The following is a 72089-nucleotide window of genomic DNA, read 5'->3' on the forward strand; positions in this document are numbered from 1 at the left end:
TGCCAGCAAATGACCCCCGGGCCGTGGCAGTAACAGCCAGCCAGCATAGCCAAGCTTCTGGCCTGCGAAATGCTGCCATATCGAGTGGTGGAGACAAACAGCTTCAAGGGCATGATGTCAGTGGCCATCCCACGTTACGTGGTTCCCAGCCGCTACCACTTTGCGCGCTCTGCAGTGCCTGAGTTGCATGAGCACGTGGTCAGCTAAATAACCCGAAGCTTGAAGAATGCCGTTGCCTGCAAGGTTCACCTCACCACTGACACCTGGACGAGTGCGTTCGGCCAGGGTCGATACATCTCCCTTACCGCGCACTGGGTGAACCTTGTGGAGCCTGGCAGCGATTCCTCACCTGCTACGGCGCGGGTGTTGCCCACGCCGCAAACAGCTGGATAACAACAGCAGCACCTACCTCTCTGACTCCTTCTCCTCCAACGCATCTCAAAGCTGTACCTCATCCGGAAATGCTAACCCAGCACCAGCAGCAGTAGGATCGTGGAAGCAGTGCAGCACAGCTGTTGGCATGCGTCAGCAAGCGTTGCTGAAGCTGATCTGCCTTGGGGATAAGCAGCACACAGGGGAGGAAATTTGGAGGGGAATAAAGGAACAGACGGATTTGTGGCTGGCACCGCTGGACCTGAAACCGGGCATGAAGCTAGACACCTGGCACGAACTGGCAATGTACGCAATAGAGGTGCTGGCTTGCCCGGCAGCCAGCGTTATGTCGGAACGCTGTTTCAGTGCTGCCGGAGGCATCATCACAGATCGGCGTATCCGCCTCTCCACAGAAAATGCAGACCGTCTGACTCAAATTAAAATGAATCAATCCTGGATTGGAAACGACTACGCAACACTCCTGGACCCCAACCAAGTAACATGACCGATGAACATCTGGGATGGTTTAGCGTTTCCGGTCCCTGTTTATTGAACCTCTCATCTGTATTACATTTATGACTGCATGGCGGCAAAAAGCATTGCTGCTATATCCGCACGCTTTTTGTCCTCATGCAAGGCCTGGGTTGTTGTGTCTCACAAAGCGTGGCCTTCTCCTCCTGCGCCTCCTCCTGTTCCATCACGTGTGCTGCTGCTGCTGCTGGGTTACCGTTGCCGCGTGGTCCCTGTTTATTGAACCTCTTATCTTTATTACATTTATGACTACATGGCGGTACAAAGCATGCTATCCGCACGCTTTTTGTCCTCATGCAAGGCCTGGGTTGTTGTGTCTCACAAAGCGTGGCCTTCTCCTCCTGCGCCTCCTCCTGTTCCATCACGTGTGCTGCTGCTGCTGCTGCTGGGTTACCGTTGCCGCGTGGTCCCTGTTTATTGAACCTCTTATCTTTATTACATTTATGACTACATGGCGGTACAAAGCATGCTATCCGCACGCTTTTTGTCCTCATGCAAGGCCTGGGTTGTTGTGTCTCACAAAGCGTGGCCTTCTCCTCCTGCGCCTCCTCCTGTTCCATCACGTGTGCTGCTGCTGCTGCTGCTGCTGCTGGGTTACCGTTGCCGCGTGGTCCCTGTTTATTGAACCTCTTATCTTTATTACATTTATGACTACATGGCGGTACAAAGCATGCTATCCGCACGCTTTTTGTCCTCATGCAAGGCCTGGGTTGTTGTGTCTCACAAAGCGTGGCCTTCTCCTCCTGCGCCTCCTCCTGTTCCATCACGTGTGCTGCTGCTGCTGCTGGGTTACCGTTGCCGCGTGGTCACTGTTTATTGAACCTCTTATCTTTATTACATTTATGACTACATGGCGGTACAAAGCATGCTATCCGCACGCTTTTTGTCCTCATGCAAGGCCTGGGTTGTTGTGTCTCACAAAGCGTGGCCTTCTCCTCCTGCGCCTCCTCCTGTTCCATCACGTGTGCTGCTGCTGCTGCTGCTGCTGGGTTAGCGTTGCCGCGTGGTCCCTGTTTATTGAACCTCTTATCTTTATTACATTTATGACTACATGGCGGTACAAAGCATGCTATCCGCACGCTTTTTGTCCTCATGCAAGGCCTGGGTTGTTGTGTCTCACAAAGCGTGGCCTTCTCCTCCTGCGCCTCCTCCTGTTCCATCACGTGTGCTGCTGCTGGGTTAGCGTTGCCGCGTGGTCCCTGTTTATTGAACCACTTATCTTTATTACATTTATGACTGCATGGTGGTACAAAGCATGCTATCCGCACGCTTCTTGTCCTCATGCAAGGCCTGGGTTGTTGTGTCTCAAAGCGTGGCCTTCTCCTCCTGCGCCACCCTCCTCCTGTTCCATCACGTGTGCTGCTGCTGGGTTAGCATTACCGGTCCCTTTTCCTGGAACCTCTTATATGTATTACATTTATGACTGCATGCCGACAAAAAGCATGTTACCTGTGCAAAGAAAACAGACATTTCCCGCATTTAAAAGACAGTTTTCCCTTTGAAACTTTAAAATCGATTTTCTCAAAAACTATAAGCTCTTTTTGCTAAATTTTTTTTTCCTCTTGTACCCACTCCCAAGGTGCACATACCCTGTAAATTTGGGGTATGTAGCATATAAGGAGGCTTTACAAAGCACAAAAGTTCGGGTCCCCATTGACTTCCATTATGTTCGGAGTTCGGGTCGAACACCCGAACATCGCGGCCATGTTCGGCCTGTTCGGCCCGAACCCGAACATCTAGATGTTCGCCCAACACTACTTAAGACCAGGTCTTGGCACCCATTTTTGCTTCTTGGTTGTTAGGTACCCCATAATTCAGTACCCCAGATGTAAGTCTATTCAACTTATCCAACTGTGTACTCTGATTTGTGGAGTTAATAACAAGTTGTCCTGATCAACTAAGTTTAATATATAACTTTTATTTTACTATTATTATTATTTATTTATTTTTTGCTTGATGAGGCTGAAAAAGTTTTACATTGAAGAGGTTGGAAAAGGGTAAAGTGTGAAAACTAAAGAGCAAAAGTTGAATGACTCATGGCCATAAAAAGGAAAATTGGTGCAGAATCAGTAACTGGTGTAAAATGTTCATCAACTGGAGAAAATACTCTTGAAGAGCATTTTGCCTGGATTTTTTTTTACCACTGCAAGGTGTGAAAACTGTCTTTTGTAGCTATAATCAATCTTGAAATCACCATTAATGGCCACATTGGCTCTGAACAGCCCTAATAATGGGACCTCACCAATAAGTTGGTCCCTTACCGGATGGTTCGAGCTTGTGTGAACCTTCGAAAGAAAGATTCACGACCATGAACCTAAGATTGCCACCTACCAGTAGTTGGAAAAACCAGGATCTCAACTCTCCGTGCACTGAAAAAGCCATTAAAGACGTGATTTGTTGAGGGAGGCTCTGCCACCGTCTCTGCACAGAGCCACTTCCTCTTTCTTTATGACCTCGTAAAGTCCCAGCCGAGAGGCCAATTTGGAAAACAAACGGCTTGGGGTTGACAGGTAATTAGATCCGGGGGGCATATTACAAGCCTTTGAATATCAATGGACTTTGAACACTTTAGCACATCTTCAGCAGTATAAAGGCAGAGCAGGTAATATTGAACAGCATTAACAATGTTTCCTGGAAAATATCTTGGTCCCAAACAACGTGAATTTGTAGACTTAATTTACCCTCCGTGTTGAAGTTCTCTACTCAGCACAATCCCGTAACGTAACTCCGCGTTTTATCCTCCCAGCATTTTTCCTTAATGGGATCCTTCAGGGTTTGTGGGAGACAAGGTGAATGGATAGCTTTGCTTTTAAGGAAACCAATGTGAAATAAGCACGCTAGATTATTAAATGTGTTCATTACCTAACAAGGGAATTAATCTGTTGTTCGTTAACAGTTAATTTGAGGTTTACCGCCTAGTTAGGAAAAAAGTAACGAACATTAAAAAAAAAATCATAATTTTCTGTTCTCTGCTTTTGAAATGTAACTTTTATAGTGCCATAATTATATTGAGTATCAGGTTTTGTGCCTGGCTCCCAGGGATATCATCAGGACAGGGTACCCTATTTACCCTAACATGGGGATCAGAAGCTCCAGTCAATGGAATTATATAAACAATGTCCAGCCATGACTGGTACAACTTGCAAGACAAATATCAGTACAAGGCCTATTGACTTTTATTGTTACTGAATGCTGCTACATCTTAAAGAGAAACCGTTACCAAGAATTGAACTTTATCCCAATCAGTAGCTGATACCCCCTTTTACATGAGAAATCTATTCCTTTTTACAAACAGATCATCAGGGGGCTCTGTATGGCTGATATTGTGGTAAAACCCCTCCCACAAGAAACTCTGAGGACCATGGTCCTGGCAGTTTCCTGTCTGTGAACCTTGTTGCATTGTGGGAAATAGCTGTTTACAGCGGTTTCCAACTGCCAAAAAACCAAGCAGCAGCTACATCACCTGCCAGCAGTAAAAATGTCACCATGTGATAAATGTCAGAATGTAAATTAGGGATTTAAAATATTTTACAATAGGCAAACACTGACTAAATCATTTATACATAATTATTGTAAAAATGAAGCACTTTTTTTATTACATTATTTTATCTGGAGTTCCTCTTTAAAGTGGAGATCTACAGAAACATAGCAAACGGACTCTGGAACTGACAACCCTGTACTACACTGCCTATGGCATTCCCTACTTTAGGAGAAGACTATGTGGCAATCAATTAAGTGTCAGTAAGGTTGACTGCCACTTTATTCAACCTTAAAGTATTGTTTTACTAACTGTACTTTAGCAGACATTGCAGAACCCACAGAAAGTGTCAGTCCAGCATAAAAGTGGAGATAATTTAAGCTGATCGCTTTTCTAAATATGACCTCCTGATAAATAGTTCCCATAGAGATCCAGGGGCATATTCACTATGCAGTAAAATTAGGGGCGGCAATCCTAACAGAAGTAGGCTTTTCGGTGCATGAAAGATTTGAGATAGACACCAAGTGAGTGAACAGAGGACATATAGGAAGCCATGGCTCCCCATAGAGAATAATCTTGTAATGTAATTATGGCAAACGGTACTTAGAGGAGGTAAAGGCGGGATTTATTAGCAGTCTGAATTAGTGGTTTCGAATAGTGGTGCATGGGGGGTAGGGTTAGTGGTAGGCAATGGTGAGTCGGGGGGGGGGGGGGGGGGAGGTTAGTGTTACGTGATGTTAGGGGGGTTATTGTTAGACGTTGGTAGGGGAAATAGTATTAGGCATAGGTAAGGGAGGGTTAATGTATGTATTAGGTTATGATAGGCAATAGTAGAATTTCGGTAACACTACTGATATTTACTGTCGGATTCATTTGGTAATTGTGCATTTGCCGCAAAAAAAAACCAACAAAATTTCAGCTTTACCGAGCGCCAAAATGTATGCTCTCCATCAAATGCAGTTCAGCAAAGTATTTTAAAAATGGTCAGTTGTTAGGTGGTAAATGCTTTCAGCCTTTAGCTAGGTCATACTGAAGTAAAGTGGGAAGGTAATTATTGTTATAGTGGCAATGGTGTGATTGGACTTTCATGCAAGAGCATGAGATGAGACCTTTTCAATAAACTCAAGCTATTCTGGGTTTAAATATCATTTGACTGCTGCATGCAACTGTAATCACAAAATCACTATGACTATGATCTGATATGGCTCAGGTTAGCATGGAAAATTCCAATCACCCAATGCTACATATACTTGGGGGATGTATGCAGCCCAAATGAAACTTTTAATGATTGCATTGGGTGACAGTTCACTTGCAATTGGACAATTTGGTGCAAACATTCTACTTTCTATAGTATTAAGACAATTGTTGTCTTTGATCATTTGCTATAATACTAGTAAATACATATCTAATTAGTTGCTGTGGATTTTTACACTTTGGGCACTTTGCATTTTATTAACCTGTTCATATATTGTAAAGCAATACCAATCCATCAAGGCTTTCCAAAGAGTTTGAATCACTATTTCCCCCAACATCTGTGGTATCTGCAAGCTTAGATATGGAATTATATGGATCGGGTATCACTCTCCTTATGGCTATTGTCAGCTTATGAGTAAAACTTGTGATAGCTTCATGATAACATCATCCCATTACTGCCATTATGTCATCTGATAGTTGCTGCCATTGCTTGAAAATTATACTCTTTCCATTATCCCTGTAAACAGATGGTATTAACAGGCATAGGCTTCAATTCATCAAGCCATATCGACCGAGTTACCGAATGTTCGTTAAGTTACCGAATGTAATAGCGAATGTGAAGCATTCATGAAAGGTAACGAATGTATTTATCGAACGTTCGGTAACTCGGCGGTAACTCAGCGGTAACTCAGCGGTATCTGTTCGGTAAACAGCTAAAAATGTTAATTCATGAAGGGAAAAGGGGGCGTGTTTGCACGCTAAGTAACGCTGCAGTTATCACCTGCATTGAGCTGTCGGTAACCCTGACAGATGTGAGGAGAATTTTGCAATGGAGCCATTTCAGCCATTGCTGTATCAGTTAACCGTTATACAGAGGAGAAGGAGGGCCAGGCAGAGATCCAGGGTCATGTGCATCCGTCAATTTAGGCCACGAATAGTTCTTGATGATTACAATGAAGTAGAAATAATTAACAAATTTAGGTTATCAAGAGAGATGATCTTATCACTGTACAGTGAGATTCATGATGATTTACAACCTACCTGTGCGAGAAGTGCTGCAGTTTCTGGTCTTACAAAATTCCTTGTAGGGCTTCATTTTTTCGGGAAAGGATCTTACCAGGCAGTAGCAGGCGAAGTTGTGGGGGTATCTCAAGCCACCTTCTCACGTGTGCTTACCCAAGTGCTTGCTGCAATACGTAAAGTTGCTAAAAAGTACATTTACCTTCCAAAGAGTCGACATGAGTGGGATGAGGTGAAGCGGCAGTTTTTCCGGATGTCAGGCATGCCAAATGTGATGGGTGCGATAGACTGCACACACGTTCCCTTAAACCCTCCAAAAGGGAAGGAGGCGATTTATAGGAATCGTAAACAGTACCATTCAACAAATATCCAGGTCGTCTGCAATGCAGATATGATTATCACTAGTGTCCTGACTGGTTTTCCAGGAGCATGCCACGATGCCCACATATTAAAGCGGTCTGCATTGTTTAGTAAATTCAACCAGGGAGAATTGTGTGGTGGATGGCTGTTGGGTAAGTATTAAGTATACGTATCATTGTAATGTAATTTAATATGCGGGTTATTTTTTTTTTTATGTTTATTAATTTTTTTTTATAAATGAGGTATATTCTCTGTGCCGACAGTAAAACTTTCAACACCGTTCACCTGTGACTCCTACAATCCACGGTGGTCATGTACACACAGATGTCTCCTCTCCCCAGTTCACAGGTCTTAGAAGCAGTACCTCAGTAACAGCTTGATTTCCATTTGTCTATCAGCTCTAACTGAGATACTGCTTCCAAGGTGTGTGTGAGCTGGGGAGAGGTGATATGTGTGTGTGTACATGAACACCGTGTAGCGCTGGAGTGACAGGTAACAGTTGAGGTATGTTTGGTAGAAGGCACAGACAACTGATTATAAACTGTTCTCACCACTCACCTGTGACTCATAGCATCACAGTGCACTTTTGTAAACATTTTTTACCTCTCAACATCTCATATAGCCCTAGTGATCTAAACGTTAGTAGTAGTGGTTAATCATCAACCTATCAGCTGTCTCTGAGGTACTGTTTGTGAGGCCTATGTGAGCGGGGGAGAGTTGATACCTGTGAATACATGACTGCTGTTCAATGTAGGAGTGACAGTTGAGCAGTGAGAGAAGTTCGACAGGGGTTGTCTGTGCCTTTTATACCTTACTGCTCACCTGTTACTTATAAATGTCATGTAAGGTTTCTCATCTGCACTTGTGTCACTTCTCACCAGCTCTAAATTGCCTCGTAAATATTACCTTAGTGTCAGCTTATAGGTGGAGTACAATCCACCGATATCCACTGTTACTGTTGTCCTGCTTACAAGGCCTTTTTGAGATGGGTAGAGATGACACCTGTGTATACATGACCATTGTTCAATGTTGGAGTGAGTTGTAATGGGATAGAGTACAGTTTTGCAGTGATGCTCTGTTCCTTCTGTCCAACTTTCCCTACCGCTCAGCTGACACTGCAACATTGCACGCTGGCCATGTACACCCAGGTATCATGTCTCCCCATCTCACCCAGGCCTTGAAATTAGTACCTCAGTGTTAGTTGAGAGTTGTACAAATCAACGATTTGCGCAGCTACTGAGGTTGCGCTTGAAAGACCATGGTGAGTTGGGTTTGGAGGTGTCACCTGGGTGTACATGACCATGGTTCCAATGTTGGAGTGAGTTGGAATGGCTTACAGTGCAGTGTTGCTGTGATGCTCTGTACCTTCGCTCCCACTTACCTTACCGCTCACCACACACTCCCACATTGCACGCCGGTCATGGCCACCAAGGTGTCTCCTCTCCCCATCTCACACAGGCCTTGGGAGCAGTACCGCAGTGGCAGCTGAACCATGTTGTGGAAAACAACGAGTTCCGCTGCTACTGAGGTTGCGCTTGAAAGGCCTTGGTGAGATGGGTTTGGAGGTGTCACCTGGGTGTACATGACCATGGTTACAATGTTGGAGTGAGTGTATATGTTATGATGCCTTTCACAAGAAAGTGGTAGGTGACACCAGTGTATTCATTAACAGTGTGGAATGTAGTATTAGTAGGTGAGCAGTGGTTTTAGTTTGCAAAGATTGAACAGACCGTGTGTTAAACTGTCTTTTAAAATGCTAAATAAAACCTACATGTACAAGTGGGTTTCATCCAATTCAAAACTCAGAAACTGTATCGAACCACTTTCCTAGTTGTAGCCACTACATTTCAGAAAAGTGACCAACATATTTTGTGGTCAGAAAAAAAGCAACAATCGGTCTGTGCGATCTTTGTTGCGATTTCACCTCTGTATCAAAGAGTGCTATGCTATGTATGCATGACTGCCTACTTAGCAAGGCAATGTGATATTTTTTTTATTATTTTTTTTCAAATTGCTTTCTTTTTTTTTTCATAAATACCACGTTTCCCATCAACAAAACCTTATTATTTTACCTAATTTTTTGGTTGGTGTGTTTTAGGCGATTCTGGCTATCCGTGCCTGCCTTGGTTGTTCACACCAGTGCTCCGCCCTACTACTGATGCTCAAGTCAAATACAATGTTAGTCATACGAAGACTCGTGTTGTTATTGAAAGAACCTTTGGAGTTCTCAAGGGTCGTTTCAGGGCTATCTCTTTGTCTGGTGGCTACCTAAAGTATTCTCCTGCAAAGGTTGCAGACATATTCCTTTCGTGCTGTGTTTTACATAACATAGCACGTAAAGGTGGCCTGGAGCTTTGTGATGACCTTTATGAAGCAGAAGAAGATGATCTGACGGATGTTTTGGAGTGCGATATGCCAGGCAGTGGTGCTCGTAACCAATTCATAGAAAATTATTTTTCTTGTAAGTATACTATAGATTAGTAATGTACAAGTTAAGTGTATGTGATGTTTTTTGTACAAAGAATTAACTGTACATACAAAAATGGACTGCTTTTTTTGAATTGTAAATAATTAATTCTAAAACACTTCTGAAGTCAAACATATACTGATTTACAGGATTTGACAACTTTTCATTACAAATTTTATGTCGTGAAGTTTATTAAGAACATTTTTTGAAAGCAGAACATTATTGTAACTGCCAAAAGTTTAGTTTTAACTGTTTCTATAAATTTGAAATATTACAAAACGGGTAGTGCAAACACAACTCAATGTTTTGATTTGCAATATCAAAATATTTATTAATACGAACCTTGTGAACATAGTAAAAAACTTTACTCAACTGTGCATTTCTTAAAGTTTGAACATGTTACAATAAACCTTACAATGAAACATTTTTCGTACAACTTTGAAAATCAGTAGTGCAAATACAAAAGTAAACTCTTACATAACGGTAGTTGTGAACTTACGTTACAATCTAGTGCAATCAGAATGTCAACGACCACTACTGAGAATGATCTATTTCAAGTTTAACATGCTATGTTGGACCATCCTCACTTGCAGATGTAGTGTACAGTACACTGTCTGTTACATGGAAGCAGAGATGAAGGCAATTTGACAAGACTAAAAAAACTGGCATACATACCTGTGCCTTCCTGCATCCCCATATACATGGCTAATTCTCAAGACTCTGCCCACTGCTGGCCACATCTACTACAACTGGCTTTTGTCACTAATGTCATTGGAGCCAGCTACACAGGAGAAGTGTGCATTAATGCCTCTTCTCAACATTAGTTTTCGGTAAGCACCAACACAGCACTTCAATTTGGAATGTACTGACAAAGTAATTGCAAAGCAGGGAGGCTGAGCTCACAGATGTGGACAACGGTGGATGTCTGCCAAAGAACAATCTGTGCGTAAAGTGCTATAGGAGGTCACAGGTTTTGATAGTAATGTTTTTTCATCTCTGCTTCCCTTCAAGGCTAATGTACAAGACACATTATTGTACACAATTTCATCCCGATTGTATTGAACATTCTGTGTAATCCAACCTGTCAGAATCTGATTTTATTCAATTCTAATGACCAGAACCAAACAGTGTTAGATTAAACTCTATACAACCAAGATGTGACATGTGGGATGTGTTGTAATTGTCAACAGGTGTGTAATCAGATCTGACATAAGATTGATATCATGTACACGGAGCTTTAATGGGTTGTGTATATTGTACTAAATACTGTCATTCAGAACATATTTAGCGTTCCCGTACTGCAAGTAATGCCTGTTTCCTGCTGAGTACATTATTTCCAAGCAAAACTGATGCAAAATCTTTTGTGAATCATGTTGATTTTGGTCATGAGTAACCTACATCCAAATGTTAATTTTACTTGCAAATAATGTAAAGTAAGGGAATTGGTCAAGAGAACCGGTAAGTGATTAAACCATTTGTAATATTCTAAATTATTTGCTGAAAACCTTCCTCCCCTATCTTTTCTAATTTCTATTCTTAAAATCAAATAAACAATTGTCAAACGATATTCTATACCCAAGTTTCTACTAAACAGATGCAGTATCTATTACTAGTGAAAAAAGGTTCACCGTATTCAGTGTAATCATTTATAATTTCTCTCAACAGGAAGAGAAATCTCCTAGAACAGCACCATGAAACAAAAAACTGTATTGAGCCTCACAAGCTGTACACATGCATACTCCTTTGTTTTGTTTTGGGGGATTGTGAATAATGTAATCAATATTATCTGAGCTACAGATGTTTACTTTAACGTTAAGTATTTGGCAAACATGTGATTTTGTAGTAATTACTTTGTCCTCCTCATGAATAAGCATTAAGTTCAATTAAGAAAAATGTTGTGTTTTCCATTATTTCTAGAAGTTATGTTAATACCATAGTAGTAACTAAAGTGGTTTAAATTCTGTTTAAGTTTTGTACTCAGCCATTTATGAACTATGTTTTCAAAGTTTCTATTTAAACATTACTCTACGTGTCTACTTGAGCCGTATGTTACATTACATGTTCTAGGTATCTTTGAATGAACAGACGTAGAGTCATAAAAAAAAGTACTGAGGTACTATCTGGTGATGGCACTAGGACCTCGGGAAGTTGAGAAGAATGTAAATTACATAGCTTTATCAGTTATTGTTTTCTTGTCGTGCTGTAATTTTACCTTAAAAAGTAATATATAATACAAGTAATTAGTGAAATATGATAGCTAAAGAAGGAGTTGTTGTATTAATGGTAATTTTGGCTCATTAAACTGGTACTATCCAAATGCTACCAGCTAGGAATTTGTTATGGATTATAAACCAACTAACAAAGGAAGCGGCTTTATTAACTGTAAACATATACAGGGTACTTTTTTACTTAAAGGACTTACGAGCCCAAACTGTCTAAAAACGCAAAGTACCTGTAAGCTGTTTAAATGCACGGAGGACGCCGTCCGCGCCCTCCGTGCAGTTCCGCCGGGTCCCCTTCCTGAGATCGCCCCCCGCGCCGACCCCCCAGGCCGGGTCGGGCTCTCGTGCCGCTCTCAATATGGCCGCTTCCATTGGCCGCGGCTGCGCAGTCCGCCTGGCCGCGAGTGCGGCTGCGCAGCACTACGGCCAACCCCCCGAACCACGCACTGTAGCGGGGGCGATCTCAGGAAGGGGACCCGGCGGAACTGCACGGAGGGCGCGGACGGCGTCCTCCGTGCATTTAAACAGCTTACAGGTACTTTGCGTTTTTAGACAGTTTGGGCTCGTAAGTCCTTTAAGATTTGTTAGTTACAATGGTATGCTTAATGTTATTTAGTGATACCCATATTACCAAGTTAAGCCATCACAATATTCTATCGATGAGACTAATGCAAAGATTAAACTCGCTTCTTAGCTTATAATCATTAGTGGCATGTGTGCCCCTGATAAACAAATGCTATACATCGACTTACCGGTGGTCTCTTACCTCCCAAATCCTATCGTGGGGCCCCAGAAAGCTATGCATGGTTTTGCATGGCTAATGGTCGTAGTTCTGCCTCCATGCGCGTCTATCAGCGCTTATCTCCGCCTCTCCTCTGCCCCTCTTTGTCTTCCTTTGCTGAGCGGGGCAGTGGAGCGAGGTCGATGCGGTGTTGATAGACACGCTGAGAGGCAGGGCTGCCTCTGTAGGCCTTCCTCAACAGCAGCAAAATCTGCGACCAAGTTGATCGTGAAAATTGAAAGGAGAGGGGGGGGGGGGGGGGAATTTTTGGGTGTGGAATCACTTGGTTGGGTTTTGGCCAGTAAGGCACACCCTTTTTTGGACGCGGGAAAGTTGCTTTCGAGCAGGTGCACACATGCCCCTGCTGAATATAAGATCGGAAGCGACATGTATCCTCGCATCAGTGTCCCTTTAACTTATGTCATAGGCACAACTGACATAATAGTAGAAAAGGTGACAAATCTTTAACTATGTTTCTAGTCTTTAACACAACACTGATTTCTTAAAGGGATAGCTTTGGGGTGGTGAAAGAGTAGAAATTTCCCCGGGACTTCTAATGGTCCCCCGCAGGCATTCTGTGCACGTGCTGGCACTCACCGATGCTCCTGCCCCGCCTCACTTCTGGAGTTTTAGACTTTAAAGTCTGCGTTGCCGTGCCCTTGTTTTCCATTATGTCATCAGGAGCGCATGGCGCAAGTACAGACCATAATGGGACTGCGCTGGATGCTCCTGGTGACATCAGATGGAGTGAGGATACGACCAAGCTTTTGCTATTGTTTTCAGACCCAAACTCTGAAATCCCAGAAGTGAACCGGAGGCGGGGCCAGAGCATTGGTGAGTTTCGGCGCGTGCACCGGACGTCTGTGGGGGATCATTAGAAGCCCTGGGTAACTGCAACTCATTTTCCAACAACCCCGCTACAGTATGCCATTAAATTTCCACCTTGCAAACCTCACCAATTAGGATATCATTGCGTGTCTGTTAATGTTTTGTGGTCTAACAGTGTTGGATGTTTTGAAATAGTAATGTTAATTACACCAGTGAGCAAATGTTTGCATCAACCAAGTGAACCTGGCAAATCTGGCTTTGCAAATTTGGCCTACTGGCTAACCACGAGACATTGCTCATGCAAATATGCATTTGCTAACGCTTGCCTAAATATGCAGGGTCAAAAAGCAAAACCCTCAAAACGCCCTGCGCCTCCTGGTGGCGCCCCTGGATAGTGCTATGAAGCATGAACTAATTCCCGCAGGGCGTTTTGCGGATTTTGCTTTTTGACCCTGCATATTTAGGCAAGCGTTAGCAAATGCATATTTGCATGAGCAATGTCTCGTGGTTAGCCAGTAGGCCAAATTTGCAAAGCCAGATTTGCCAGGTTCACTTGGTTGATGCAAACATTTGCTCACTGGTGTAATTAACATTACTTTGAAATAGTGCAAATATTAATGCGTATGTACACGGTAAGATTTAACATTTGCTTCTTGACCATTTTTAACATTCCTTTACTACCTATTCTTGCTAAAGTGCTTAAAGAGATTAATAAATAATCCCCAAAAAAATTGTGTCAACTCCTTTTGTCCAATATTGTCTTGTTGAAAACGACAGCAAATAAATTAACAAAGATAATTGCCATCTTAACCGTTACAAACTTTTAACAGAGGTTTATGAAGTTTATCACTGAAAACCTAAACCTCGGAAAGAGATACATTACCACTGTCTTCTGGCGCTTTTTCTCCAGAGTGATTAGAGTTGTCATGCAGAAATGGTTGTTTCGAAAGAAAGAGTAATTTCTGCTCTCTGTACAATTTTGTCAAAATACAATATTCCCTTTGAATATCATTAGCAATCTCTGTTGCTTGCCGAATTCCAACCAAGTTTTGGACTGCCTCACGCAAGTAATTAGTAATTTCCTGAATGTTGATGCAGTTGTTACTAAAATTGTGATTGAACACCTCAAGATGGCTTATAACAGCATCCAATCGTTGCATATGTTCCTGTCTCTGCTTTTCTTGTGCTTCATGAATGCGATCAGCTTGTTCTCTGTCGAACATGTACTGCTCTCTGTCCATGTTCCTTGTCCGACACGTTGTTCGATTGTTTCTTGATAAATTAACAGGTAGAGATTGATTTGTTGTAACGTTATTCCTCCCTGACCTTGCTCCTTGAGGTGCTGAGTGATTGTCACGTACAGTTTGCTCAGGTGTTACTGTTTCATTGCGTGTCCCTTCATTTGGTGCTTCATGCACATCAATATTCACCAAGGTTACTTGGACAGAATCTACCTCGGCAACCTCAGTAATATCCGCTCCAAATTCTGTATCACTGTGATCACTAAATAACATCATAGTTTCTCTATTGTCTTGTTGTTGAGATTGTGGTTCCACAATAGCTGCAATAGTAAAAGTTGTGGGTACGTTACAAGCTACTTCAAGACATCTTTACCTTAAAGGCAACAATTTCTGGATCATTTCAAAAACATATGTGGTTACTACACTGATAAGCAAACATGGAGCTCACAAATTGTAAAGTTAAAGAAAACCAGAGATGAAGCACACTGTTGTCTTTTACCTTGTAAATCAGTGGGTATATGGCAGTTACTACCTACTATAATCTTTGATTCATTGTTTTCTCTGTAATCTGACTGTTTTCACCGGTGATAAGAATCCCTGACTGAGCACTCAGTGTAGCTTTGCTACGGAAAGATTATAGTGGAGTCCATCGTTTCATGTGTTTTTTAAAGCCCAATCCTGCCGCCTTTAAGCTCTGCTATAATGACTCAGCTACAAAAATTCAAAGCCAAAAAGAATGCTCAGCCTTGGATTCCTATCACAGTTGATAATAGACACTGTTAACAGTGAGGATGAAACATAGTGCATTGTGAAGCAGGCCATACACTAGGCCGATTCCCTGCCGACCAACAGCTGTCACATTGTTCCCGCTGCACGCTGATTATCAATCTATTTATTCCAATACCGCCGATCGGTGAGTGCCTAAAGTTACCGTTGATCGCCCGCTGGCAGGGAGTGTGTCGCTAGCGGTGTTTGATTGCCCTACGGCCGACGCAATACAACGGCAGTACATTACCTGCTCCGCCAATGGCAGTGCCCCCAGTCAACGCTGCTCCGTTTCCGCTTTAATCTGGTCTCGCGGTCCGGCATGCTTAACTTACTTGTGCCCGGCAGGAATGAAAAAGATTAGTGGGCACTGCAATCTTTCAACTTCCGGCTGGTGAGGAGGATGTGAAGCATGCCAGACCTGGAGACCAGACCAGAGCGTAGACGGAACAGCGATGTCCGGGGGCATTGGCGCCGACGGAGCAGGTAAAGTTTGCGGGGTTGGGATGAAAGGCGGAAGCAGCACCACTACAGATTGAGAAGGGTTTCAAGCTGAAATTGGTTCACAATCTATCAACAGTAAAGGTAGCCATACGTTCCCTCTCTGATCACATTTAATCATAAAGGGATATATCTGTTAGTCGAATCTCATGGCAAATCTACCAGTGTATGGCTACCGTAAGTGTGTTCTGTAGTGTTCCTACTGATATATATGATAAAATACACCAGTGTGCTTCGTATCTGGTTCACCTTTAAAGTTTGTACAGGAATGTTCAAGACTAAATAAATGTTTTATCGAAATTGTGAATATTTTTCAAATTTTACCATGTAATGCGCATTTAATTTTAATAGTTACTAGTGGAATGATAATTATGAAATGAGCCATGACAAAGGTGACCTTGTGAGTACCATTGTGGAAGCAATGTCATGTAAATCATTTTTCAATTACATTAGTCATCTAAGAGTGTAAACTTATAGCAATTTTTAGTGTTACAAAGATGGTAGCGGTGGTATAGTACTATTCCATTTTCCATACACATTATGAAATAAGGAAAAAAAAAAACGCTTTTTAGTACCTCAACTTTCATCATATTAAATAAACGAATAAAAACACATTATGTAATAACACAAAACAGTGTAGAAGAAAACAAAGGTGAATTTGGATTTAGATTTACATAGCGGTTAATAATTAACTGAATGTATTAAGAAAAAGTATGTTAAAAAATAAAAAAACAACCAACCACCACTTGTATGTTGCTTCTTCAAGCACAGCTCCTGCATCTCCCTGCGTCCATTGTTGAAGAAGCTAAGCTTGTTACATTGGCTTCCAGGTCTACTTCTGTGACCTTCATTGCGTATTTGGGGTGGATTACGTGGTGAAGGGACGTAATGGATTCAGTACTGTGCATGAATACTGTGCCTGCCCATTACACCACAGATGATGGCACTTACACCACATGACCTGGTAGCCAACCTGATAAAGTTTACTTAATGGCAGCTGGACGCAAGGAGGTAGAGGAGCTGCTACGAGGGCACAGACCGACTAAAAGTAGAAGGAAGAAGCCCCATGTAAGTGCCGTTTTTTGAAGTAACTGTGTAAATAATCAATTTCTGAAATAATTTCAGACAGAAATATTTAAGGTTGGGGTGATGTTTGGAGGCTGTTGCATAAAAAGAAGCATCAACTAATAAGAACCTATCCAGCAGCATTATTAACAAAAGCAGTATGCATTTTGACTGTATCCATTTGGTTATTTACTCTTCCTATGACACACATTCCACTGTCGTAGGCTCATGCCAAAGCCATTCAAACATTGTAATCGGCTGACTATGGAATGTTCGTTACGGAAGTAAATCAAGAAATAATAAGTAGGAATGTTTGTATAAGTAACAAATAATTTCTAAACCTACCTTACTACTAGGGATGGGACGAATCCACAATTTTTTCGAATCAGAATCCGAATCTGAAAAGGTTCTCGAATATCTCGAACCTTTCAAATCCCGAAACTAACGAATCCTGTACATAAGAATTGTGCGATCCGTGGTATAGTTGCCCGCAGTATAGGTAGCGAGGTAAAGGTGCCTTCAGTATAGCTAGCTAGGTATGGGTGCCTTCAATATTGGTAGCTTTCAGTATAGGTAGCAGGGTATATGGGCCTTCAGTATAGGTAGCAGGGTATATAGGCCTTCAGTATAGGTAGCAGGGTATATGGGCCTTCAATATAGGTAGCAGGGTATATGGGCCTTCAGTATAGGTAGCAGGGTATATGGGCCTTCAGTATAGGTAGCAGGGTATATGGGCCTTCAGTATAGGTACCAGGGTATATAGAGGCCTTAATTATATGTAGGTAGGTAGGTATAGGGGCCTTTAGGTAGGTAGGTAGGTATAGGGGCCTTTAGGTAGGTATAGGGGCCTTTAGGTAGGTAGGTAGGTACATATAGGGGGCCTTTAGGTAGGTATAGGGGCCTGTAGGTAGGTAGGGATAGTGGTAGGTAGGTACGTATCCTTTAGGTAGGTATAGGGGCCTGTAGGTAGGTAGGTATAGTGGCGGGTAGGTAGGTACGTATAGGGGGCCTTTAGGTAGGTATAGAGGTCGGTATAGAGGGAGGTATAGAGGTAGGTAGGTGTAGGTGTTGCTCCCCCCCGTGCCTCCGTCTGCTCACCCCCACGGCCTCCTCCGTGCCTGCATAAGTATCAACTCACCTGTCCAGTGTAGCGCAGAGCGGCAGACCTCCTCGGTACTTCTCGGTTCCCTCTAGTGGCTGGACCGGCTTTTACTGATGACGTCATTGTAAAAGCCATCACTAGAGGGAACCAGGAAGTGAGCGAGAGGTCTGCCGCTCTGCGCTCCACTGGACAGGTGAGTTGATACAATGTATGCGGGCGGGCGGAGGAGACGCGGAGGGGGGGGCTCGGAGGAGGACATGGACGAGTGCGAGCGACGGATGCACGGCGATGCAGCGTCGGGATTCGGCGGATTCGCAAAGTGGAAAATGGCGTCGGGATTCGAATCCACGAATCTCGAATATTTCCAAATATTCTAGGGATTCGTGGATTCGCCAGATTCGTCATCCCATCCCTACTTACTACCTTGTACATACAAGCAAAGAAGTATGTGTTCAATGAAATAAATGGGGTCGTGCCTGTGTACTTAGATGAGTACCATGTCGATGTACCGTCATGCTTTAAATAAAGATCGCGATATGGACTCCAGCAATAACTACTGCTTTGTTGACAGGGGGGAGTGGGGGGTTCATATTAACATTAGGGTTAATGGTTTTAAAACAATATTATGTGAATATATGTACATTACACACTTACTCTCTGAATCGCGATCAGCATCAAATGCTTCGTCAATACCAGTTATTGAATCCGGGTCAATCATGGGTTTTAAAAGGTTTTCATATTCTCGAAAGTAAATTTTTCGTCCGAGACCCCCAGTTTTTTTACTGCAAAAAATGCAAAAATATTTGAATGTAATGAAATCTGGGGATAATGTAAGCTAATACTTGGTTCTACTTTTTTACTAACCTTTCTGTTATTTCCTCAGACATTTTCTTTCTGACGTCACCTTTTATGTCTTGAAAGCGTTTTTTAATATTTTCAAGATCTCGTGGAGTACTACTGACACTGTTTACAGCTTGCAGAATCTCATTCCACTTCTTACTTCGCCATATGGTGTCAGTGTGTGACAGATCCTTGCCAACCAAACGGTCATACACTTCAAGAATGTGTTCCATCAGGACAAGATTTTCGTCAAAAGTGAACCGTGCCTTTCTTTTTCTCTGTGTTGTTTGGGTTTGACTTTTTTTCTTCGCCGGTCTTGATGTATCTTCCTCCATGGCACTCTCTTGGTCGGTACTGTCTTCAGAACGTTGCCTTTTTTTCTTTGTATTTGCTTTCTGTGTCTTCTTATTTCTACTATCGCCTCCATACCTTTTTTGTTCGAACTCCTCCGTTCCATACCATTCCGCCAAGGGAGTATTGTTCCGACTACATTTCTAAAGAAAATTAAATAAATAGTACAGATTATACTTTTGCTTGGAAATTTTTATATTACCACTGTACATTAATTTTCCTTTTTTGGTTTTTGTCCGGAAAACAAGTAATACTGATGGTAACCACACAAATCTAAATTTATAAACACTACTACTTTTTGCTTTTTTAATGAGCACTGACCAGGTAACAAGATTTGCATTTGTCACAGAACACATTTGCAATGTGATCTGTCAGTTTATGGCTATTGGAATTGATGTGGGGTTGATATTGTTTTACTTCTCATGAAGATTAGTTGTAGTATAGAAGCAATTTTTGACTACACAGCCTGACCTTTAACTTTTTCTTCAATAGAACAATTTTGTGTGTTTCAAGTAACATTACAGTACAGTGCGGAACTATAAATGTGCTACTACAAAAATAATATAGAATTTCACTTTTTTTTCCCTTGTATAGCACCCTTTTCTGATAGTTTACTTGCGAAAAATAAAACATATATGTTTTTTTTTAGGCACCGGGTGTACAATTGTAAGTTACATCTGCTGCACACATTTGGACGAACGATCACGTGTTCTTGCTACCATATATACTAGAGTATATGCCGGGATTTTAGGACCAAATTTTTTTTTAAAAAAGTGGTGGTCTCGGCTTACACCGGGGTTACTACCTCTTGAGTGAGTGACATGTGTGTGTGCTGAGTGCTCCCGTGGTCATGGCATGAAGTAAGCGTCAACATAAGTGTCTCCGAGTGCTTGGAATCTGTGTTCTCATTGTGACTACAAAGTATATGAGCGCAGCTTGAAACTTAAACCCCCCCCCCCCCCCCCCCAGGCACACTCCCACGCACCAGTACAGAGCTAGATGTGATGCCTTTGAAAATGAAAAGTAGTGCACAACAATGATAGCATTCATTAACCTGTCCACGGCGATGATAATAATATGGCTACAATGTATCTGATAGAGATGGGAAGTTCGGATCTTTTCAATGATCCGGATGATTCGAATCGGATCAATGAAGAGATCCGGATCTTTGATCCGAATCTCGGATCATTTTACTACAGGAAGCATTCGGGGGTGAAATGAACAGCAGGACAGGTCTGTGGTCAGGAGAAGGGGAGGGAGTGGACACAAGGGGAGAAGATGGACAGAGGGCAGGGAGTGGACAGAGAAGGGAGGAGGGACGAGCAGAGAGCAGAAATGTTTGCACGTAATACCCACATGCTGAAGTCATATGCTTTACATATATTTCACCTATATGTTCATCTGTACACTTTGAAAGAAAAGGTCGCACAGTGAAAGAAAGCATTCGCAGAAGATAAGTGCAGCTGTTTAGTGCCGAGTGCAGGAGGATTATATTGCCTTTCAATCACACTGTCTGCAAAGTTACTGACCTGTGCTAAGCCAAAAGCTTCCAATGGGATCACTGTGCAGCACTACGGAACAGCCAGCCTATAATGAGCAGCACGTTATAGCCAGTATGTGTGCTCTACATATATCTGGCAGTTGCACCCATGTCCCCTCCCTCTCATCTACCTTTCTCCCTGCAAGGCTGCCTCCCATCCAACAGAGCGATCCCTGCTTCCAGGACCCCGCTGCCCGCTGAGAGGGGCGTGTCACTTCTGGCCCCGCCTCTTTTGCGATCCGAATCGTTCATTTTGATGATTCGAATGATCGAATCATAAAATCGATTCGGATCAAAGATCCGAATCGTTCATGATCCGGACAACACTAGTATCTGAGTGGCGTTTGCATCTTCTGCTCCCCCCCCCCCCCCGATTCTCTCTCCCACTTGTCTGAGCATAGCGTTTAGAGTTGATTACCTATGAAGAGTAATGCTCAGCTTTCTCCCTCACCGGTCCACATTGCCGCTGCTCGGAATCTCATCTTTACGGTGCCTTTAATTAGACACGACGTCATAGAGATGAGACTCCAACAGGCGGCATGAACCGGTGAGGGAACGCTGTGCATTACTCTTCTTAGGGAACCAAATCACAACGCTGCGCTCGGACAAGGGTGGGATGGAGAGACTTGGGGGGCAGGGGGGGGGGAGGCGGGTTGAAGAGAAGATGAAAGCAACACTCAGATACGTAGCCACATCATTATCATCGCCGTGGGCAAGAGAATGATTGAGGTCAATGCTCTTCACTACTTCCCTTTTCCAAAGGCAACACATCTCGCTCTGTACTTGTGCGGGGGAGCCGGCTGGGGGGGGGGGGGGGGGGAGTTGTAAGCTGCGCTCTAATTAAAGTTGTACTATGGTAAGCAAATGTGTTGTTGTAAAATTGCTTTTATGGACGCCAATTGAAGTCACGCGCTTTCTATGGAGTCAAGAATATTGAACAACATATTAGAAGACGCCAGTAGAAGACTACACTCCCATTACTATTACCATTCAAAACTTATGTTTTCAATGTTTGAGTAATGTAAGCTACCCTTGTACAAGTGCTCAATGTACACCACATTTTTAAAAACAAGTTCTAAATCTCCACCAAGTTTACAATTAACATATTTTCAATATATTTACCCTAGCATTGTCATCTTTTTCACATTCATAATCATCAGAATTATCCACTCTGTTAGTGCTCTTGTGGCTGTTGTGTTTTCTTTTTTTTTCCACACGTTGACCCTCTGCGTATGATGAATAATGCAATGATGATGATTTTGAAGCCTAAAAATAAATGTTTCGACAATTAATCGATCACCCAAAAACAACAAAAATAAGTAAGGCAGTTGTAATGTCATAACAACACGCAAGTTTACAGTAACTAACCCTTGAGCTGTTCTCCCTTTCATTTTCGATACGATTTGATTTATCAACTCTACTACTGCTCCTCCTGCTGTCTGAAGCGTGATTTTTTTGGGCATGTTTATCGTCACTACGTGATGACGAATATGAGGTAGATGCTTGAGAACCCTGTGTAGAATCTCGGTGTAAGATAAGTTTGTCATACAATTAATGTAGTGTTATACACTGATAACCGCTACATATCTTACCTTGGAAGTAATTGAAGGGTGATTTGCTCGTTGCATTGATTTCACTTGCTTATCCGAAGTACTATGTTGTTGATATCCCTGAAAAGATAGTAAAAATTTCCTTGCATTTTCCGTCGTTTGCACCAAGCCTAATGAATTTTTGGTCACTAATTATATTGGTATTATTTCACAGTAACACCGACTGCATTCACAATTATAAAAAAAGAAACACCTCAACATTACATTTGCACGTTATTGTGGCCCTACACAAAATTATTATCTAACAACTTCCTTTTGCAGGTGACGGAGCATAATCACAGCACCATTAATCTATTTTAACTTTCCATTTAACCAATGAAATACAGACATGCTTCTTCTCTTGCAGTTGTATTGTCACCTAATTTTTTTTTCAATAAATTTGAACAATTTGCCAGGAAGTATTTGGTATGTAATGATATGCTCACGTTTTGGAGTCTATTTTTAATGTGATAAAAAAAATTTTTGACAATACATTTTTACATCTATTTTTTAAATTGTACCACTTAACTTACAGAGACACTTAAGCGAGACTAAATCTCGCTTTAGCTCTCATATATAGCAGGGGTACGTGTGTCCCTGCTAAAACGCCGCTATCACGCGACTAAACGGGGGTCCCTTCACCCCCCAACCCCCCCCCCCCCCCCCCCCCCCCCCCCCCTTCCCCCTGCAAAAGTTATTTGGAAAGTTGGTCGTAGAAATTGTCATAGAAATTGCCTCAACCAGGAAGCGCTCCCCCGCTTCCTGGTTGGGAGTGGTGTTTGGGGGGCAGGGATCCCCCGTTAATCCGCGGGATAGCGGCGTTTTAGCAGGGGCACACGTGCATGCCCCTGCTACAAATCAGGTCTGAAGCGAGATCTATTCTTGTTTCAGACTCTCTTTAAATGCCTTCTGTTATAATTACAATGCAAATCGATAAATACTTTCATCTTTGTAACAAAATTTTTTTTTATGATCCATGCACAAAGGTATTGATGTATTTGTTAAATCACAGCTCTACATTTAAAATGAACACGTTGGTTCACTTACATGGGGCTTCACCAAGCCCCCAGCAACTCTCCTGCCCTGTACTACTCCAGTCCAAGCCTTCATCCCGTACCTAGACTTTTACCTCCAGGTCAGTACAACCCTGCAAAGCTGATGTTTTCCTCACATACCCCCTCTCAAATAGCGGATAACAAGAAGAAAAAAAGCATGTGGCCATAGTCCAACAGGCCCAAAAACAAATCTGTCCAAATCAAAAGTAGAATGAGTTTGGAGAACGGAGGTACAATGAGTAGCGTTTAGGTACTAGACGGCGGATGGGGGCCCGGTGAAGCCCTAGGTAATTGATAGAATACTTTGCCTTTCTAGATACAGTACAGCTTTAACTTACATAAAGGAGATATATTTTAATAACCCATTACTTGCTGTTATAACACAGCTGGATTGTTGTTTGGGATCAATGATACCAAAGAGTATAGGTAACGTTTTCATTTGCAAATGGTGGAAAATAGACTTTTTGATAAGGCACTTAATGAGGGAGCATAAAAAGTATAAAAACTGATAAAATTAACCATCAAGTGCTGGAATTGGAGATGAATTGCTACGGTAATATAGGACTTACTACACAACTCTCTTACAATATTGTGCACATCACTGTTTACATTGTTACTTACCAAAACCCTCAAATTCCATACAGTTTTTAGAACACTACAAAAAAAAAGTTATTGAAATGATACCTGCTCTCTTGACGTACTCGGAGTACTGGAATTACTGTGTATCCGTTTGGACAAGCCCAAATGTTTTTCTGTTTTCTTAGAAGCACTACTCATACTTGATTGAGAGGTAATAGCCTGTAACTAAAAAATTGGAAACATTTATTAAATATAATAAATCCTTACCAATACAACACTTAAATTTTGAAAATTTTCTTTTCTTACGTGCGAATATGTTTGAGTCATCTCAGGCGCCTGCTGGCTTGCAATTTCCTGACTTTCAATTTGTGTCGGATCGTCCTGTTAAAAAACAAATTGTATGCTTTACACATTTCTATACTTCAGTTATGGTTACAGTTATTAAATGTTAATAACAATGCCTACATCAGCTGGATCTTCTTCGTCGGACAAATCATCTCTATTGATAGGACTGTCAATCTACGAAAAAAAAATTAAAAAAAAATTATACAGTTTGTACGAATAGTGATATATTTTCATTGTAGAGTTCACCTTACAACACAGAGTATGGGAGGATGTGAAAGGGTGAGGGAGGGTGTGAGGAAGGGTGCTAAAGGATGAGAGAGGATGTAAGAGGGTGTAGAAGAGTCTGAGAGGGAGGGAGAGGGTGTGGGAGGAATAGAGTGGGTGAGCGATTGTGTGAAAAGATGAGAGAGGGTGTGGCAAAGGTGATAGAGGGTTTGGGAGGGTGTGAGAGGGTGAGGAAGTGTCTGAGAGGATGAGAGAAGGTGAGGGAGGGTGAGAGAGGGTGAACGAGGATGATAGAGGGTTTGGGAGGGTGTGAGAGGGTGAGGAAGTGTCTGAAAAGAAGAGAGAGAGTGAGGGAGGGTGAGAGAGGGTGATAGAGGGTGAGCGAGGGTGTGAGAGGGTAAAGGAAGGGTGAGAGAGGGTGTAAGAGAGTGTGATAGGGTGAGAGAGGGAGAGGGTGAAAGAGGGTGAGGAAGGGAGGGTGAGTGACAGAAGGGTGTGATAGTGTGAGTGAGGGAGGGTGTGAGAGTGTGAGAGGGAGGGTGGGTGAGGGAGAGAGGGTGAGGGAGGGAGGGTGACGGAGGGAGGGTGAGGGAGAGGGTGAGGGAGGGAGAGGGAGGGAGGGTGTGAGAGAGTGAGGGATGGTGTGGGAGGGAGGATGTGGGAGAGGGTGAGGGAGAGGCTGAGAGAGGGTGAGGGAGAGGGTTAGAGAGGGTGAGGGAGGGAGGGTGTGAGAGAGTGAGGGATGGTGTGGGAGGGAGGATGTGGGAGAGGGTGAGGGAGAGGCTGAGAGAGGGTGAGGGAGAGGCTGAGGGAGGGAGGCTGAGAGAGGGAGGGTGAGGGAGGGAGGGAGGGTGAGGGTGGGTGAGGGAGGGAGGGTGAGGGTTAGAGAGGGTGAGGGAGGGTGAGGGAGGAAGGGAGAGAGGGTGAGGGAGTGAGGAAGGGAGAGGGAGGAAGGGAGGGGGAGGGAGTGTGCGGGAAGGAGGGGGAGGGGGAGGGTGAGTGAGGGAGGGTGTGAGAGGGTGATGGAGAGAGGGGGTGAGGGAAAGTGTGAGAGAGGATGTGGGACGATGTGAGAGGGTGAGTGAGGATGAGGGAGGGTGTGAGAGGGTGAGGGAGAGTGCGTGACAGAAGGGTGTGAGAGGGAGGGTGGGTGAGGGAGAGAGGGTGAGGGAGGGAGGGTGACGGAGGGAGGGTGAGGGAGGGAGAGGGAGGGAGGGTGTGAGAGAGTGAGGGATGGTGTGGGAGGGAGGATGTGGGAGAGGGTGAGGGAGAGGCTGAGAGAGGGTGAGGGAGAGGGTTAGAGAGGGTGAGGGAGGGAGGGTGTGAGAGAGTGAGGGATGGTGTGGGAGGGAGGATGTGGGAGAGGGTGAGGGAGAGGCTGAGAGAGGGTGAGGGAGAGGCTGAGGGAGGGAGGCTGAGAGAGGGAGGGTGAGGGAGGGAGGGAGGGGGAGGGAGGGAGGGAGGGAGAGGGAGGGAGGAAGAGGGAGGGAGGAAGAGGGAGGGAGGAAGAGGGAGGGTGCGAGAAGGTAAGGGAGGGTGTGGGAGGAATAAAGAGGGTGTGGAAGATTAAGAGAGAGCCTGAGGGAGGGTGAGGGAGGGAGGGTGACGGAGGGAGGGTGAGGGAGAGGGTGAGGGAGGGAGAGGGAGGGAGGGTGTGAGAGAGTGAGGGATGGTGTGGGAGGGAGGATGTGGGAGAGGGTGAGGGAGAGGCTGAGAGAGGGTGAGGGAGAGGGTTAGAGAGGGTGAGGGAGGGAGGGTGTGAGAGAGTGAGGGATGGTGTGGGAGGGAGGATGTGGGAGAGGGTGAGGGAGAGGCTGAGAGAGGGTGAGGGAGAGGCTGAGGGAGGGAGGCTGAGAGAGGGAGGGTGAGGGAGGGAGGGAGGGGGAGGGAGGGAGGGAGGGAGGGAGGGAGGGAGAGGGAGGGAGGAAGAGGGAGGGAGGAAGAGGGAGGGAGGAAGAGGGAGGGTGCGAGAAGGTAAGGGAGGGTGTGGGAGGAATAAAGAGGGTGTGGAAGATTAAGAGAGAGCCTGAGGGAGGGTGAGGGAGGGAGGGTGACGGAGGGAGGGTGAGGGAGAGGGTGAGGGAGGGAGAGGGAGGGAGGGTGTGAGAGAGTGAGGGATGGTGTGGGAGGGAGGATGTGGGAGAGGGTGAGGGAGAGGCTGAGAGAGGGTGAGGGAGAGGGTTAGAGAGGGTGAGGGAGGGAGGGTGTGAGAGAGTGAGGGATGGTGTGGGAGGGAGGATGTGGGAGAGGGTGAGGGAGAGGCTGAGAGAGGGTGAGGGAGAGGCTGAGGGAGGGAGGCTGAGAGAGGGAGGGTGAGGGAGGGAGGGAGGGGGAGGGAGGGAGGGAGAGGGAGGGAGGAAGAGGGAGGGAGGAAGAGGGAGGGAGGAAGAGGGAGGGTGCGAGAAGGTAAGGGAGGGTGTGGGAGGAATAAAGAGGGTGTGGAAGATTAAGAGAGAGCCTGAGGGAGGGTGAGGGAGGGAGGGATGGAGAGGGAGGGTGAGGGAGGGTGCGTAACAGAAGGATGTGAGAGGGTGAGTGAGGGAGGGTGTGAGAGAGTGAGAGGGAGGGAGGGAGGGGGAGGGAGGGAGGGTGAGGTAGGGAGGGAGGGAGGGAGGGAGGGAGGGAGAGGCTGAGGGAGGGAGGCTGAGAGAGGGAGGGTGAGGGAGGGAGGGAGGGTGAGGTAGGGAGGGAGGGAGGGTGAGGGTTAGAGAGGGTGAGGGAGGGTGAGGGAGGAAGGGAGAGAGGGTGAGGGAGTGAGGAAGGGAGAGGGAGGAAGGGAGGGGGAGGGAGTGTGCGGGAAGGAGGGGGAGGGGGAGGGGGAGTGAGGGAGGGTGTGAGAGGGTGATGGAGAGAGGGGGTGAGGGAAAGTGTGAGAGAGGATGTGGGACGATGTGAGAGGGTGAGTGAGGATGAGGGAGGGTGTGAGAGGGTGAGGGAGAGTGCGTGACAGAAGGGTGTGAGAGGGAGGGTGGGTGAGGGAGAGAGGGTGAGGGAGGGAGGGTGACGGAGGGAGGGTGAGGGAGAGGGTGAGGGAGGGAGAGGGAGGGAGGGTGTGAGAGAGTGAGGGATGGTGTGGGAGGAAGGATGTGGGAGAGGGTGAGGGAGAGGCTGAGAGAGGGTGAGGGAGAGGGTTAGAGAGGGTGAGGGAGGGAGGGTGTGAGAGAGTGAGGGATGGTGTGGGAGGGAGGATGTGGGAGAGGGTGAGGGAGAGGCTGAGAGAGGGTGAGGGAGAGGCTGAGGGAGGGAGGCTGAGAGAGGGAGGGTGAGGGAGGGAGGGAGGGGGAGGGAGGGAGGGAGAGGGAGGGAGGAAGAGGGAGGGAGGAAGAGGGAGGGAGGAAGAGGGAGGGTGCGAGAAGGTAAGGGAGGGTGTGGGAGGAATAAAGAGGGTGTGGAAGATTAAGAGAGAGCCTGAGGGAGGGTGAGGGAGGGAGGGATGGAGAGGGAGGGTGAGGGAGGGTGCGTAACAGAAGGATGTGAGAGGGTGAGTGAGGGAGGGTGTGAGAGAGTGAGAGGGAGGGAGGGTGAGGTAGGGAGGGAGGGAGGGAGGGAGGGGGAGGTAGGGAGGGAGGGAGGGAGGGAGGGAGGGTGAGGTAGGGAGGGATGGAGGGTGAGGTAGAGAGAGGGTGAGGGTGGGTGAGGGAGGGAGGGTGAGGGTTAGAGAGGGTGAGGGAGGGTGAGGGAGGAAGGGAGAGAGGGTGAGGGAGTGAGGAAGGGAGAGGGAGGAAGGGAGGGGGAGGGAGTGTGCGGGAAGGAGGGGGAGGGGGAGGGTGAGTGAGGGAGGGTGTGAGAGGGTGATGGAGAGAGGGGGTGAGGGAAAGTGTGAGAGAGGATGTGGGACGATGTGAGAGGGTGAGTGTCAGAGGGTGAGTGAGGATGAGGGAGGGTGTGAGAGGGTGAGGGAGGATGTAAGTGCGAGTGTACGGATGAGTGAGGGTGACAAAACATTTGAGACAGTCAATTAAGGTGTGATTACGTCACTGAGCGGGTATGTAATGGTGATTGCAGGTGTCTATCATCACCAAACCCCAACACATGAAGAGGTAACATCCAAATTACTTCCAAGTTAAATAACAATTACACACTTCTCACGGAGGGAAAAAAGCAAAGCAGAACACTGTAATGGGCAGAAAATAACATGGAAAACAATTTTTTTAAAAAAAAACATTAATCACAGGTTTCACAAACTATACTTACACACGATTGAAGCAAAGAACGCACAGTGGCTTTTCTGGATCCGGCCATTACATGCCCTCTGTTCCTCTTCTCAAACCGTCTCCCTTCTCTCGCCGTCTGTCAGGCCCTCTGCGCACGTCTTCTCTCGGCCGCACCCTTCTTCACGGAAGTCCGGTCCTCGAGTGGCGCGAAAAACTAGTCACGAGGTCTTTAGATCCTGCCTCTTTCTCCCACAATGCAATCTGTTTAACACATGCAGTCGTTAAAATAACTCAGGCCACGATCTTTAACGAAGGCTTAACGCACTACTATCGACAGCTTAGCGAATGCTATCCTTAGTTTAACGAAAGTGGAATTACTACGGAAAAATATTGATGAATAACTGACACGAAACGATAAATTTCACCTGCGCAATATTAACGGCAGCAACTTGCTTATCGAAGCACTGTTGATGAATTGAAGCCATAGTCTGCTGCTACATATTGTAATATTTATGGAAAGTTTCCAAGATTCTGATTTGCTCATCTGCTCTCATTCCCTCTTCTACAAAGTAAGGAGCTCAGATTTAACCAAGGTGCTAAAAGCAGCATCTCTTCACTGGCCTATCTTGCCAATGTGCCTAAGGCCTTTCCCCCTGGATCTCAGAGGGTCACTTTGGCTGCATTACATCTGGTGCCACGGAGGGCATGCATCTTAAAAGATATGACCCAAAGAAACGGAGGACGTACCTACGGGAAACACATTGGGCCTGATTCACAAAGCGGTGATAACTCAGTTATCACGCCTAAAAGACTTTAGGCGTGATAACCTTTGCACCGCTGAGTTAGCACCGCTTTGTGCTCTTTATCGCGCACAATTGCGTAATTTAATGGGCGCATTTATTGCACATATTGGTCTTAGATTGCTCTTCTTTTTCTATATTTGCATCTAAAAAAAAGCACCTGGTAATTTGGGTGCGGGAGCTTGCGATAGTAAAATATCTGTAATGCTACCGATATCCTACTACGTTACCGATAGTAATGCTACCAGTATTCCCTAAACTATCTTTCACACTAACCTCCTCTACCTATGCCTAATACATTACTAACCTCCCCTACTATCTATGACTAACACTAACATTCCCCTTACCTACACCTAGCACTAACCACTAACCCCACCAGCCCCCACTGCAAGTAAAATCCTGCATTGACACATTCTGCTGCTGATCTTGAGTATTGTAGTGATATTTTTCTAAATATTCTGCAGTTGTGTAAAATGTTCTACAACTGGCACTGAAATTATTTATGCCTAAAAGATTGCTGCAAACCTCAAAGAAGCATTGTTGCAAGCTTCAGTTTTCCACGACCCCTCCATATTCAAAGAAACATTGTTGCAAGCCTTAGTTGTCCACCACCCCTCCATATTCAAAGTAACATTGTTTCAAGACTTAGTTGTCCACCAACCCTCCATATTCAAAGCAACATTGTTGCAAGACTTGTCTCCACATGTCCGGAAGAGGCCTGCTGTGCACAAGAAACAACTGTAGACCAGGGGTGTTTGTTGTACCTGTACCTGTATTCATGGCTTAATAAATGAAGTATATGCTGGAGAGTGCCAAAGTCTGCCTTCCTTCTTTTGAAATCATTGTCCTTCCCTCCCTATCCAAAGAAACATTGCTGCAAGACTTAGTTGTCCACCCCTCTAAATCTACCATCTCAAGAATCCAAAATATAAACCTCAGAGATCATGCTTTGAGAGTGGCCTGTGCTGACTAGCCTGGCAGAAGGGACATTTAGTAAACTTTTTGGGCATGAGCTACATTTGCCAGCTTTGGTTAAAATGTGTGTTTTTACCTCTAAATACTGGTCATGAAACATGACAACAACTTTTATACACAGGTACCTTCACGTGATAAAGAAGTATCTATGAGATGGCAAGAAGCCTCCTCTTCAGCAAACCTGTGTTGTGTGGATGTATCCCCCGATGTGGATTTGTCATGAATCAGGATGCAAAACCAACCAGGGGCATAACAATAGCCCCTGCCCTGCAACGCCTGTTGTCGACAGGGAAGCCATGGGCTTAGAAGGCCCAGATGCAGAGCGTGGCAGCAGCAGTATACACCGTCTATCATCAGCGGAGCTAGCGACACATCCTCTTCATTTCTCTCTTCAGTCTCACTGTACAGTGTATCTCCTTATGGCTCTCTGACGCATGTAGCATTACATGCAGAGACGGGGCCAACAGGAGTTACATTGTACAGCACAGCTGAAGAAAGAGCACCCGGCCAGGGAAGTTCAGTCTTCCTGGTGGGCCTGCCAGGTTCTTACAACCCTGAAACCAAGATCAGCTCTTTCCAGAAATGGGCCATGTACACTAATCAGACAAAAGCAGATGAGATAAGGAACTCTTCTGACCTGCTGAGGCATAAGCTACGGAAGCTGTAGTTAGTGTCAGAGACCATAAAGTTGAACTCTTGAATAGCATTTTCAGATGTTAATTAAAGACATAAACAAAATAATTACATTCCATAAAACTATTTGATTTCACCGAAAGCTCTTTAAGTCCTTTCCTGCGACTGGAGTTACACTTTAAGCAAGGAGCTAGATGCCACCAAAGTCAGCAGTGAGAAAAGTATTTTTAAACCAGCAGCAAGCATGCTACGTAGTAAGCTCTTTCCGTACCATTAATCCTCCAACGTTCATATCGGGTGACAGATGCACTTTATGATTGTCACATTCTTATAAACAACATGCCAGTTCTACAATGATGATCCCACGTAAAAGGAAGGAGAGGGTGGTCCTGACTTCTAATGGGGTCACACTAATGAAGCTGATAATGCAAATCATCTGGACAGACACGGAGAGGGCTAGGCGGTTGTGTGATTTCCACAGTGCGTTCTCATGCATAGTCCTGAAGACGTCAAGTCCCTCATCAAAGCACGATGCGTCAGCCTTATTCCGAGTGACACTGATGGACACAGAGGACTAGTGGATATGAGAGGCTGGGACAAGTGAGAAGATTGTGTTTATGTGAGCACGGGAGACAGAGCAAGTGCAACAGACAGCCAGAGAAGAGGACAGAGGAACCGAACAAAGAAAGAGATAAATGTTCTGGTGTTTGAGGTGTTTTGTTTGCTCGGCAATGTTACAAACAGTAGGTACAGCATCTCCGCAGTATGATTTATGGGCCCTGTCCCACTCTTTGTTTGCTGTAGCATGGAGAATAAATGCCGTGCTGTCATCCTGGAAGGATACCTTCTCCCGCGCTCTCTCTCTTGCTGTCGACACTTTCTGTCCTCTCTTCCGCATGCTCTCCTCATTTCACGCCAGAGAACATAAACAATCTTTTATAATCCTGACAGTCACACACACAGAGCCCTCAGAGACAAAAGGTGTTTGCTAGCCTCCTCCGCTGGAACAGAGAGGGACAATAGTTTATGTGGATATAAAATGCCGCAGTACCCGCGACCATCTAAAGCAATAAACCGCCAAGTGGGGTTTCGCCAGAAATCAAATGTTGTGACAGTACATCAATCACAACGCTGTTAAGATTGGATGACGATATTCCCATCTAGGAAAGATAATTATTTAACAATATATATGTGTATTCTGGTAGGCCTTGTTTTCAGGATGTGTGTTATTAAAACAGGCATAATATGAAGAAACTGATGAAGTTGCCTGTAGACAGGGAGAGGAATGTCATTTCCGGAAATAATCGTAGGCCTGTGGGTTCCTGAAAGACATCCACAGCAAAGCGATGTTGGGTGCAAGCAAATTGCCAAGGTGGCAGCCTTGCTGAATCACTATTGTTTTCCCCAGTTTCAGAAATGTCTTCTGTTCTTGCCAGAGCAGGATCCTCCACAAGGCAATCTAGGCAGGTGCCTGGTGCCTAGCAGGTGTCAAGGGGCCCACCTGCCACCTTCTTTGACCTCTATCCATTTCAACTTACCAAAAGGACCACAGGGGGGCCCCAAATCTACTACCTTGCTTAGGGCCCCATTACATTTTAATCCATCTCTGCTTCTTGCTTCAGCCCCATTACGCCATTGCACAACAAGAGCCTTGCTGCTCAATAGTCAAGTGAGCAACTGGGGTTTACCATGAGGCACAGCTTGAGCCAGTGGTGTAGAGTGAGCATATAGATTAGCTTGTACATTTTACAGAGCCACATCAATCCCTCATGCAGACAGCCCGTTTTGGACTTTCTGGTCCTCTTCAGTGCACAGCAGGGATTGATAAGACTCTGTAGTATAGGACTTGGACAAGTAGTACAGAGAGTACTTACATAGCTCATGGATATCCTGGACCACTAGGAAAGTATACAGGGTTAAAAGAGACAAAAAGCCCTCAGTGTTGCCTCTTTAGTTTCTTTTAGCCCCCTATACTTTCCCAGTGGTTCTGGATCACTATGTACAATCTTCTTATTCTGTCTTGAGCTCCTCTTTGTAAGCTGTCAGAAAAGATATGACTACCCTGAGGGTAATTATTAATTATACCATTCTGGCCATCTTTAAATGTTTATTTCATTGGCAAAGCAAGCAGCTGCCTGGGGAGACAACTATAGGAGGGGGCACCACAGAACTAGTCTTAGCACAATGTACTTGATAGAATTCTTATAGCCAACTGCTAGTGCTATTAAGAAAGGATTGGATGATGGTAATTTTACCACCTAAATGGGGCTGTACGGGACTTCATGATACTATTGCTAATTTACTTGTCTTTCAACAACCCATATTATGTTCCTGTGGTTCAGATAAGGAAAACAATCTATTATCAAATAACAGCATAGCCATTAAAAAAAAAAAACAACAAATTGGATCTTTGAGAATCACTGGAGATACTTTAGTAATTCAGGCCTTGGGTGTTGCTGCTTGACATCATGGCTTGTGCAGTGCAGAGTAACCCAGGCAAATGTCCAGGGTGTTTTAGTGCCCCTCTGTGAGGCTGAACAATGCAATCATACTCATCCACATTTCTTTGAATGATGAGCATAATCAAAAATAGTTTCATATGTGTCAGTTTAGAGTAATCAGGGCCCATACTTAAGGTCCCCGGATTCTAACTTAAAGAGGAACTGTAGTCAAATAACATAATTAATAAAATTGCTTTCTTTCTTTTTTTTCAGTACTCATTTATGAAGTATTTAGTCAGTGTTTGGTCATTATAAAATCTTTCCTCATCCTGATTTACATTCTGAAATTTATCACAGGTGGCATCCTTTAGTCATTTCAGGTGCAGCTCTGCGGAATGTTTGTTTTTAAGAACTCCAAACCCAATTAAAATAATCCCTGGTCACCCAGAGTGCTCCTCTAGGAGAATTCCGCATAGGTAAATAGCCTAGCCTAAGCCTCACTTGGAGGACAGGTTACATACCAATATACAGCAACATATGGATATAGGAAGTTTTCTGATGCTGAAATCTGGCACATTACCAAAAAAAGTGGGTATTCTGAATAGTTGACTACATTGTTCTACTAGATATCACTACAGTGCCTCTTTAATTGAGCTTAGTGTGCTACACTGATGTTGAATCAGGCTGGGGTTTTGCACGGCTGTTCTTTTATTGAGGATTGAAAAGTTTGACTAGCCTGGATGCATGGTTCATCTTCACTTATTTGTACTAAAGTAGTGAGCAAAACAAAGTGACCTGTAACAACCAATAGGAATCCAACTTCCCATTTAATAAACTGAAATCTGATTGGCTTCTGTGGATTGCATCTTGTACTTTCATTAACTAGCTTTCATTTTTGGACTACAGTTAAAGTGAACCCGAGGAGGTGAAAATAAACTGATGAGATGAACAAATGTATTTATCCTGCTACTAATAAAAATGACTTCTTTAGATATCCCATAGTTTTATTTTATATTTAAACATTTACAAAGTAGAATGAATGTTTTGTTGCCTTTGCTCAGTGGCAGCCTATTTAGTGTCCCAGAGTAAAAATACACGAACTATTGACCTTTTTCTATCTACCTCTGCTCTTAAATGTTGTGTTATGCCAGGAAAACTTTTATGGCTGTAAGTTGCTTATCAGTGATGTTTACTATATTCCCAACAAGATACAGACAAGACAGAAGCTGTCACTTCCATGCCTAGAAATTAACTCTTTCAGGGCAGCAAAATAAAACAAGTAACACAACAAGGTTATTAATATGTTTTGCACCGCACATACACCTGTTTATCTCATCCTGTCACATGTTGCCTCAGCCCTCAGGTGCAGTTTGATCAGTTGTATAGAGAAAAATAATCTAAAATATATTTACAGAAACTATTTAAAAAAGAAAATTGTTGACAAAACTCCATCCTATTTGTTTCATAACTTTTAATTTGGGTTGTGTGATTTCTGATATAATTAGTTTTAATACCTTGCAGATTATAGGTTATTGTTTGGTTTCATGTTTGTTTCATGTTTGGTTTCAAATAAAGCTTAAATAATGCACTTTTGTACAATAGCTACTTATTTTTTCACAGCTGTGTTTTGCTAAATGATTTGTTGTTAATTTATCATCACATTAGGAAGTCTAAATAATTTGAACGAGAAAGGTTGTTTTAATTGTTTATTTCTTCGTGTCCTGTCACTATTGTGTGGTGAAAGATATATGACATTGGTAGAATGCACCTTTTGCTTTTACCAATGACATTTTGAACATTTTTTTTTTGTATCCTATGACTTTATGTATATCGTATTGCATACTGAATAACATGGATCCCACAGAAGTATCAGAGTAAGGCTACCGAGCTAATCCTGGCACCAATCAGATTTCCAGTAGACCGAAAACACAAACAGTAATTAAGCTGTATATACCCTAGTAATTAAAATAAACGGCTACATGAAGTCTGCTAATTTAGAGCAGAAATAATAATGGGGATCACTAATAATGGTGTTTATGCCAACATGATAATTGTAAACACAGAGTGAATACTTGGGTTAATATACTCCCCTCCTGCCTATGTGTACACCTGCTGACAAGGGCAGAACCAAATCCCGTACAAGTTCACAAATACCTCTGTGCGACATGGGCAGTGACTCTCTCTCTCTCTCTTTTCTTTTCTTGTATGTATGTATTTATAAAGCACTTACACTGTGATATACATTAAAACAAGGAGCCATCTGTTATGCTGTGGATCCCATTCACTACAGCAAATGGGTCAACACTGCATTTTACAAAAAAAAAAGTGTGCAGCTTTGCTTTATGGCATCATTGTGCTGCGCAGCACAATAGTGAGAACATCAAGCAGTGCAGTCTATGCACTTCTGATGTTCGTGCTTATCCCACACCATACATGTTACCAAAATGCGCACAGTAGCACGTGTAGTGTGCACACAGGGCCGGTTTAAGCAACAATGGGGCCCCAGGGCAAAATAAACCTGGAGGGCCCCCCCCAACATATACCCCGGAACAAAAATCGGCATTAGGGGACCTTTTTTGCAGCTGGTATAGTCAGGGTGTGAAGTCCCAATCGGTCGGAGCTCCACATTCTGGCTACCCCAGCCTGCATGGGGGACAAGGGGTTAAAAAGTTTCAGGAGGAGGGACCCCACAATTTTTTTTTAAATTCCCACACTCTAAACATAAAAAAAAAAAATTGGAAAAATAGGAAAACATGCCAGGGATCTTCATACAGCCATATTGCGGCTGTATAGCGATCCCTGGCCAAAGCGCTGCGGCTGCGTATAGACCCCCTGGAAACCCCGTCAGGAAATTTATTGCGCTTTCGTTTGATGCATGTAAAATTACACTACCGTTAGGTTTGCTACTAAAAGTGACATTTACCGCATTTAAAAGTATACTTGTTTTCCTTCGAAACTTTAAAATCGATTTTCTCAAAAACTATAAGGCCGATTTTGAAAAAAATTTTTTACTCTTGTAGCCACTGGGGGCCCCTACAAGCTCTGGGGCCCTGGGGCAGCTGCCTCCTTTGCCTTAATGGTAGCGCCGGCCCTGTGTGCACAAGGCCTTAGTCAGATAGGAGCATCGTATAGCAGAGCAGATTCTAAAATCTGTTTTAGGCCCCCTGCACACTGCAAATCCGATTTGCGATTCCGATTTTCCCTGGATGCAATTAAAACAAAAAGAAAAATGCAGAAAAAACTCAACATGCCGTACCGATTACAAATCATAAATCAGAATCACATGTCAAAATCAATTAAAAACCACAAATCGGAATCGCATGTAGTGTGCAAGAGGCCTTAGAACCTTTTTGTACCAATAACGTTTACAGTTGTATATACTACAGAAAATGTTTAAGGGAAGCCAAGGTGAGGCGGATATGGAGGCTGCTATATTTATTTCCTTGTAAACAATGCCAGTTGCCTGGCAGCCCTGTTGATGTTCTGGCATAAGTAGTGTCTAATTCAAAACCATGGAACAAGCATATGGCTAATCCAGTAAATCTTTAGGCCTCGTTCATATATTCTGCGTTTGGTGTGCTTGGGAAACGCATCAGAAAACGCATGGACAAAACGCGTACATTTGTACGCGTTTGTATGCGGTTTTTAAATGCGTTTGTGTGCGTCTTTATTTAGTATGCGTTTTTGGACACCTGGACATTTCTCGTTGTCCATCCCCAAACGCATCACCAAATACGCATAAAAAAACTCATGGTCATGCGGCCATCTGCGTTTCCATTGACTTTCATTGCTATGCTTTTGTTCGCGTTCCGCACACATATGCATGCATCTATGCGTTTCAAAAACGCGTACGTTGGAAACGCATAGATGTGAACGAGACGAATAGCAATGCATTGTTTTTGCCCTGCACTAAAAAAACGCACACATCCGCAGTGGGAAAAAACGTACAGCACCGCATTTGATGTGAACGAGGCCTTAGTCAGCCGAAGTATCTGATTTGCTGCATGCTTGTTCTGGGTCTTTGGCTAAAAGTATTATTGACACAGGAGGACTGCCAGGCAACTGGTATTGTTTAAAAGGAAATAAATATGGCAGCCTCCATATGCCTCTCACCTCGGGTTCCCTTTAACCACTTCTGTACCACAGGGTTTTTTGCTGATCGGTGCTGCGTGGGCTCTTCAGCCCGCAGCACCGATCAGCTGGCAGCCAGGGCGATCAGACTGCCACCCTTTTTTCTCCACTGGGGGGATGTCCTGCTGGGGGGGTCTGATCGCCGCCGGCTGCTTGCGCTTGCGGGGGGGGGGCTCTTCAAAGCCCCCCTCCGCAGCGCTTCCTGGCCTCCTTCCCTCCCTCTCCCTCCCCCTGTGAGCGGCGCAGGACGGAATTCCATCCTGCACCTGATGGGATAGGCTTTAGCCTATCAGATGCCGGCGATCCCCAGCCAATCAGAGGCCGGGGATCACCGATCTCCTCTACGGCGCTGCTGCGCAGCAGCGCCGTATACATGTAAACACCGGGGAAGATCTTCCCTGTGTGTTTACATTTACCCTGCGAGCCGCCGATCGGCTCGCAGGGTGTTCACGGAGACACCCTCCGTGAGCTGACATGGAACGGCCGCTCATACGAGCGGCCGTTTCCATGGAATACACTTCAGGATTCAGGGGCGTACTTAAGCGTACGCGGAATCCTGAAGTGGTTAAATACAGCCTCAGACCCATCTCCCCTTTTATAACAGAGATGAAGTTATATATTGGAAAAAAAATGAATAATTTGACATTTCTGGGTTCTACGCTCAGACCAGCTTGACCCCTGTAACCAGCATTAGTTATATCTCTCTGGTTGAAGTCTCCTGAGTATAATGATGGGCACCCTCAGCCTGCAGGAGAAAGGCAGTGCGACACAAGTTTTATTTTTGTCACAGCCAAGCCATTTCAGCAGAGAAAAGGTTACAGACAACCTGCCTTTCTGTACAGATCGTCTCTTTGTGAAGGGAGGAAAAAAACTCATTTGCAGAAGAACATCACCAGCTTTCACCTTGTCAGTTGCTGATCCATTTCCCTGCCTCGGCTCATCCTTACCATTAATCTGCAGGCATTTTATCACTACTGCCTGCACCCTGCTCCTGCTCCCAGCTCCAGATATACAAGCAAGATTTGTCTGCTTCTTCCCCTCGCTCCTTTAGTGGAGTCTTTTCTGCTTAAGTTAGCAATTCTCGGTTGTGCTGACGAGAGCTTGTCCTAGAAATTACCCTTATCTCCCAGGCATAGCGCTCAGCCTGCCAGACACTAAGTGTCAGGCTGTCCCCTCCCTGAGCGCACTTAATGCTTAGCAATAGCTTCCTCTAAGCACACATGTTTGCAAACACAGGCCTTTTACCTACACACCACTATGCAAAAAATAAAAATTAGAGGACAATGGTCCAGATCACACCAGATTATGAATGTGAGGGCTGAATATACACTTTCTAATGACACATTTAAAAAAGCTTAGATGCAAACATTGACATATATCAAGGGATTTCTTACAGATTTTGTACAAAGACCAAGGTTTGCTAGGAAAAATGCGCGATAATGGCTGTAGGAAGCATTTAATAAGCCAGATGTGCCAAAATGCATATTGCTACTAGACACACAAAGAGGGCATGTGCCTTGTCTAAACTGTGGGTGTAAACCTGAATACCCACCACAAGACCTCAGAATTGGGGGATATGTGTCGACGAAAAATGCGATGAACGATCATTCCAATCCTGGATCCATCTTCCACAATCACGTAACATGGAAACAAAGGACGGACATGAAGGTGACTTTGAACAATTGCGGTAATTAGCGCTGGGGGTCAATGGGGATCAGAACGACTTACACGGCGGGATCCGTCATGACGGCTGTTCAAAACGAATGATTGTCGCAGGTAGTCTGCCATCTCTGAACATCGTTTAACATCAATGGTAGTTTGTTGTTCAAAAATTTTCTTAAAAATTAAATTTAAAATATTTTTAAGATATACATGGTTGGATGGATACATGTGTCCCGCTAAAGGCTGTACACACAGGCTGACTGATGTTGCCCATCAGGGACTGGAGAAGACTGTACAGAGGTGGAGTTAGCAGTACAGCTGATGACGCATTCTGTTGTTATGCGGAGAGGCGGGGATTGCCTAGGCTGTGAAGAGGCAAAGTCTGCTGTACAGCTGATGATGCGCTCTGTTGCTATGCGGGGAATGAGGGAGGGCACGGAGAAATGCAGACATGGTGTCACACAGCAGGTGGGCAAGCAGCGCAAGCAGAGTGCCCATAGCAATTGGCCGCCGCTCGGCTGAGTTGATCTGCTGGGCAGATCGCTAACTGAGCACCGGTCGCTCGGCGGGGACAGCCAAATTAATGGCCGAGGCGTTCATTATCAGGCATAAATAGCTTCAGCCCAAATAGTGCAGTGCAGCCCCCTCTTTTAGGTGCAGCAACCTCACACTACCGCCTCTAGAAACCGCTGTCTTCCCTGTGCTGTCTCCCCTGTGCAGCTCTAGTATTTAGCATTCCTTGTATAAGAGACACCCATGAGCAGCATCTACCTCCTCTCATATGCACCTTTTCTACACTATTAGTATACATTCACTTCTATATGCAGCAGCCCCCTTTTTCCATGTGCAACTCCACACCATCTATATATATAATAAAGTAAGTGCCTCAACCTTCAAGCAAGAAGAAGAAGTAGCGCCCCGCCCCCAGGGCCGGTCCAAGCAAGAAGAAGGGGCTGGTCCAAGCAAGAAGAAGAAGTAGTGTCATATCAAACCACGGGCAAAGAGGGATAATTTGCATATTCAGTAGCAGTGCATTGTGGGCAACCACCAATGTTCACTTATAGCTGAATTATTGCAGATTTGCTTCTGTTTTAAGAAGGAAAATTACACCAAGCTTTGCTTTTTTTAGTAGTAGGGCTTTTTGATCTCTTTTCTCCTCTTATACATTCTTAGTAGTTTGGGTCACCCTGAGCTGCTTGGTTACTCTGTTGTACTGGTCCAAGCCCTATCTCATACAGCCTTATCAATCCCTGCTATGTACTGATGAGGACCAAATGTCTGAAATAGCCTATCACATGTGGGTTTGATATGACTGTGTAAAACTTAAAGCTATAGGCTTGCTTGACTTACCAAGGATGAAAATGAATAATTTGCATATTTGGTAGCGGTGTATTGTGGGTAATCACAAATGTTCACTTATAGCTGAATTATTGCAGATTTGCTTCTGTTTTAAGAAGGCAAATTACACCAAGCTTTGATTTTTTTAGTAGAAGGTCTTTTTGGTCCCTTTTATCCACCTATATATTCCGAGTGGTTTGGGTCACCCTGAGCTGCTTGGTTACTCTGTTGTACTGGTCCAAGCCCTATCTCATACAGCCATATCAATCCTTGCCATGTACAGATGAGGACCAAAAGTCTGAAACAAGCTCTCACACGTGGGTTTGATATGGCTGTGTAAAATTTAAAGCTATAGGCTTGCTATACACCAGTGGATCTGGATGCTTGCTTGGCTTACTAAGGGTGAAAAGGAATTATTTGCATATTTAGGAGCAGTGCATTGTGGGTAACCACAAATGTTCACTTATAGCTGAACTATTGCATATTTCCTTCTTTTTTTAGGAAGGCAAATTACACCAAGCTTTGCTTTTTTTAGTAGGAGGTCTTTTTGGTCCGTTTATCCCCCTATACATTCCGAGTGGTTTGGGTCACCCTGAGCTGCTTGGTTACTCTGTTGTACTGGTCCAAGCCCTATCTCATACAGCCTTATCAATCCCTTCCATGTATTGATGAGGACCAAAAGTCTGAAACAGGCTGTCTACGTGTGGGTTTGATATGACTGTGTAAAATGTAAAGCTATATGCTTGCTATACACCAGCGGCTCTGGATGCTTGCTTGGCTTATCAAGGGGGAAAAGGGGCAATTTGCATATTTAGTAGCAGTGCATTGTGGGTAACCACAAATGTTCACTTATAGCTGAATTATTGCAGATTTCCTTCTGTTTTAAAAAGGCAAATTACACCAATAGAGAGTGCGGTATTGCAGGAAGTGACGACAGTGGAACGCAAGATGGAACACGGAAGAGGTGAGTCATCCCCGCCCGCTGCCTCTTACTAATAGTGGCGGCTGCTACTGTGCTTAAGCAGGAGGGGGAGCACACATGGAGGACCCAGGTGAGGGGGGGGGGGTTTCCTTGCTGAGCTTAAGCTGGAGGTAGAGCACACATGGGGGACCCAGTTGAGGGGGGGTCCAACCCCCCTCCCCGCCACTGTGCCCAATACCCCCTTCCTGCCCACTACCCTCTTATGCGGCGTATGCTACGCCGCGGGTCGGCTAGTATGAATTATATCTTCAGTTCACCCTATGTGTACCTCAGTCATGCCCTGAGTGCCTTTTGCAGAAACCTGGCCCTGAGTGTTTGACTTTATTAGGCAGCAAAGTTAGCAAATAAAGCAGGTGTAAATGCATGGCTGGGTAGCTTTATCACATTGCGATGGTAAAGGTGGAAATATTTTTTATGGATTATTTGGCAGAGTCAATAACCTTCTTCAATCACCAAGTGATCTATTGACCCCCACCAGCCCAGTGGAGCAGAACATTATAGGCTACATAGCTTTTTTTTGCATCCACCGGTACCACAATCATGGGTGCAGCAGTTCTGGTGAAATCTAACCAATAATCATAATCAATTGCTAGCTTGATCAAGCATCTACTGATCTGTGTGTGGCTGGCTTGATGGCATAATCTAATAGTCTTCTTGAGTTTATTATGTTACAGAGTACATAGTTAAGTTATGGAGCACACCTATAGCCAGCCAGGTACCTACCATGAAGTAAGGTGGGCAGCAGTATGTGACAATTTTGACAGGCCCCAAAGTGATCAATATATTAAAGTTCAATAACAATATTTTTTGTTTATAGTGAGATTCTTACTATTGGTTTTACTCTGTGCTCTCTCATATCTCCCCAGTATAAATTTGTGTGCCTGGAAAAAGGTGGTGTTGAGGAATCATTTCCCTAACAGTGGGTAGTTGCCTCATTTTAAAGGTTGCGTTAGGCAACAAAAAGTGTAGAGTCACTATTACCTATGGCCTACTAAATTTACAGATCTATATAATCCACCCTGGAAGATGGCTTTAGTGATTTCAAAGCAAACCTATTATGGGTAAACTTGCTTAACCTTCCTGGCGGTAATGTTCGGGGTAAGCTGCGCAGGAGGATTTCTCAAATTTGCATAATTTTTCTTTTACAACACACAGCTAGCACTTTGCTAGCTGCGTGTGCACTCCGATCGCCGCTGCTCCGCGCCGATTAGCCGCCGCTCACCGCACCACCCCCCCCCCAGACCCCGTGCGCTGTCTGGCCAATCAGTGCCAGGCAGCACTGAGGGGTGGATCAGGAGTCCCAATGACGTCGGTGACGTCATACTGCCTGTCGCCATGGCGACAGGGGAAGCCCTCCAGGAAATCCCGTTCTTTGAACGGGATTTCTTGATCGAAGCGGGCGGGGGAATTCCGCTGCATAGCGGCTGCTATCATGTAGCGAGCCCTGGGCTCGCTACATGATTTTAAAAAATCATGTTACGCCAGGAGGGTTAAGTAGTTGGAACCCTATAGATGGTCCTTAGGCTTCCTGGATCCTTGTGAGCCCACTGTTGCAGTGCAGGTTCCCTCTTCTCTTCTGGCGGTGCTCCCACCATGAACAACTGTATCCAGACTGGACATGCACAAGGAAGGTTCACACATGCCCAGTAGAATGAAGTGTTCATGCACAGAAGACAAAAGCCATGCGCAAGTGCATTTTACTGGGCATGTACAGACCTTACTCAAGCATGCCCAGTCCAGACATTGACAAAAGAAACCTATTCAACAAGCTTTTGTCAAATAGGTTTAGAGGAACCCAACACTTAAAGGGAAGGTCCAAGCAAAATAAAAAAAATGAGTTTCACTTACCTGGGGCTTCTACCAGCCCCATGCAGCCGTCCTGTGCCCTCGTCACTCACTGCTGCTCCAGTCCCCCGCTGGCAGCTTGCCAACCTCGGAGGTCGGCGGGCCGCATTGCGTACGTTTTAACGCATTCCCGCTAGTGCAGGACCATTAACACATACATGTTTATGCGTTACTGGTTCAATGCGTAAATTGCGTTGCACCACTAATGCGTAAAAATGTATGTGTTAATGTTAATGGCACAGGATGGCTGCATGGGGCTGGTAGAAGCCCCAGGTAAGTGAAACTCGTTTTTTTATTTTGTTTGGACCTTCCCTTTAAGTGGTGGACTACAGGAGAATCTAGGAATCCTCTGGATTACCCAGAGGCTTACCTCTACTGAGGTAATTACCTAACTTTGTAACTTTTTGTTTTACCTTCAGGTACACTTTAAAATATTTATGTTTACCTGCCATAGCATTTCTTTAAGGCATTTTTGAAGCGCATCAAAATTTACAGATTAATAATTAAATTCAGAGCCATTAGCTTTAATAAAAACTCCTTATATATATATATGGCTTACTTTGGCTGACACCATTGTTGACCTGACGTGACTCCATTTTAGTTTGGGGAAGGGCAGAACATGGTTTGGTGATATCACTCTTCAGTGTAGCACAGGAAGTCCAGGATTCCACAAACCAAGGGCATGTTTGTCAAAGCAACAAGCTCAGGAAAATGCCAGTTCCCCTCCAAGCAAAATATAGACATCCACTACAAGAACATTTAACACAAAATGCATGACCTCTTCCTTTAGATCATTTCCCCCCCAGTCTATCCCCTCAATAATACCACCAAGAAAGCAGTCTGTTTCCCTCCTTAGCACTGCTGGGCTCTATGACTTTCCCCGCTATTAAGAAGTGTGGTTAATTCCTAATTAGCACTGACAGATGCTTCCCCTGTAATCCTATTCCCAACATGCCCTGCTTGCTTTTGTTTGCTGGTGGAAGATATATTGTGACACAGTAATGACCCTTCAATGCAGCTCTGGAACAGTTTAATGACACACTAATGATTTATTACATGTTCCACTTGATTAGTTGGTCGTTTGTCAGCATTATATTTCCCTGTCCATAAACCTGTCACAGGTTTTATAGACCTTTCCCTGGAAAAAAGAGAAACCCAAAATAAATTCTGCTTTTTTATTTCAACTCTGTCTTTTTGCTAGGATGGCTTCACAGAGCCCCTATTATTGAAACTTCCACAGGTCTTATTAAATCTTCAAGCCCATTGAGAGCTGAGTGAAGTAATGGCATTGGTATGCTTAGTGGGTTTAAACAAGGTAATTACATATGTTTTGTATTCCTGCACCAAAACTGACATTCCTAATAAACTATGGAGGGCAAAAAATGTAAAACTGTAAATACTATGTCCATGTATTTTTTTTAAGTTAAATTGTAATTAGTTTTAATTTTTCATGATTCTGCTATTTAAAGGAACATATATTTCATTATAAAGAGCATACAACATATATAAATGCTACATGTGCAACTTCCATCTTTATTCCACTTCCCACCCCTTTTCCCTCTCTTTAGTCACATATTATAAGTTTTAATGGTAAGAGATTACCCCAAACACCTTGTCTTACATGTTAGGGAGGCAGTGGTGGTCTTTTAACTGCAGCCGCAAGTGTCGGCTTGACTCTTGTTTGGACAAGGTGGCCCATTCCAACTCCTCTCCCTGCTGGCCGTGTCATATCCCTCCCATTGATCCGTACAATGGGGTTGAGAGAGAGAGGGAGAGTATGGTTGAGTGGCAGCTTGGCCAGACCTCTCCTCTCAGAAGTCGTTGCTCAGGTGTACTTGGAGTGGCGGAGGACAAAAAGAGGTGTTAAGCCCACCTCTAGCCAAATTGTTCTGCAAAACATTTAAGTATTTCCTTTATCGTGCATACATCTAAAACAAGTGCAAATAAGTGCCATATATTGTACTTACCAAATGTATTGAGAAACTCCAATGAGTTCTGGTTCACCATGAGCTTGCTGGTTAGTCTGTACCTATTGAGAAACACACATAGTTCTTTATTGGCAGTGGCACCACCATCTTGCTTATCTTCATGAAGCCTTAAATGTACACACCTGTGCTGTCCCCTCCCTTTCATGAGTGCGGGCTGGAAAATACAGTGCCAAATAACATGATTCACCAGTACACAGCCTCTAGCAGAGAGTAGGAGATCATGCGTCATTGATCTCCCCCATCTGCACACTTGGCAAGAACAAAAGGCCAAGGTCCTTTTCTTTAGAAGGTGGAAAAATGACCAGGCAGGCTGTAAACATGGGGATCGGTTATACAGAAAAGAGGTTCCCTTCAAGTATTAGGAAGGGGTTTATGTTTGGTGGGGAGATTGAGGCTAGACATCAAAAAGTACTTATTGTCAGGCGGTTTAAGTAACAGGAAGGGGCAACAACGTGTCTGTCACCCCTCTCTTCCCCCCCCCCCCCCCCCCTTATTCTTCATAAAATAAAATCAGCCAAGGATTTCCAGCCTGGACTGTTGGAGAGGATGGAGTCAACATTGTGGAACAACTGAACCCAGTAGACCGGCCTCTCCCAACCTTTTAACCCTGGGGTAACCCTTCAAATAATTTTGGGATCTCTAGGAACCCCTGCATTAGTGGGGAGTGTGAATTAATGTTGCAGGATGGGTGGTCTTTTAAAGTGGGTATGGTTGTTGATTGTAGCAACCTTGTTGAGCCCCCATTCCATGTATCTTCTTTCCTATTATCCTAGCACACGTTAGTGTTTCTTGCTATAGACCCCACAATTATAGTGTTCCTCATAACAGTACTCTTTGTTACACTACCCCTTATGCTGGTGCCGCTCATTATACTGCCTCCCTATTCTAATGCTTTTTATTAACGTGCTCCTTATTTTTATGACCTCCAGTTCAGTGCTTCTTAATACCGTACCATCCCCCTATTATAGTGTGCTCTATTATATTCCACCCCTACCAAATTTGGGGCAAGCATGCAATGAATTAAGAGGACACTGAGGAGCCAAAGAGGTACTTCTGAAACTTCCTCAGCTCCCCACTGTCACGGGAGGGTAAAAAGCCAGAAAACCCTGCAAAGGAACCCTGTAGTTCCAGGGAACCCTGGTTGAGAAAGCCTGCAGCAGACTCTTATTCTAAATAACCATTGTTGGCACTGAAAGTCTAGCAGTCTGCCATACACCTTCACCTGGGTTCAGCATATAGTCTGGTACCAACTAATACTAAACAGCTGCTACAGAACCTAAAACCAGCACAAGCTGCTACTGTAGCAAAGGATACAAATAAATAGATAAAAAAACACCCAAAAAAGCAAAATGGCAGTCGATGCCCAGACACATTTTCAAACAACCAACAACCAACTAGCCCAAGGATCAAGGATGGGTATAACATTTGCACATTAAGAGCATGATTCACTAAATGTAACACACTCACACAGCGTGGATTAATTTTAGCATGTGCATGCTATGAGCGGTCCTATCAGCATAGCGGGTGTGCTCGATCCTTCTAACTGCCGCGTGATGTGCTTGTAGTCTGAACGCGATACTTCGCTAGCGCGGCCGCTATTACGTTAATTAACGCTAGTGAAGTTAGAACGCACGTTGTGGAGCTCATTACACTTAGTAAATCGAGCCCTAAGTCCCAGGCTAAAATATATGTATACTACATTCTACGGGGGGAGGGCATGCTGCAACACAAGAAAAAAAATTGTTTATTATGGAAGGTATACGTCGTCGATGAGAGACCAATCTGAAATGCTGTATAAGTATCATATAAACATTTCAAAGCAGATGGATCAAAAATGCTGAGTTCTTTGAATGTACAATTCAAGCACCCAGGGGTTTCAGGAGAATATATAGCCATACTTCCTCCAGTATGTAAAGGCATAGACAGTGTTGTTATAATGACATACGATGGACATGCCGAGGTATTTGAATTTGGCCGTACAAAAACCTAAGGTGCCAAAACACAGTATAAGGTCATATAAATTCTGATGCCGGATACTGCTGCCTATAAATTCCATTTTTGGTGTCATAAAAAATACAATCCACTCCATCAGAAAAATGTTCTTGCATGAAGTTCAGAAAAGGCCACCCTAGACCCAAGTTAGATAGTTAAATAGGTGCTCATTAAGGCTTTGATCACATTATAAGTGTTTTTGTAAAAATTTTAAGCACAGGCGATTTTCAAAATTGCCCTGAAAGCGCTTGTGCAATGATTCTATATGAGAGAGTTCATATTAGAGCGGTTTGTTTGAAAAGCGGTGCTTGGGCCATTATTGAGGTGATTTGCTTCAATGGAAGGTATAGGAAAAATGCAAAACGCTCACAAAATCACTTTGGCAATCGATTGTTTGAGCGTTTTGTTTTTTTAAATACATTGTATTTATTTTTTCCGGATCAAAAGACGGAAGCGCTTAGCAAAAGCACTTACAAAAACGCCCACAAAAACGAGTGAACGCGCAGAAAATCACCAGAAAATGCTTAAAAAAACCTGGAAAAAAAAGCCCCCGCGGACAGATACGCGAGCCGATCGCACTGTGAACAAGGCCTCACAGGGCTTTCTGCCATGAACCATGGCACAGCTATTCTGTTGTGCAGCATAGTAGGTGTGGATGATCTCACAGAACCATGAACCTTAAAGGGTCACTTGGCAGGACAGCATGGCATAACATATACAGTACACAAATATAATGCTGTATGACATGAATGAAAGTAGCTCATGAATCCATAACAGAGTGGAGGCCAAGGGTTAACATCCATTAAGTAAAGTGGGAGACTTGTCCAGCCAAAGTGCTCCTATGTCAAGGAGCCAATAATACACTGCTCACATGCACCCAACATGTTTATCGGGATCTTTTCAGCCTCCTCAGGGGGCTGATGGTGTATAACATGCCTTTGCAGGATTATCACTGGAGGCAGATAATCATGGGGTTTTGAATCAGCCAATAAATGGTATCATCCTAATTCAAAACCTCCTGCTTTTTACGGATTGCCAACACAGTACAACACTTTACTGCTACTACTATGGATAAGCATGGAAATACTGTATATATCAGTCATTTTACAAACTAGCAGCCTTGGCTTAACAATCAACAACCCTGGTATACTAGTCAGACTGAATTGCTGAAACAACAGGCTCCGGTGGCTGAACAGCACAAACGAAAAGAGCAAATTAAAGCCAATGGTTACCAATTTAAAAATAAAAAAGTCAGATACTCACCTAAGGAGAGGGAAGGCTCGGTCCTAATGAGCCTTCCCTCTCCTCTCCCGGTGCCCTCGGTGCTGCGCTGGCTCTCCCGTTCGCGTCCGCTGCCGCAGGGACTTCAGCGGTCATCGGCAGCACTCGGGCTTCCGAAGACGGGCAGCTCCATACTACGTACGCGCAAGTGCGTCATAGAGGGCGCTCGTGCATGCGTAGTATGGAGCGGCCCGTCTTCGGGAGCCCGAGTGCTCCCGAAGGCTTCCGAAAGCTCCCTTCGCCTGCGGAAGTGGCAGTATTTGACCAAACTGGTCGAATACTGCTACAGGGGATCCTGCGTCGGACCGGGCACAGGGAAGGCTCATTAAGACCGAGCCTTCCCTCTCCTTAGGTGAGTATCTGACTTTTTTATTTTTAAATTGGTAAACATTCACTTTAAGCAGAGATTTCCAAAAATACCCAAAATTACTTTGCCAGAAGCAAAATTGTCCTACCTCTTTTCTCTTATAACATTTCACTCTCATAACTTCAAGCAATAGCCTACAACAACCTAATGACATTGAACACTGTCCTTCAACACTGTTAACACCTCACCCCATCCCTTACCTCATCAAATATCTAAGGCTAAAGTTATTACCTGTTCCATAGATTCTGTTCTCGTACCACACTTCTCATCCTCTCTCACACTTGCCTTAACTTCTGTTTTTAGCTGTCCTCTTTCCTATCACACTTTCCCTTCCTCATTTAAAGATGCTGTCATAACTCCAACACCAAAGAAAGCATCCTCCAGCAAGCTCTCTCTAGATACCAGCTTGTCTCTCTTTTTCTCCATTTGGCTAATATGCAGGAATAACCTGTTTCCACAGACCTGGTTAGCTACCTCTCTATTAGAAAAATAAATAGCAATCTTCTTGTCATGCAAAGCGTGCAGAATTGGTAAGAAAAAGGTGCATTTTCTTACATCCACAGCTGCCTGCAATGGTCACAATTGACAAAAAGGAATACTGATAAATGAGGAAAACACATATTTAAAGTTTGCAAATAAAATTAACACACACTTACATAAGTTATAAAAGACCAGAAAGAGGGGCAACTGTGCAGTAAGGAGGGGTTTGGTTCAAACATGAGGACTGTCCCTCAAAAAGAGGGACAGTTAAAACATATTCCCAGTGTTTTCCTTCTTATGCTGGGTACACACTATGAGATTTTCTGGCCGATTTACTGTGAGACTGATTATTTCCAACATGTCCGATTTGCTTTCCGATCGATTTCCGATAATTTTCCGATAGTTTTCTAATTGAAGTTAACGGAAATCGATTGCAAAATGCTCGGAAATCAATTGGAAAGCAAATCAGACATGTTGGAAATAATCGATCGGACAGTAAATCTGCCAGAAACTCTCAAAGTGTGTACCCAGCATCACAGTCATTGCAGTTAAGAGCAAGTCTGAGTATTTTCAAGCGCACAATATCATTTCCAGATCCTTTTCACCTGTGCTGTATAATTGGCATCTGCACATTTGTGAAGGAAAGACTGGAAACTTCTCTCAGGCCACCAGCAGAATTTGAGAACTCCATCAACTTCTGTAAACAACTGCAGGCAGCAGTTACCTGCCGATCCAACTGTAGTTTTTAGTCTAACAGCCTCTACATGGCGATCTCCACTGAGTTCTGTGCAGGTGCACGGAATAACAGAACTCCAAGACTATCAGCCATAACTACAGCAATGACTCGTTTCTCAGCAGTGCACAAGTAAGAGCTACACCTTGTACATAAGGAGATACGAAACGCAACACAACCAACAAAGGTAAAGACCCAAACATGTAAAGATTGAGCCAAGGTGATCTGAGCAGGATTTTGGCTGCCTCTGTGAGCCCTAATTCCTGCAACAGACCTGGAGGCAAAACACTCTACCTCCACGTGCCAACCTCCCAAGCACTTGGCTTGAATATTAATAAACAAATCTCCCCTGGGCTCCAGGAACCTATCTAGAACATCACATAAATTGGCTTCACAATAGAGGGTAAAAAGGATTGAGTGCCAACATTTGCTAAATAATATCATTATTTCTCCCTGGCATCTACACGGATACTTCTCCAACAGAGGCAAAGGTGCAGGATATTAACATTTCCCACTATAGCTCCCACTGCAGCTGAGAAAAGGAGACATTGTCAGAGAGATTATGCAAGAGGCAGGGGGTAGGAAATCTGTTACCTGATGTACTTGTAGCATCTTAACGCAAAGACCTGGCATTGTCTGACAACAGAAAAGGTGCTAAATTGGGAGGGTGAGTATAGAGGAAGCGGGCAGCGCGAGGGAATAAAATGTCACTCCTGTACTGAAGACAGGTTGTTTCAGTTAGCTGTCATGGTTACTTCCTCTGGTTGCACTGCCAGAGACATCGCTAACATCAAGCCAAGCTGTGCTAGCTGGCTAGTTTATAAAAGGATACTGCTCTTGTATGTTCAGGTTGCATGAACAAGAGCGGCAATGAGATCTGCAAACTTACTCTTCCAAGAGCTGCAATCTCAGATGAAAGTGGAGGTCTGTTCACAAGAAGGGGATATATATATATATATATATATATATATATATATATATATATATATATATATATATATATATATGTATATATATATATATATATTCCTGAATATGCTCCTTTATCACCAGTGCGTGGTGATAAACACCAGGGGGCCTGGTGTTTATTTTTTCGCCAGGGCCCCACTTTTCCTAAAATGGTCCATGCCTAGAGGCATACGCAAGTGCAGGAGCAGTCCTTGTGGTAGCAGTGGAACCCAGAGCTGTGGGGGACCCCGACTGTTTATCCTCCCTTCAATATAGCTTCACCCCCTCCTCCTTTGGGTGACTTATGCCCCTTGAGGGCTTGCTTAAAGGTGTTGAAGAAAGGGGTGTGTCTGAGGGGGATGGGAGGGAGTTCCATAGGGTGGGGACGGCTCTTGAGAAAGGTACGCATGCGAGTGAGAAATGCTCAGGGTGGAGATCATTGGAGGACCTGATGGGGCGGGCGTGTATATACCTGTGAACAAGCTCAGAGATGTAGGTTGGGCAGGTCATGTACACAGATTTGTAGGCCAGGCACAGACTCTTGAAACTGATCCTGAAGCAGATAGTCCGTGTAGGGCTTTCCAGATGGGAGACGTGGAAGCAGAGCAGTCTATGCATGCCTGAAGCTGTAGTTCATAGATGTGTGTACTTCTCTCACTCGGTTCAGCATACATTTTATTTTTAATTTGACTTGTTTCTCAATTCCCTTTAAAGCGGACCCAAACCAAACATTTTTTTAATTCAATATTTTTAGTTGCACCACTCTGACACATACAAAGATAAATAAACACTCCTTCAAGCCTATGAGCATTTCAGTGCATATCATATCAGTATGAATACATTGGAATATTAGTTCCCCTGAGACAGGGACTCATTTTATTAGTTGAAGATACTCTGTAAAGCAATTTACGATGTGTTAGTGCTAAACAATAATAAGTATTATTGAAGGCAGGGATAGGGCGGGGCATGACCACAAACCATGGTGCCCCACAGTAAAACTTCCATAAGTCACCCAAAGGAGGAGGGGGTGAAGCTATATTGAAGGGAGGATAAACAGTTGGGGTCCCCCACAGCTCTGGGTTCCACTGCTACCACAAGGACTGCTCCTGCACTTGCATATTCCTCTAAGCATGGACCATTTTAGGAAAAGTGGGGCCCTGGGCAAAAATAAACACCAGGCCCCCTTTTTTTAATGTACTGGTGATAAAGGAGCATATTCAAGAATATACATTAAAATAGCTATGCATAAGCAGAGCATGGCAATTTTCATGTTACTTACTCAAGTTAATGGCAAATGCACACCGAAAAAAAAAAAAGCAAATTACATTGAACTTCCCCATTAGGGAGGTTTGTAACACTATATGCCATCGGTGGGCCAGGGTTTAGGGGGAGCACCATTGGTTACCTATGGGAGCTGCTCATATAGCCCCAAGTCATTTGACTTGTTTCTCAATTCCCTTTAAGTAGAACACATTGTGCAAATAGTGCAACCTGTGTGACATACATAATCCAGAGGGGGACATACGCCAGGCCAGCTGAATTGGGATGGGGAATGCAGGCAGGCTAGCCCCAGCCAGGTTCTCCACTGAACCAGGTGGTCACGGTTATAAATTCTGCAGGCCCTGTCTTGGCATTTGGACCTGGGGAATTGCCTCTGTTGAAGCACCAGCTTTGATTAAAGGAAACCTTCATTAAAAGAAATATGGAGGCTGCCATTGCTAATTTTCTGTTTGAAATATGTTTGTTTTATTACTATCATGCGGTCATCCTCTCCATGCCTTTGCCTTTCTACTCCATTCCTGTGTGTGGTCATTCTACTTACCGTACTCAAGTCATAAGGCCCATACACACGGGCTACAACTGTCGCTAGAAACACATGGCGCGCGCATGTTGCGGCAACAGGTCCTCCGTGTGTATGAGGCGCGCGCAAGCAACTGTTGCTAATCAGAGCTGTCTCCAGGCGATTGACTTGTTCAATCCCCAGCAACAGCTGTTGCAGCAACCGTCCCTAGTCTCAAGTCGGTGCGGTCGTGTGTATGCTAGTCTCTAGCAACTCTTGTGAGTCCGACAGTTCATTGAACCTGCGACGGAAGTCGCTGAGCAACAGTTTCCACTATGTTGCAGACAGGTTGTTGCCGCGTGTATACAATCGTTGCTTGTATACAACTGTCGTTGCTGGAGACTTTCAACTGTTGCTTGTCTCCATGCAACTGCAGACATTCGTGCCTCATGTGTATGTAGCTTAATATAGAGGAGTGGTAAAGTTATGTCCAACACCTCCAGACACTGGCTCTTACTGACATCTTCCTATGTTCCCTCAACACAGATTGTGAAGCTGTTAAATGTGAGTCCTTTTCCATCCTGTATCATGCTTTTTGTGATTATTTACTCCAGTTTGTAATTGACAACCATTACTGATTTATTGCACCGCTGTGAGTGATTGTGTTTTTATAAAAGTAAATAATTATGAGTTATGTGGATCTATAAGACTCACACCTAACAGCATAATTCAATGATTTATGATCTTCTACTTTCTCTTCAATCTTGCCCTTTTTTATTTATGCAGTTTATGTCTACCTATTAGTAATAGATGTATATGGTAAAAAAAAATATGGTTAATTATTTTGGCCTTTAACTGTACTCTCTCTGTTTATTTGAATGTGTCTGCTGTACCCTGTTGGGAAGCATATATTAAAGTACAAAACACATTAGGATATCGCATAAACTCCCATACTCTGTCTCTTCCTATTTGTACTGATTTAGTTACTGCTGTAACCAATATATTGTTCTTTATAAGTGCAAAAACCTCACAGGGCCATCTTTATTGATGGTTTATTCAATTTTATATGTAAAGTCAATAAAGTAATATAGTATGCTTTATTAGCACACAGTATCCCCACAACACACCTAGTAGTGTCTACTGCATACAATACATACTACTATGGGTTCTTATATAATTTAGTGTTTTAAAATTGTATACCTTTCTTTTTTTTCCCCTAGGTGTTGAATTGACCCTATAATGAAAGGGATATAGAGATTGTCAAATGTATTTCCTTTTAAACAATGTAAATTTCCTGGCTTTCTTGCTGATCTTGTGCCTCCAATACTTTAAGCCACTGACCCAGACTAAGTATGCTTTGACTAAACTCTGACCACACGCCACGCTTGTTTCAGGTATGTGATTCAAACTCTACTAAAGCCAGAAAGATCATCAGGACGGGTACAGTTAAAAATGTGAATAATGGTGCACCGTTCTGCCGATCATAAAACGCCATTTACTGTTTTAATGTAAATACATTGAAATGGTAAATAACGTTTTATAAAAGATTTATTAGCAGAACGGTGCGCCGTTGCAGGGGGGCTAGTGAGGCAGCGGTGGTCGGGGGGGGGGGGGGGGGGGGCAGCGGGACACTAGGCAGCGGGGCGGAGGGAGTAGGATTAGGTGGAGGGAGGATTAGGTAGCATTAGTATACATTACCATGTCCCGGCCAGCAATCGCTCCTTCACTTCATAGCTTGCAGGAGTCCTCATCCAGCCAATTAGCATGCGGAAACTGAAGCCACATGGTGATTGGCTGGATGCAGGACTCCTGAAAACTAACAGAAGAAGTGAAGGAGCGATCGCCGGCCGGGACTTGGTAATGTATCCCTCTGCCATCCTCCGCCTAATCCTACTCCCTGCACCCTACTGCCTGTCCCGCTGCCTCTCCCCCGACCCCCGCTGCCTAAAGTTTTTAAAGATATAAAACGATAAATATTGTTTTATGTTAATTACTCATGCGTCCTTTTTATACTGTTGGCTCTGTGCGCCATTTTTGCCTGTTCCGCAGCAGGACAGCCATGTAATATGCACTTTGTAAAAGAAATATATGTGGGCCACCTATCCCTCTCACTACAGGGTCACTTTCAAGGAAATGTTAAGAGAAAAGAATAGTGGCCATTTACTTACCTGGGGCTTCTTCCAGCCCCCTGAAGTCTTTTTGGTCCCTCGCCATCATTACTCGCTGCTCCGTTTTCCCTTCCTAAGCGGGGCGACACAGCAAGTACATGCGTGCCTCCTCTATCACACTCACGTTGCCAGGAGCATTCTGCGCCTGCACAATAGAAATTTTTACTTACTGCGCAGTGTAGATCAGTATATAGGTCTGTATGGCGAATATTGTGGTGAAACCCCTCCCACAGTGTGATGTCAGGACCTAGATCCTGAGTTTTCTGTCTGTGAACCTCATTGCATTGTGGGAAATAATGGCTATTTCCAATTACCAAGCAGCTAGTATCTCCCTCCGTGCATATGCATATCTATAAAGAAAAATTGCATTGTTAGTGGGTGTGGTTATATATATTGGCAGTGGGTGCGGTCTGTTTTTTGTTGTTTTTTTTTATGTCTCCCAGCAGTTAAGATGATTATGTGCAGACTGATTGTGCACATATCAAATAATAGGAACAAATTACATGGCAAATAGCACTCATTTCCCCTTTTCACGAAAGTTCCTCTTTAAGTGCAGAATGTACCTAAAATCCCCTGTTTACCCAAACTAGTATTATAACACACCAAGGACACCGCAATCATCAGGTGCAGTAGGTTCTGTAGTTGGGATCACATTTGAAGGCTTCTAAGTGCTGTTGTTGATCATAATGGGAGTAGTCCAGTCACCATTATGATCAACATAGCGGAGATTTTTGCATACGAGAATGTACTATTCAGTCTCAACCTGTATGTGAGAATGACTGTTGGTTCTCTTGAAATTCTTGCTATGCTTCCAACTGTCATTACAGTGATGATATGCAAATGAAACTGATTGTCACTGGCAGGAAACATATATTCTCTTCACACATGACACGAGGCCCCAGGTTACAGATATATCACTGGAATGGCTACACCAGCAAAACTAACACTGTCACCCATATCACATGGCCAGAAATAGTGAGAGCTGGCCAATCGTAGCAGCTTGGTGATGTCTGAAGCAGTGGGCACAGTGAGGCAATGATAGGGGGGTTCAGAAGGAGCAAAGAGAGTCATTGGGGAAGCCTTTCACTGTAGCTGGGACAAGGCAGAAGAGTGCAGAATGCATGCACAAGTTGCTGTTAGGACAGCATACGTATACCAAGTAATCAGGCACTGGGTGTTCAGATTGCTTTGGATGGAGAGCAAATCAGTATACAATACAATTCTGAAGTAGAGCTGGATTTTAAGGGTTAATATCACTTTTATTTTTCAAAAAGGTAAAATATGCTATTTAGAGCGAGATAACAATGCTATATGTGCATTCAAATATATTATTTATTACATACTATATTTTTATGCACTGTAGCATTTTTATCTCGTTCTAAATACGGTATCTTATTTTACGTTTTGTTTTTTTTTAAAAGTGATATTTAACCCTCAAGACCCAACACTACTTTGAAACTGTATTCATATTTGTTTATTGTGGTGGAGGAAGTTGGGTACGTCCACCTTGAAGCAGCAGTAGGGGTTAAATTAAACCTTACAAACCAAGTACCCCATAGCGCCACCTACTGTACGTCTAAAACTTATTGGAGGGCAAATCACTAAGTCCATAACTGAACAATGCATAATTGGGGGTTATTCAGTGGATTTGTAATCAGTGGTATTTTACTTAACCACTTAACAACCTCTGCCATGCTTATCTACGCCCCTTTAAACTTCACCTGAGTCACAGGGGCGTAGATAGGCAACTCCTGTTTATGTTGCTGCTGTGCGTGATCGCGATCGCGTGCGCGTTCGCGTGCACGCGGATGTGCATACGCGTCGGGCACCCGCTGGTCCGTGATTGGCTGATGTGTACATGTGTTCACAAAGCCAATGACGGTGCTAATTCATGCAGAATGTGTGTAAACTTTGCATCAGTCTCTATGCTGTTACAGTTACTGAGATCACTCGTGAGAGGATCTCAGATAACTAACACAGCATTAGTGACTAATCAGCATCAGTGAGGTTTTTTTAAAATAAATTATACCCCCATTAAGCCCATTAACCCTTGCCTCCCTTAAATGTGAAAATTGCTGTGGTTTTTAGGTGAAAAACCCTGTGATAGAGAAGTGGGAATGTATTTATTGTTATTATTTATTGTATTTATAAAGCAACAACATATTATGCAGTGCCGTGTATTAGATAAATGGAGCTAACGCGTTAAGACCAGGGCTGCTCAAATTTGTATCCGGGAGACATCCGGATAATTCTATCCGGTTATCTCCCAGTTACCTGTGCGGGGTGGGCCAGGTTTACTGGGAGATATCCGGATAGCAACTATCCGGGTATCTCGCGGATCTGGATTTGAGCAGCCCTAGTTAAGACGTACAGGAGGCACAGTACAAGAAACAAGATTATGCAGTGGGGTTGAATGTCTTTGGTATCAATAGTTCAACACCTTTGATAAAGATAGATGAGGTCCCTTCTAGCCCGTGTGAAGGGTTTCCGACAGTGAGGTTGCATAACCAAGCTGGAGACACTAGTGGGAGGGCTGTGCCAGAGGCTTACAATCAACAGGCTGGGGTAGAGACACAGTATTCTGTTGAATCAGAACTCAGCACAAGGTGCTATGGTTCTGATGCGTGGGGTGGTAAGGATGCATGAAAAGGTGAGTCTTGAGGGCAATGTTATTGTATTATTTTTAAATGTTTTAAAAAGAACAATTAAGTAAATAGACAAGACACAGAATAGCTATATTGTGCTTTTCTCCTGGCGGACTCAAAGCGCTTCAGGGCTGCAGCCACTTAGGGCACACTCCACAGGCAACCAGGCTCAAAAGGAAATCTTGCCTAAAGACTCCTTACTCTATTACTTACTGGCTTGAGCTGGGATTTAAAGTAAACTAAGCAGCTCCTGGCTTCAAATAGCTGCAAGGGCTGCCATTGTTCAGAAGCTCAACCCCTGCTGTTTTACAACTAGGATTGTCCAGGCTAGGTGTGAAATTCTTCAACTGTAACTGATGTTTTCTGTTTGAAGTACAATGGGGGTTTGTTTGTGGTCAATTAAGTCTAATGAGGTGATTTCTTATCTGTGTTCCACAATCTCCTGCTCTCAGCGACCACAGGTCCTTTGCAGACGGACAAAGTGGCTATTTTAACCCTTAGATGTAAAAAAATGAGGTAAATTGAATTTTTTTTTTTAATAATAAACCACATTTTAAGAATGCATTTTTAATTTGCTATAGAGCTGCCCTGGGTGTTAAAAATGATGCTCGGTTCACTTTAAACTCTGGTCAAAGGCACAAATCCAAACCAAAGCCAACAGCTTTACTAGTATGCTATCAAGCTGAGTTTTTCTACTACAAGAAGCTTTCACTAACCAACAATTTCTATTTTTGCTTATATGCGGTCCGTGTGTAGTGATCCGTGGCAAGTTTATGCTATTTGATTTGGTGCGTGTAAGGAAGACCAAGGCAGAGGCAGAGGAGAGCTAGTGGCTGCAGTGGAGGAGAATAGAGTGGACTTGGTTCTGGAAAAGGTGAAACTCCGCACCACCACAATGTGCCGATAGAGGACAGGAAGGGGGGCCCCTCCCTGCCAATCCCAGGAGTTATGCCACTGTACAGGAGGAAGGAAATGGTGTGATTTTTTTACACTGTGTGCAATCAGCAAGCTGGAGAGGGACTTTGTCTAGGGTGGCCATCTTGTTCAGATGGAGAAGGAAAGATGAGGGCACAGGCTGCGCTGTATGGCTGCGCTATCTGAATCTGAACTGTTTTCAACATATTTTAGTATGTAAATAAATTTCACATATACTGTATATAATATACATTTTAGGGTAGGAACACACTAGGCAGAATCGCATATGCGTTTTACATGTAATTCTGCCTAGTGTGTTCCTACCCTTACTGTCTGCCGGGAGTCCAGTTTTCATGCGGACCTGAGAGATTTCCTTTAAGTCAGAAAACCGGATTTTACTAGATTGCCTGGCCTAATAAAATAGCACGAGTTAAAGATAGACGGAGAAAAGTTATTACAGCCCAAAAATGGGATTAAAATACAGAGCGGTTATAATGCAGAGCAAAATAGCCAAAAACGCAAGCGTCGCCCTAGAGATCTAGAGAAACCTGCCTACAAACGAATGAATCTGATTTATTCCTCTAAATATTATCTACAGAACCGAAACTTGAACCTGACATCGGAGAGGATGGCTTTAATCCACGGAGACTTCATGCTGCTGACAAAACAGTCCATTTTAAATACTGTAGGTACATAATTCCCTGTGGCCAACATAACAAAGCCTTCAATATGATTCTCCTCACAAAGGACAAGGAAATATAAAGTGGCAGACAGCAAAGTAATAAAAGTCTGTAAAATTCTATAACGCAGGCCTTTCTCATCTGTAAATACACTCAACCAAATTCAAGGCGAGTTGCCATCTCGTACCTACATCAGTAACCGCCAAGAGCGCATCCCGAGTATATTGTAGTTTACGTGATGGAAACGATCGTTCGCCCTTTCAGAAAGCTCTGCCACTTGTTCATTGCTTTATGAATTGCCGTTGCCAGCTACAGTAAAAAAGAAGGTATTGTTTCAATGTGGGATATATAAAAAACATTTCAGCGCAGAGCCTCGGAGGCAACCTTTACCTGCGCGGATTGGATGAGCGGGAAGGGGAGAGTGTCTCTAAATGTCCTTGTGTCACCGTAATCCGCCTTTAATGTATGGCTTAATTTCCTCTTGCATTAGACACTTGATAAAAACGAGAGGGTTGTCAGTTTTCCATTGCCTGGTTTTTATAAGGGTTATAAAGCAAGAACCACAATGCTTTGCACACAGCCGTTGGCTTGGACAGGTACCTGTGAAACAACTTTATCACTTCCTGGACGACAAACAAATTGCAAATAGTGATTAAGCCATAAAGTTACAACAACATTAAAATATAATGAGAGGTTATTGGAAAGGCTGTTAAAGCAGCAGCTGCGAGGCTGGAAGTTTCTTTCTGACACTTATACTGTTATGTGGACACGGCCGTGCATGTCTGCAGATCCTTATCGGTTTTTATTTCAGGCAGAGGAGATATGGCTGGATGGTATATCTAAATGTATCATGAAACCCTACAAGACTGTTTCCTCAACATGCTCTTTATACAATAAAGCAACGCCAGTATTAAATGGCAAATAGCGACACTTGAGAATTAATATGTATAGGTTACGGGTGAGCTATCTGTAGCTTGATCCCATTTTCTGTCAGGAAGCGCCAAGAGTTATATTAATAAGCGGATAAGATCAGCATTTACAGTATGTATGGCCCAGCAGACGTAGAGGCCCAGTCAAAGAGTAGTAGTGATATGGAGGTGAGGCCCTAAAACATTAGGAAACGTAAATATAACGTAACAGGACCTCGTGGCACCATTCAGTGAAGGAAATGCATTAATATAAGAGATGCCATCAACGCTGTCCTCTCAAAAAGCACATGGGTCATGAAATAGGGGCTTATGTCAACATTTAATGTCCCTGTCCATCTTTAGGACCCCACCCACCCTACACCACATCATAGGCCTTGCTAAATAAGAAAAATAGTCAAAATATTTTAATTTGTAGGGAAGAGGCAGTGGTCCTCCCAACCTATTGGTCCTGAACTAAAGGTCTGTAACCACATCACGAATTTTGCGGCAACTTTTTTGCAATAGTCAACCTTTTTTCCCAGGGAATGGTCATTTTGTGATATCGTGTAACACTGTTTAACTGTAATTAGATAAACAAAGTTTAGCAATGTGCAGCAACGGTGATGTTGAATCTTTGAACAACGTTCAGCTTCTTGTTTTAACGTGATTGTTTACTCTATCGTTTAAACGATCATTTGCGCTGTTGTTACCATGATCGTGAGGATAGATATAGAAACTGGTTGCCAGTGATCCAACGATCCATCGTCACGTAGATACTTTGGTTAACTTTCTGTAAATTAGGCAGTAACCTTAGCCTGAGAAAGGAAGCAATATGTCAAAATTGGTCCCAAACTGCATATACTGTATCTATCTAAGTGTAATAACTTTCAATAAATATTTGGGGTCTGATGATGCACATGTGATGTGGGGAAACATACTGCATATTTGGAGGGTTCCTGTGCTAGGCCACAGCTAGTGGGGACAGAGTGGAATAAGAGAGTAAAGTGGGCCAAAAAAAATGCTCAGGTTTTCACTTGGATCAAATGCGCCAGAAATCTTTACACCACCATGTCCGCTAAACTGAATTTGTCAATTGTTGAAATTAGGTCAGTTGTGACCTAAAATGAATCGGGAGTACTGATTGGACAGGACAGAAAGTTTACGATGATCGGCAGGAGCAATGGTCGATTGATGGACCATAGTGTTGCACTGTAACAAATCAACAGTTCAACTGATTTTCAATAGATGTCCTGCTGAAATCTTTTGAAAATTGTGTATACCACTGTGTGTGGTAGGAATTGTAGGAATCAATCGTGATCAGAGAGTGATAGATTGGTTTGCTACTTTGGAGGAGGTATTAATTTGCGTGTGGACACCTTTTGTTTGTTAGAGGAATAAAAAGATTGATATAACAGTGTCCTGCTGCATATCCTCCTCACCTGTTCCAGATATGTCACCTATCTACCATCTTTATTTAATACACCTTAAAGCGAACCTGAGATAAGAACTTCCTCTCTGCTCTAAAAGATAAGCAACAGCATAATAACCTTAAAGCGACCTGAACTCAGAACTTCCCCTCTGCTCTAACCGATATGCAACAGCATAATAACATTTCTTTGTTACAACTGATACAAGTCCTGCAATAAATCTGCAATGTGTCTACTTCCTGCTTTCATAGAAGCAGACATGTTGTTAACATCCTGAAAATATGGGTGAGGAATTTATAATGATGAATGATATAATTGTAAGATTTTGAATGGGGAGTGGTTATGGTGTACCTGAGGAGTATTGGTGTGTTGCAATGTAGATTTTTATGAAGATGCACGTATATATGCACATTTTGTCATATATATATTTTTATATATATATTTTTTATTTTATATTTTTTATTTATTTTTTTATTACTATTATTTTTTCTATTTTTTCTATTATTATCACACTCTGTCCATATATGTAAACATGCCACGAAGTTTACCCATATCTGGGGATGTTTAAATGGAAGTAATGTATGCATATTTGTATTCAAGTTTTAAGAGAATGGGAGATATTGGAAACGAGGAAGAGGAGGAGCCTCCGGGGGATTATATAAAGATGGAGACCACCGGAAGATGGCAGGTACAGATTCTGATGAAGACAAGCGACTTTGTTGAAACATGTTAATCATAGTTAGTCTAGAGGGGCGCCCCGTGGACAACTAAGGTACCTAACTGAAGAGGTCTCAACATCTGAACCCTGCAAATAGATCCGCTCGGTTCCTTCCTATAACATTATCTTCATAAGCTGGGAAGAGTGGTGGAACGCGGCATTTCCGGATACAGATACGAGGTGGAACGCAGAGTGGAGTTGAGCAAGATACCACCTCCAGGGTTGAGGGTTTATTCCAAACCACAGAGGTTCTTGTTGGCGGAAGTTTGAGACTGATTGGCCAAAACCCGCTCTGGATCTGAAGCAGGAACATTCACAGGTGATACCAGGTTTACGCTATATGGATATAAAGCAAAGGCATTGAATAATTGCGGATTGTATGGGACTGCATATATACGCAATAGTAATCCGTATAACTTGTACAAGGAAACGGTGGTGTTGTCTCCTTCCATATAGAAGAGGTACATTTATTGTAATTTATAGCGGCAATTGACTAAGGATCCTTAGATATATATACACATTTTTTTATCCATTTTTTATGCAGGACACCATACTGCTCCCATGTGTGGATGATTAGAGTGCTTGTGTGGGTAGAGCATGCAAAATTTTACAACACCTATTTTATAAAGAACGAATAAACAAATTAGTTTACCTATTTCAATTGTGGTTTATACATTTATTTTAACCCATATAATTAATTTTCGTGTAGTTTATTACAAGTGGGAATAGGGGTTAACCCACCGTAACTTGGGCAGCAGCAAGTGGGCAGTAGAAGTTTTTAGCTATTGTCTAGCAGCGCCTTCCAATATCTATCACATGTTGTTAACATCCTGTGTTTACGAATTAGCTTCTCAGCCATGGCAGTCAGCGGACACAGGTGAGAGATCAAATTACAACTTGTGATTAGTCACAGATGAGGGGGAATTAGACAGGGTAAACCATCTAAATACATACAGGGTGCATTTCTCTATGTTTTCCATCTGACCTGTGCAAGAGTTCAGGTCCACTTTAAAGAAAAACATTTCTTGGTTACAGCTTATAGAGCTACTGCAATAAATCTGCAGTGTGTCTACTTCCTGCTTTCTTGGAAGAAGACATAGGGCTAACATCCTGTGTTTACAAATTAGTTGCTCTACTGAGGCAGCCAGCTGACACAACTCGGAGATCAAATTACAACTTGTGATTAGTCACAGATGAGGGGGAATTAGACAGGCTAAACTTTCTAAATACATACAGGGTGGATTTCTTGGTGTTTTCCTTCTGCCCTGTGCAAGAGACCACGGTAAGCCATGGTGTAGAATCAGAGGTAGAGTCTACGCCGCATCAGAGTTAGAGCCACAGATGCGGCATAGGTTCTACTTACAGCAAGTCCCGAACCTGTTTAAGATATTTAGAGGTGATCAGGGTTTTCTGTTACAATTGCACCGTCCATTAGTGCTAACCTATTATAGAGTATTATTGCACATATATGCTTTATGGACCCCCTTGCATGCGTACCTTATTTTCTATAAGATGTTTTAGAATCGGTGGCATAGTGGTTAGATCTCTCGCCTTGCAGCGCTGGGTCCCTGGTTCGAATCCCAGCCAGAGCACTATCTGCAAAGAGTTTGTATGTTCTCTCCGTGTCTGCGTGGGTTTCTTCCGGGCACTCCGGTTTCCTCCCACATTCCAAAAAACATACAGATAAGTTAATTGGCTCCCTCTAAAATTGGCCCTACACTACAGTACTTACACTTCATAATATAGACATATGGCAATGGTAGGGATTAGATTGTGAGCTCCTTTGAAGGACAGTTAGTGACAAGATATATATATATATACTGTACAGCGCTGAGTAATATGTCGGTGCTATATAAATACTAAATAATAATAATAATAATAGTTTATTGTATTTATAAAGCACCAACATATTACACAGCGCTGTACATTAGTTAGGGTTACAGACAATATTTAGGGGTGACATACAGCAATATGGCAATACAGGAATACAAGAAAGACCAGATTACACAGCACAGTATGAGTGCAAGGTAATGCTTAGTCAGTCACTGGAAGGGAGCATGGATATTAGGCAAGTCAAGTTTATTCAGATCCTTAGGACGGGTGTACGGTAATGGAGGTGCATGATCAGGTAGGACAAAAAAGGAGGACGGCCTTGCCCAAAGGCTTACAATCTAGAGGGAGAGGTGGGGACACGAAAGGTAGGGGACTATAGTTCAGCTGTGGGTTTAGAGCACTAGTGAGGGGGGGGGGGGGGGTAGGCCAGAGTAAAAAGGTGAGTTTTGAGGGCCTTCTTGAAGATGTTGAAGGAGGGGGCTGCCCTAATGGGGGGAGGTAGGGAGTTCCATAGTGTTGGAGCAGCTCTTGAGAAGTAGTAGAGGCGTGCATGGGACTGGGTGATGCAGGGTGCAGGCCGGAGTTCATTGGAGGAGCGGAGTGAGCGGCTAGGTGTGTACTTCTGGGTAAGATCAGAAATGTAGGTTGGACAGGTTTTGTGGACAGATTTGTAGGCCATACACAGTATCTTGAGTCTGATTCTGGACTGGATAGGAAGCCAGTGGAGGGATTAACAAAGGGGAGCCACCTTGGTGGATCGATGGAAGGAGTGGATAATTCTGGCTGCCGCATTCATGACTGACTGCAGCGGGGCAATTCGGGTCATAGAGAGACCAGACAGAAGGGCGTTACAGTAGAATATTGAAAGTTACGTTTTAACACACTTAGGCATCGATTCACTAACCGGCGCAAACCACAGCGTTAGGTGTTTTGCACCCACAGGACCACCCACATCGCGTTGGAAAGTAATAGTGTGCGGTGCGACGTTATCGTCGTACCCGCTGCCCTGTAAACGTTGCACCCGGTGCGACGAAAGCGGCGCATCGGGTGACCCCCGATGTGGCGCATTGATCTGCCGTACAGGGCAGCGGGTGCGACGATAACGTCACACCGCACACTATTACTGTCCAGCTGCGTTGCGCGCGATGTGTGTGGTCTTGTGGGCGATGTAGCTTTGCGCTGCTATTAATGCACGCTAAGCTACAATTCAAGCACTAAGTGGCTGTTCACTCCGGCGCTATCACTGAACGCCGGTTAGTGAATTAAGCCCTTAGATATATATGCTTAGGGTTTTGGACCAACGACAATGGTGAAGTGTTTACATATTTTTTTTCACGCAACAAGAACATTCAGTAGGTGCTGATTCCTATGTGTCACTCATCTACTAGCATGTAAAGCTTTACCGAATACCGAGTCTGAATTGCACTATTAACGTAGTATTAAAATAAGGCCTTTGCAGGAAACTAAAGTTAGTGTCTCAAATATATTTATGTAAAAAGTCTGCTGGCAAAATGGAAGGGGAAGCACAGCAGAGGAGAGATCTGATGGAAGAGCTGTGGACTTGCAGCCATGGGTGGGTGGGAAGGGATGAAGGTTAGTTTGGTTTGTGTCCCCTGCATGCATGCTAAGCCTTGGCCGTTGCTACTCCGCTTTATTTGACAAGCTGCAAGGACGGACTCTCCTTCACAGTAATCCCATGTTTGCCTTTAAAATCAATAATTCTTTGCCTGCCATTACTTGACACTTTAATTATATTTAAGGACATTATTTATGTTCTAGAAGAACTTCACAGAATGGTCTCAGAACCCTTTGTTACTAGTTGCAGCACATTGGGAAATACTTAAGATGCTGTGAAATTCTCGTTCTGCTTGATCTGAGCAATGGGGAATGTCACATGTGCTAAAGTTTAACTTAAAGGCACATTTTCTGTGCATTGCGCATTGTGTGTGTTTTGGAAGCAGAAGTCTCCCGCCTTACAAAGCATTTAAACACACTACTAACCCAGTAACAACATTTTCATACCATTTCATTCATGACATCTCTAAAACCCTACAGATTAATATCAACCCCAAAGGGATCATCAGAATATTGAAGGAGAATGTTTGGATGTATTAGAGAAAGGTTATGTTTTGCCAAGAAGTAATTACTGTCTATATTATTAATCTATCACATTAATCTTATGTCTACTAAAGTTATTTTTCCAGTCATGAGTACTGCAGAGTGGATGCTTGCACCTGGAAGTCAAAATTCTGGGAGATCCTAATTAGGGAGGGTCAATGAGATGCAAATCATTTCAAGTTGATGCAGGATTATGCAAATGTTGTATGCAAACTTATGCATCTTGAAAATGGACCAATCAAATTTTACCTCAGCAGGATTTGATTGGTTTATGTTCAAGCTGCATACATTTGCATACAAAATTTGCATAATGCTGCATCAACTCAAAATTATTTGGCTCTCATTAACCATCCCTAATCCTAACTTCTACTTCTCACAGCTCCTTTCCTTGAGTCATGCAGTTCCTCAGTGCACCATATATAGTTTGAAATGATGGTCCGCCCAAGGCTTCCAGAGTACCCATGCATGCTTGCTTATCCACCCAAGGTTCTGTTCAGGCAATCTCCTCCCCCAACTACTCATCTGTTTAGAACAGGAGTGTCAAACCGGTCCTTCAAGGGCCGAGGTACTCACGCATTTTTGGACACAGCTCAAATTAATTGATGGGTCTCAATCAGGAAAGGTGTAGTCCATAAGATAGAACACATTCCTCTCTTTCTCAGTCCATCCTAAACCCTGGCATGGATCTAGCCCTCCAGCCCTGGAGCTCGACACCTGTGGTTTAGAACATGCCTTCTCTACTTGCACTGCAAGAAATAAAGCGAGTGCTGATGAGAGCAAACTTTTTGCCTAATTTAATTTTCTGTCTTAAGTTCAAGATATAAAATGTAATGCCTCTGATTAATAGATTACGAAAAGGCTGGGAACACACCACGCTGCTCCAATTCTGTGCTTTACTACATTATGCAACTGTAGTGTATGGGGCTTGTTCCAAACTGTGTCACTTCTTCAGTATAAAGTGCAGGATGATCCTAATGTCTGCTTGAGAAAGTCAGGATGGAGGCTAGGCTCACAGTGGGACATTGCGTTGCATTCCTTTTTCAACAGGAATGCAACACCACGGAACGAAAAAGTCGCACAGCATGTTATGGGAGCTTTAGGTGGCATATAATGAAGCATACAGTCAATGAAAAGTATGCTTCACTGCCTCTGTTAATGCATGCATTATGTAGTATGCACTGCATGCAGTGTGTTGGGATACAGTAGTGTGTAGACTTACTATTGCAGTGTGACTTTCCAATTTAAAGGGATCCAAGCAGCTCCTGGCTTCAAATAGCTGCAAGGGCTGCCATTGTTCAGAAGCTCAACCCCTGCTGTTTTACAACTAGCATTGTCCAGGCTAGGTGTGAAATTCTTCAACTGTAACTGATGTTTTCTGTTTGAAGTACAATGGGGGTTTGTTTGTGGTAATTAAGTCTAATGAGGTGATTTCTTATCTGTGTTCCACCCTCTCCTGCTCAGGGATCACAGGTCCTTTACTGACGCACAAAGTGGCTATTTTAACCCTTAGATGTAAAAAAATGAGGTAAAATTAACGTTTTTTTAAATAATAAACCACATTTTTAGAATGCATTTTTAATTTGCTATAGAGCTGCCCTGGGTGTTAAAAATGATGCTCGGTTCACTTTAAGATCTTCCATAAAGTCACACCACAACATCCCACTGTGAACCTAGCCTAAAGGGCTCAGTAATGCCCCTGGTGCTATTTCAGGTCCCAGCTGAATCTTCTGATAGCTAATAGATTGTGCAAAGTCTACATACTTTAATTGCCAGATACATATAAATCTTCTACACAAGCAAACTTAAGCTGACAATGGATCAGGGAACCTCACAGCGATGCCTCCCAACGAACTAAATTCCTTGGTCTATCTTCCTGCCTACGAGAACATGCGACTTCACACGACGGGCACAAACAGGAGTTCAAATGATCACGGCACTTGCACGATTTAAGATTTGATCCACGGTGACAGTCGTTTTAGCTGCACGTCGCAAAGCAACGTTCGCCTAATTGTGCTTTCATACCCACCTCACAAAACTGTGGGAACGATCACTCATCCCTCAAAAAAAAATCGCCGGTTGTTGGAAGAATTGTGCAAAGAACAGCGAGGTGGGTACAACCCTTCAGTCACCAAAAGTTTCTTCCAGATGCCCAAGATGTTCAAAGATGGAGGACACCTTCTGACATATGCGGTGGGACTGTCCAGCTACATCTGATTTCTGGAGAGAAGTCATTAAAATACTCACAGAGGTCTCACAAGCACCAGTCACCAGTTTACTCTCTTGCAATTGTGTTTAGAAGAAAATCTTGGCAATCAAGAAATTCCTTAGGAAAGCCTGTTTTAATTTTAATGAAAAGGACAAGGCCTCTGCCCCAGGTCTCAAACTATGGAAGCAGTTTGTCAATAATTTATATTGCTACGGAAAGAATCACCTATAAAAACAGGAGTTGTAAAACAACATTTGTTAACATCTGGCAGCCTGGATATGGCAATTGGCAATCTGATCACTCTGGATGATTCTATAGATATACACAGAAAGGTGACCTATATGACATTGCAAATTATTAGAATACTGCTACTCCTTTCACTGTTTTTCTTTTGGTGTTGTTTCTAACAATGTTTGAAATATTCATTTTTGATTGGTAGCTGAACATTGTAAGACGCATTATTTTCTAGAAGAACAACGCTCAAGATCAGATTCTAAAGTATTAATAGTTGGGGAACATCACTGACTAATGGCATTGCATTTACTTGGATTTGAGATGTACGTGTATACTGACACACATATAAAATGTTCAATGTAACTGATTTAGAATTGTATATCTAAAATTATTTAGAAAAAGGCAAACAGTTTATGAGTATAACCAGTATAGGGCCTGCATCTATTACATAATGAACATTATGAAAACAATATCCCCATCATCTAATACTGTAGATCAGTGGTCTACAAACTTATGCCTAGTACACACCATACAATTTTTTTGTAAGATTTTGTTAGATTTACCTGCCAGATAGATAATTTCCAACATGTTGGAAATTATCTATCTAACCAACTATCTGCCTAGCAATTAAGCATGGTTCTACTCAGCAGGAGATAACCAGAAGACAATGCACCAGAGATAATGACCAGTCTCTACCAGTAAGGTGCGTACACGCACTACTACAGAGAACGACGGGTCCGTCAGACCCTCCCACTGGGCGGTCGTTCTTCCGACCAGTGGGAGGGTCTGGAAAACGATTGGGTGCGAAATCGAGCGGCAAAATAGACCCGTGTATTACCAGCATTACAGAAAATCTAACAGAAAAATCTAACAGAAAATTGTACAGTATGGTATGTACTAGGCATAAGGACCGCGGGCTGAATGCTGCCCCCCCCCTAGGCTTTTTTACCACCACCACCCCCCCACACACACACACACACAAACAAAATGTATTACTTATAGATGCGGTCTGCTGCACCTTTAAATATTGTTGGGTTACTGGGTGGAGGGGGTGACTTGTAACAAGCATAATCACCTATATTTTGGTCAGTGCTGTGCAGGAATGTTATGGTTATTTTGCGGAGGGGAAATGGAGGGTTGCACTGCATATGTTTCTACAGAGATCATGTGTGTATGGGTGAGATTGTGCTGCAGGCTTTGGCAGGCCATTGGGTGACATTATGGCTCACATATGACTTGCTATGTTAGGGTCACGATATCTGCACTGTGTTGGTGGCATAATAGCTGCACATGCTGTGTTGGGGGGGGGGGGGGCATACTACCTGCACATGCTGTAGTGGAGGGCTAACTATCTGCACATGCTGTGTTAGAGGGCATACTACCTGTACAAACTGTGTTGGAGGGCATACTATCTGCACATACTGTGTTGGGGGTGGTACTGTCTGCACTGCACATATTGTGTTGGGAGGTATACTATCAGCACATGCTGTGTTGGGGGGTATACTATCAGCACATGCTGTGTTGGGGGGTATACTATCTGCGCATGCTGCGTTGGGGGGTATACTATCAGCACATGCTGTAGTGGAGTGCAATCTATCTGCACATGCTGTAGTGGAGTGCAATCTATCTGCACATGCTGTGTTAGAGGGCATACTACCTGTACATACTGTGTTGGGGGTGGTACTGTCTGCACATATTGTGTTGGTCGGCATAACATCTGCTCTGGTTAAATGGGAGATATGAGGGCTGCCATTGTTAATAGGCACTGTCTACAATAGCTAGGCTCAATGTTATGTTTTTCTACATTATTTTATGTATACTATGGCCCCCCCAGCAGTCTGAAGTATGTTGACCCAGCCCTTGACCGAAAAAGTTTGGGGACCCCTGCTGAAGATAATGAAAATGCAGATGATGTGATGCTACAACTGCATAGGCCGGTCTAGCTCCGATACCCAAGGCAGGTAGGTTCCATTACCATGACCAAAATTCTGAAAAAGCCCACAAAGGCCCTGGCCTATGGTGAGGGATAATCATGGATAAGGGTTTGCTACAAATAAAAAAAGAGGATTCATATAGAAAAGGAAGGCTGCAAATGGGAAGCAACACATTTTTACAGTGATTTTTCCAACGTCCAACGTTCCAACGTTTTTTTTTTGAGCAACAAGATATCATTTCTGCAATCTTGAGACGTGAGTACAGGCCTGTGATTACAGTAACGATGTTTGGCAATGTGCGGCAATAACGACCATCACAACAGATTGGATCTTTAAGACCCACAACCACTCCCACACGAAGTGCCGTAATCGTTTGACCTCCCATTTGCGACCATTGTGTGACGTTACGTTTCCCCGCGGGTATGATGATGGATCGGGGAACCTCGTTCATCAGGTGGCGTCGCTGTGAGGTTCCCTGATCCATCTTCAGGTGAGTATTCAGCATAAGTTGTAGCTCCTTCACTTTAATTGCCACTTAGTCAGTCATGCTGTCTTCCACTCTATTTGTTGCAGCAAACATTTCCTATTGTTTTACTGTTTGGGGAATACCTTAAAACTTCTGGCATATACCCTTATGCTTTGTTGTACATGACTAGTACATTGCTTGGTGGTTTTTCCTCCATGCGATATAATTACCCACAATCCATCGCTGTCATTCTGCCCCTTTGACGGGTGGCAGTAGGACGTCGAGGGTGAGAGGGAAATCCATCAAAGATGTGACACTCCAAGCTACACTGAAAAAAAAATGACAAGCGGCACCAATGCCGTTTTTTTCCCTCCGTCACAGAGTTAAATTATGCATTTCTGGTTTGTTGTTTGTGGGATTAAATTTAAAACTACCTTAGACAACGTTAGGCAGCATAATCCATCACTTGATCACTGCCAGGATGGATAAAAGCAAGGAGAAATATAAAAAAATACACTTCTACTACTCTCAGCATCTGTTTTAGGGAATTGGGCTCATAAATCAAACCGTCTTGTCAGATTCAGTGGCACCATCGGAGTGCAGTGTTTAAGCGCCGTATGCCCTATGCATAAATGTAATTTCCCCGAATGTCAGCAGGAAATGCACTGCAAACTATAACACATTGTCTATCTTTGACCCTGTAAGTGCTGAAATCACAGATTCGTATTATTCTGACATGATAGAAAGAGAGGAGGAAAAAGGACTCTTGTCCTCTCTCATGTTCCTGCTGTATGCTTTTATTCCTTTGTCAAGCCACTTGTACTGTTATAATGGAGCACAGTAAAATATTGCTCAT

The 72089-nt window shown here is 43.7% G+C and overlaps 1 protein-coding gene across 1 annotated transcript; it reads right to left on the bottom strand.

The window, feature by feature from the left end:
- Positions 1–13907: 13907 nt before the first annotated feature.
- LOC137561159 (protein starmaker-like) lies at positions 13908–45434 on the bottom strand. Its single transcript, XM_068272413.1, has 11 exons — positions 45380–45434; positions 28646–28866; positions 24347–24400; positions 24188–24262; positions 23987–24106; positions 22251–22328; positions 22027–22170; positions 21781–21924; positions 18792–19261; positions 18582–18709; positions 13908–14814 (listed from the first exon to the last, which is right to left on the bottom strand). The coding sequence occupies exons 2-11, from the start codon at positions 28691–28693 to the stop codon at positions 14111–14113; spliced, it is 1965 nt and encodes a 654-aa protein (XP_068128514.1). The 5' UTR covers positions 28694–28866; positions 45380–45434; the 3' UTR covers positions 13908–14110.
- Between the last annotated feature and the right edge of the window lie 26655 nt (positions 45435–72089).

Source organism: Hyperolius riggenbachi, chromosome 3 (genome assembly GCF_040937935.1).
Source record: "Hyperolius riggenbachi isolate aHypRig1 chromosome 3, aHypRig1.pri, whole genome shotgun sequence".
Classification (NCBI taxonomy): Eukaryota; Metazoa; Chordata; class Amphibia; order Anura; family Hyperoliidae; genus Hyperolius; species Hyperolius riggenbachi.

Bases quoted from the DNA above. Each gene is read 5' to 3' on its own strand.
- LOC137561159 (XM_068272413.1), bottom strand. From the start codon at position 28,693: ATGGCCGGATCCAGAAAAGCCACTGTGCGTTCTTTGCTTCAATCGTGT. The intron at 24,401-28,645 runs GTAAGTATAGTT...TTTTTTTCGTAG, and splicing joins GTTCTTTGCTTCAATCGTGT to ATTGACAGTCCTATCAATAG. The intron at 22,171-22,250 runs GTAAGATATGTA...GATTCTACACAG, and splicing joins ACCCTTCAATTACTTCCAAG to GGTTCTCAAGCATCTACCTC.